General features: G+C 39.2%; 6 protein-coding genes across 6 annotated transcripts in view; 2 read left to right on the forward strand and 4 right to left on the reverse strand.

Moving 5' to 3' along the window:
- LOC107036021 (neprilysin-2) overlaps positions 1-20,814 on the reverse strand; it is a 35,185-nt gene extending 14,371 nt beyond the window's left edge. Inside the window, exons 1-6 of the mRNA XM_015253731.2 lie at positions 20,774-20,814; positions 20,612-20,617; positions 19,395-19,979; positions 16,063-16,282; positions 7,262-7,369; positions 2,426-2,640 (exon numbers count right to left, since the gene is read on the reverse strand). Of these exons, the coding sequence (XP_015109217.1) occupies positions 2,426-2,640; positions 7,262-7,369; positions 16,063-16,282; positions 19,395-19,598 (747 nt within the window). The 5' untranslated portion in view covers positions 19,599-19,979; positions 20,612-20,617; positions 20,774-20,814. The remainder of the gene's footprint in view (positions 1-2,425; positions 2,641-7,261; positions 7,370-16,062; positions 16,283-19,394; positions 19,980-20,611; positions 20,618-20,773) is intronic.
- Positions 20,815-24,477: 3,663 nt separating this feature from the next.
- Positions 24,478-45,663, reverse strand: LOC107036026 (neuroendocrine convertase 2). The gene is made up of 12 exons (XM_015253735.1): positions 45,300-45,663; positions 41,124-41,228; positions 39,682-39,949; positions 38,338-38,375; positions 37,097-37,173; positions 33,503-33,767; positions 31,727-31,939; positions 30,363-30,463; positions 28,150-28,383; positions 27,903-28,067; positions 27,635-27,752; positions 24,478-27,403 (listed from the first exon to the last, which is right to left on the reverse strand). The coding sequence occupies exons 1-12, from the start codon at positions 45,627-45,629 to the stop codon at positions 27,239-27,241; spliced, it is 2,079 nt and encodes a 692-aa protein (XP_015109221.1). The 5' UTR covers positions 45,630-45,663; the 3' UTR covers positions 24,478-27,238.
- Positions 45,664-47,412: 1,749 nt separating this feature from the next.
- Positions 47,413-50,408, reverse strand: LOC107036027. Its single transcript, XM_015253736.1, has 2 exons — positions 50,114-50,408; positions 47,413-49,220 (listed from the first exon to the last, which is right to left on the reverse strand). Exons 1-2 carry the CDS (start codon positions 50,166-50,168, stop codon positions 47,740-47,742), a joined length of 1,536 nt encoding a protein of 511 aa, XP_015109222.1. The 5' UTR covers positions 50,169-50,408; the 3' UTR covers positions 47,413-47,739.
- Positions 50,409-50,428: 20 nt separating this feature from the next.
- LOC107036028 (uncharacterized protein C15orf41 homolog) lies at positions 50,429-52,545 on the forward strand. Its single transcript, XM_015253737.1, has 2 exons — positions 50,429-50,663; positions 51,661-52,545. The coding sequence occupies exons 1-2, from the start codon at positions 50,566-50,568 to the stop codon at positions 52,430-52,432; spliced, it is 870 nt and encodes a 289-aa protein (XP_015109223.1). The 5' UTR covers positions 50,429-50,565; the 3' UTR covers positions 52,433-52,545.
- Positions 52,546-52,935: 390 nt separating this feature from the next.
- On the forward strand, positions 52,936-53,646 carry LOC107035996. Its single transcript, XM_015253672.2, has 2 exons — positions 52,936-53,133; positions 53,192-53,646. Exons 1-2 carry the CDS (start codon positions 53,014-53,016, stop codon positions 53,489-53,491), a joined length of 420 nt encoding a protein of 139 aa, XP_015109158.1. The 5' UTR covers positions 52,936-53,013; the 3' UTR covers positions 53,492-53,646.
- LOC107035995 (protein FAM50 homolog) lies at positions 53,438-55,206 on the reverse strand. The gene is made up of 3 exons (XM_015253671.1): positions 54,135-55,206; positions 53,714-53,981; positions 53,438-53,634 (listed from the first exon to the last, which is right to left on the reverse strand). The coding sequence occupies exons 1-3, from the start codon at positions 54,763-54,765 to the stop codon at positions 53,514-53,516; spliced, it is 1,020 nt and encodes a 339-aa protein (XP_015109157.1). The 5' UTR covers positions 54,766-55,206; the 3' UTR covers positions 53,438-53,513.
- Between the last annotated feature and the right edge of the window lie 13,823 nt (positions 55,207-69,029).

A 69,029-nucleotide genomic window follows, 5' to 3' on the forward strand; every position in this document is an offset into this window, starting at 1 on the left:
CATCCACCCCCTAGAAAGATAACCATCTTCAACTATTTAAGAATCGTCCCTTGTTCTCTCTCACGTGCTCTCGGTGCACGTTAAGTGGGGATAGTACAAAGGTCTCAGAATGTCAAGTGGACAGCCTGTGTACATACTCGGAGTAAGCTTGCCCATTGCTTACATGTACAACTAGTACTATAATATATCTTACAACTATCCCTATCTCAACTTTTGGTTAAAGACTGGTGAAGAATAATCCCAAAGTTTTCAGACTCGTGTAGTCGAACGAATTCTCGTTATTTTTTTCTCCTTATTCTCTTTTCTCTTATCTTGACGTCGGAACTAGTTTCGAAGTTTCACCTTCAATCGATTACGGAGAACCTTTTGTGGTATTCGCTCATCAGGAGTTTCAACTGAATTTCTTTCGATGTTCATCAACATTCTGGTTGTCGGGGGGGAATTCATAATGGAGTAATTTCAATGGAAAGTTTTTGGGGGAAAAATTATTCTCAGAGAGTTGGCTCAAGGACATAATTTGTTTCGTGCGAGATAAATTATTTCATTTTGAACATTGATTGTAAATAGTTGAAGAATTTTGATAGGATCCAAACACTTTGTCTCATTCTTGTTCGCTTTGAGTTCATAATTGGAACTTGAGTTAGAACTTGAGTGAACTCGAGCAGAAGCAGCCGCTCAAACAAAAAATTGAGCGGCACCTTGAGCCGAAACTTGTTCTGACTCATGTTTCGGCTCAAGAGACTGCTCAAGAGGTGTGGGTTTGCCCAAAACTTGAGTAAAAACTTGAGCCGTCGCTCGAACTGAGACTTGAGCGATAACTTGAGCATTTGAGTGACGTGGAGTGCAAAATATTCTTGGACCCATAAATTTCTACATGATTATTTTTCCAAAAGTATGAAGTTAATTTCAAAGCAATTAATTCTAATGAAATAATTTTTTTGAGCTAGTTCTCGCAAAAGTCACTCACACCGTATGATATTTCCAAGTTATTAACCATTTTGAATTTGCCCAATTCAGGAAATATATTTGTGATATTTGTGCCTACAACATCATTCCATTTTTCAAATAAAATTGCAAATGAATGTGCATGGGATACATTCAATACGGCAGAAGCGGAAAATCTCATTTCCTCTCCTGTCAGGAAATTCAATCCCATATATATAACTAGAAATGCGAGTGTACTGAATGTCAATTAAATAAAATGTAAACCCCGGGTTTGCGGAGGTAAAAAAAACCCAAACTCAAAAGATATTTTATGCCACAGTAAAAGAGACATAAAAGAGTGTGCGCATTAGGAGAGTGTATTTTTAGCATCGCTCCGGAAGCTGAGAAAATACAGAGATTGGAAAAATGTTGAAAGAGTTATATGTGTGTACCACCGAATGTAGGAGGGGGGGGGGACTGAGAGGGGAGGAGGGGTAGAGGGATTGGAGATCGACGCGCGGGTTTCAAAGATATTACTCAATTCCGTTAAATCTCTCTCCATCCGTTTCCGGTCGCACACACGTCGATGGATACAGGATCGTTTTTCTTCCACTCCAATTAATTCCTTGGCGCTTGGAAATCTCGGTATTCCACGGTACTTCACATCTACGCGGGAATGAGCGGATTTTCACTCATACTAATGCCGAGTAATTACACTTTGAGAATTTGGCTGTGGGTAATTAAAGTCAGTGGTCGATGCCTTCCAATGCCTCTCAACCCACCAAATTCAGTGTGAACATTGAATTTTAATTCCAGGGCCTGGGGAATCGGGGTACCTTTAATGGCCTTGAGGTACGACCCGAGCTCCATCAATTCTTGGAGTATTTAGAAACAGGAGTTTGTGATGGGTATGGAACTGGATTTTCTCCTCTATCTTGAGGGAACACTGGAGTGGATTGACGTTATAATTATAATTTGTCATGGAGACTCATAACATGAATGAAATTTTGAGCTAAAATCAAAGTCGTAATTTTAGAAGTTCCTTGAGCTCAAGTTTGAGCCGAAACTTGAGCAATAACTTGACACAGTGACTCGTAATTTTAGAAACAAATAGAATTATAGGTGGAATCACAACATGATAATAATGAAAAAGTAACGCTGAGCTTCAGAACAACACCCATAAAAAGAAAAAGCTCCAGCATTTCTCGGGGTATTTAGAAACAGGAGCTTCTGACGGGAGGAGGACAGGATTTCCTCTTCCACCTTGATGAGCTCTGGAGCGGAATGAGGTTTTGTATCGTTTGAGATCGAGACTCCACTTGGGTATTTCAATAGTGGCATTTTCACCATCCTCCAGCATCACATTTCCAACGCGATATTCTATCCTCCCGAATATTGCGAGATATTTGGGAAAAACGTAGTTCGAGGGAGTTTTGAATGGACTCAATGACTTGGAAACGGCCAATGAGGATTATTTTTGTTGTATTGACAGAGTACTCACTTGTTTTGCTGTGAAAAATCCCTCGGGATGGTTGTTAGCGGGCAGATCAAGAAATACAGATGTTCTCGAGTGATCGTAAAGATCAACATCCAGATAAAGATCGAATAACGGCGCTCCGTTGACCTGCAATAATGTTGAGACGAGTGGAGTTATGTCCGATGGTGCTGATACTCTTGGTGATAAGTATCCACCCAATTCCTGCAGCAACTTATAAACTGCAATCAAATTTTATTATCCGTTTATACAACGTTTTTTTCATCGTAATTTTATGCGATGAATATTGGAGATAGTCGGGGTAGATGATATGATAGTAAATAGAGTGGGCTTTTATATAACGCGCCTCGAGGACTTGGAATGAATATACAACTGTGAACAGAGGGGTTTTCCGTGGCTTTTCGAATTTTTTTCAATGCTGGAAAAATCAAGCTAAAAGTGAGGACATAATACGAAAACTGCTGTCGATGGGCACAAACGGAAATGCCGGTATTTCCTGGTCACAGAGACCAGTGGCCACTCATTGTGTATTTGCAAGCCCGAATGGAGCAGTTGTGAGTATTTTTTTACCGCAAATTCAATTCTACAAAAACCGCGATGCATGACAGATGGTCTTTTTTTCTAGGTTTTGTGAGTTTTTTGTGGGTATGATGTTGCTGACGAATACAACCTTTTAGGGAGTGGTTCTATATTGATGCAGTTTTTAAAGAAAAATTTGAGATGCACCTTGAGAGATGACGGAAATCGACTTCTGAGCTATCTTGAGCCGGAACAAGGTGAGACTTGATTTTCATTTTCTTGAATTGAATTTTGAGCGATAATTTCTGAGTCAAAAATTCAGCGATTACATGATCCTAATCTTGAGCTGTGGCTCGAGTGAAAACTTGAGCTCAAACCAAAACTTGAGCGTGATCTCGAGCCGAGGCTCACATCTCCGCTCAAAAATCTAGCCAACTTGTGCGGCTACTCAAAATTTCGAGAAATCCTCGACAAATTGTATTTCTATCAAACATTTTATTCAACTATCAAACCTTCCATAAATACAAATGTTAAAAATTTCCAAAAACCGATAAATCACCCAAATACGTGTGTGCTCCATAAATCTGAATCTGCGTTGTCGTGATATACGACTCAAGGTTTCGAACCAGCTAAAGGGGATGGTATCTCACGCGTTAATCGTTTTGGCGGAGTTAATTGGCACCGACGTTTAAGGATTTAGGTCCCCCCTCGCAGAGCATTCACGCCATTTTATTTCGCTCTACCGGGCATTATCGTTGAGTACAAGGGGGGGCGAGGAGGTTAAGTAGGGGTTGACCTTCGATGTTCTGCGGTTCCTCGGACAAAAGCTCTTGGAAAGAGGTAATATACAAGTGGGTCGGCGCCTTCGATGGCTAAAGCCTCAGAATCACGCGAAGCTTCTTCTCCTCGAGATTTTTAACCCTCAAGAGCTTTACATCGGCCGATTTTAATGTGCCAAGTTTTTATTGCGTGCACAAGGTTGGAATCATTTTAAACATTATCGAAATGGCGGATCTTGGAGTTTTTTTTATCGATGGACTTTACAAAATTTCTTAAAACAAAGAACTACTACTACTACGTGTTAATCACGTTCAGAAAGCCAGCCGCTTGTTTCTTTCTCGCATTATATTCTTTTTCTTCTTCATTCTGGAAATAAGTTTGTAGTGGTATTATGTTCTGCAGTTGGACCACCATTTGGCGGTTGCACACAGTCTGCGGAAAATTTTTTGGTCTGCAAAAAGCATTCGGCTACGACTCCCATGCACTTTACAACCTTATGCAGTTATAGGCCAAGTTCGGGTTATTACGTTTTCTCGCAAATGAGATAATCTCAATTTACAGCCCTCCCTACTCGTGAGTCTCATAACAATTTACGATTACCATTTTTCGTCTGAGAAAGCAATAATCTCATTTGAATTAGGAATACTCTTATTTATCTGTCTTTTCTCCATTAGGCTGAAGACAAATATGAATGAGAAATTGATTGAGATAATGGGATTGAAAAAGTTTTGCCAGAGAGAAAGAGCGGGATAATAAGATTTGGATGTGGAGAGTGGGGCAGGATGAGATGCAAATGCGAATCTGAATACAACCGTTGACGTCGGAGCCACTCATACCCTCAAAACGACTGATAGGTCAGGTTCTGAGGATGATAACCAGTTAGAATGAACCTCGCATATACGTGGAAAATGCTCATGTACTTCCGGCTTCATCAGCATCTCCCTGGAAAATGGCTCCACTATAGTGGATTTTTTATGGAGAGTATACACCCAGGCTTTTTAACGACGCATTGTAAAGGAGTGACGCTGCAATTTAACATAAAACGCGTACAAAGAAAGGGGCTTTCTCTGACGTCGCTCGGTGGTATAAAATTTAGAGAATGTTGCTGTGGCATATGATCGCAGGGGCTTGAGTTCAAATAAACTGTTTGATTTGATGGAGAATGTAAAATGCCACCTGATGGGATTGTCCTGGACCGGAATATACTTTACGAGATAATCTCGGATATGATGGGGGTTCGGTGTGTCAATAAAAGCATGATCTCTGATCTGATCGGACTGATGCGCTCGGCTACTCTGTTTCACCTTTTATACCTTTTTGCGGCGTAGTGGGGGAAATTACGAAGAGTGGGGGAAGGGCATTGACGACCTAAGCGCCACCTGAACGTTAAACACAGTCGGTAACTAGGATTTATCGATCTAGCGTCAACTACAGATGGCGGCGCTGGTGAATTCCATTAAACTTTTGCGACATTTTGAGTAAAACTTCGAGTTACCGCGTGAGATGTGAAAAGGAGTGACCCTTCAACACGAGAAAAAAAAATTTCGTTTCGATATCACTATAAAATTCTCAAAATGTAAAGTCACGTGATTCCGTGGACTTGAGCTGAAATAGCTACTTGATTTAACGAATATGGTTGTCTACGTGTTTATCTGGGAGAATGCAGGTGAACCAATAACTCGGAATTGAATCGGACCCTCCATCATCCCCAGCGGGCGGCAAACTATACCAGCGGAATCGGTTTATGGCCGTGCACGTACGAACACTAGTTCGAACATTGAAACTGTTGTACCATCTGCTTCTTCCGAGGGCTGGGTCAGTACACCGGATATCTGTAACTACTGACCCTTGAAAAAATTGACCTCGGGCTGCAGTTCAAAAAATATATTTTTCCCTCGGAATGGTTTCTTCCTATTCATGGCAAAATTGGGAGGGATTCTGAGCGGGAGAGGTTCTTCTCCGGTTATTAGTCTGATCTCACTATTTAGATGAAATCAGGATTACCCGCGGAATTAATGATATTATTTTAGAGCTTTTTTACGGCTGCAAAGGTGAGCGTAAAAGCACTTCCATCAGGAGATAATCATCTTGATTTAAAGACCCCGCCATTAAAATTCTCTCTGAGGTAGATAATATCTCATTCACATCCTGGAATTATTGATTAAAAATCTAAAGACAATTAAGTTGTTTGAATTTAGCAAATGTTTTACCGAGTCCGGACAACTTCTTATCTTAATTCTTCCCTCTTAACTGGGAATTTCTTTGGGAGATGGAATTAAAGATACCCCGGCAATCCCCACGGAATTTTAATTTTTGTTTTTTCTTTCTGATGATAGAAAAAGAGCAAGTAATTCGAGTGAAAAGAATGAACAACACTTTTCTTTTTTCCTTATTGCGTGAGGGTTCTTGAAAACTTCCACCGGTTATTCCCCGAGGATTCTCTCGTCAACTCCTCCTCGCTCAACTTCTTTTGCACTTTTAAAATATTTCATTTTCCTCCCCCTATTTGTTATTCCTCGAACACTTTTGACGGCAAGTGAATATGAAAAAATCGGGCAATTTAATTGCGTCAATCAAATGAGATGAGATACACTATCTTGGAAATTATATCTCATGTTACTTTATCTCATCTTACTATGGGAAAAGGAATAAGATGAAAAATGTTTTGAAGAGAATTCCGGAAAATTTATCTTACTTCAACTCGAGATGAGATGATCTAAAATAAGATAATGCCAGAGAACTATCATTCCTCTAAAATATCGTCGAGATGAAAATGGTCAAAGTGCTATGAGAGTCCATCTTATCTTCTATCGTCTGATCTTGAGATAAAATCATCTAGGATAAGACACAGTATCTCAACCTATCTTCAAAAAACAATTCTCGGAACATCATAAAAAAATATCTATCATCTCATCTGATGTGATCCCCAAAAACCGACTAGAAAAAACAATTCAAAAAATATCCGAAATGCGTCAATCAGACGCGTGATGCGGCATAAAATTGACAAGGGCTTTGTCGGCCAGGTGTGCCCACGTATTGTATGAATAATTGATATGACCTGGCAAGTGTAAAGCTCTGAGTACGTGAGCCGAAAAAAGGACATTGACGAAATTTTTTTTGCTCCTGTTTTTACCAGTTATGAGTGATGTCCATGTAAACGAATCAACATTGTTGCCATTTTTCTGAATGGTCATGGGATGAAATGGGCGTCGAGAGGGTGGGGGTTGTACGGGTGAATCTGCAGGCCGCATGCCTGGAACCGGCTAAAAACAGCCCTCGTTAGTCCACGGCGAATGGAATAATGTCGAGGTTACCGCTGAAAATACCGTTGACTCGTAGTTTATTTGCGCCTATGTGGATATATTTTTTTTCTATTTTTTATTTCCACTAACATGCCACTACACTTTTTTTCCACCCCTTTACCACGTCACTCGAGCAGTTGTCGACGTGTCGGTGGGATGTAGTAGTTTTTTTCTCTTCTGTTTAATGTTTCGAGACAAGTGGACAAAGGTCCCATTGATTTATCGATTGTGACAGGCTTACCTGGTGAAAAATCGACCCCAAGATCACCGTGCTGCTGACAAGTCGTGTAGAATAGTCCCAGTTTTTCGAATGGACCGGTCATCTTGCCCGTGACATTTGTCAGCAACTCTGAAACATTTTTTTTCGTCCAAGGGGTTATGACATTTCAGTGAAAATTCAGGGATTAGCGATTGATGATGAGCATCGTCAGAGGGGCTATTTTAAGTACCCATCGGTGATTATTAAAATCCAGTTAACGGTCTCTCATTTAATTCGTGACGCAGATTAACTCGGGGTCGGGGTTTTTTTTTTTTTCATGAAAGTTTTCCAAGTCCTCGAACGCGCTTTCACCGTTATTTTCCCGCTTATCGTTCACTCTGTAGAGTCACCTCACCACTATCCACATCCCCAATTCAATTTCAACCGAGTCGAACTTCTTTGACACGTCACTAAGCTATCTCATCGGAATATATCTGGTACTTCGTCTCAACTCCGGGAAAAGCAACATTTCGGGGGAAAACTTGAGGGGCTTTAGATTCTAAATTATGGATGAACTCGGTTAGATGTCGCTGGGAAATTCATTAGAAGTATTTTTATCGCCTGGATAGCGCGGGGTAAATTAACTGTGTTAATTAAAAAATTCATTATGCGAGATGAAATGGACAGGATTTTCAAGGAGAATATTGATGTCTGTGAAGAATCTGGTGAGTGGATGTCTCTTGACGTTCGTAAGGGTCAGGAGGACCGCAAGTGTCGTGTGTGTCTTGAATTTAAATGAACTCCTCATTTTTTTAATTAACCGTTGAGAAAATAACGAAAATGTAATGACAATAAAAAATTAATCGTCGATCTCTCAATGATAAATTCATTAAGACTATTATTGTTGTCCAGATATCACAGGCAAAATCGATTAAGCTAATTGAATGTCTCATTATTCATTCCATAATTAATTTTCGCAGACAAAATGGACAGGATTTTAAGAGTAAATATTTAAGTCTGCGAGGAACCCCTCGTGAATGTATATCCCCAAGTTAATTCCATAGTCGATACTTCAACACACACATAACCGAGACGGAGTATGGCCAGGGTTATACACAGGGGAGTTGACCCCCAACAATTTTCATACCCCAGAAATGAAGAATCACGAGACTGGTCACGAAACAAAAAGTCAATTGATTTTGCAAATAAACGAATGCACAGATTTGACATATTTATATCGCCGTAATCAGTCCAACTTCATTCATTTTATCGATTAAAGGGTAATATTTATAGCATAACCGAGTTCACGAATAGCCGCAGCTCTTATTTTCAGGAAATCTCGGCAACTCGCGATTCAACTACAACATTAAATCGCGTGCGCGTGTTATTGAGAATTTTATTACGTCTCGAAGACGTTTCACAGTGGCTGAATCATCGTACATCATCCGTAAGTGAGATATAAATATTCCCTAAAGAGTCTTTGAAACAAGGCGAATGAAAGGATAAAAATCGTAAAGGGCGAAATTCGCGAATAATTAAGGCAGCCCGAGAGAAATAATAAAAAAGTGGGTTCTGAAGAAAGTCATTTGGGATTTTATCGCGCGTTGGCTCTTCCTCCGACAGAAACCCAATTTGAACCCGGTTTTTTAGAAAATCGCGGTAATTCGCGATTTATTGAGAATTTTATTATATCTCGAAGACGTTTTACAGTGGCTGAATCGTCGTACATCATCCGTAAGTGAGACAAGGAGAATGAAAGGATAAAAATCGTAAAGGGCGAAATTCGCGAATAATTACGACAGCCCGAGAGAAATAAAAAACTAGGTCCTGAAGAAAGTCATTTGGAATTTTATCGCGTATTGACTCTTCCTCCGGCAAAAACCCAATTTGAACCCGATTTTTCAGAAAATCGCCCCAATTCGCGATTCAGGGGGTTTCAGCATTAAATCGCGAGCGCAAGTTATTGAAAATATTATTATATCTGTAAGACACAATGGTTAATGCATTGTGAGTGAATTATAAATATCTCCAAAGAGTCTCTGCAACAAAGAGAATGAAAAAATAAAAACCGTAAATGGCGAAATTCGCGATTCACCTTCAGCATTAAATCGCGTGCACAAGTTATTGCGAATTTTATTACATCTCTAAGACGTTTCACAGTGGCGGAATCATCGTACATCATCCGTATGCGAGTTATAAATATCCCCAAAGAGTCTCTGAAACAAAGAGAATGAGAAAATAAAAACCGCAAATGGCGAAATTCGCGATTAATTAAGGCAACCCGAGAGAAATAAAAAACTAGGTTCTGAAGAAAGCCATTTGGAATTCCATCGCATATTGACTTTTCCGCCGACAAAAACCCAATTTGGGATCGATTGAGAAGCACTCATGCCATCGATCACCTCCGAATTAAACCCTGAAAAGATATTGACTCGAGAATAAAACGCGCGTGGGGAAAATTGAATAAAAACCGGAGTAAAAAACGAAGGGGGGTAATGTGGAAAGCCAGCGGCAAATTAGAAATCGATGGAGTATTCTAGTGTTGGTGGTGCTATTATCTGTTTTTATTTTCATGGGGGAATAAAGTAAATGGCTCTGGGGCCTAGTTTATCAATATTTTGTTGTTGTGATTGATCATTCGTCCGGCAAATGAATTCAATAATAATATTCATGATTTATTTCAATTACTTAATGACAAATTGCTAACAAAAATATCAATCGACGAATATATAATTACATAATTATCATTATATCAGTAGTGAAGTGGTAAAACGGTACAAGTCAATTTTGTTTATTGGCCAGTTTTCAAAGAATATCTCGGAATCTAAGGACGATGGCAAAATGTTTGTTATAACCTTTTTTGTAGAGCCGATTGAGAGCTACAAAAAATGCAATTACGAAAATTTCGCTATCTCTCTTACATTCGGGAATATTCATCAAAAACTCAACTGGGAGATGAGTCGACTTAAACCGTTTTACCACTTCACTGCTGATATTCATCGATTGATCAAAAATCTAATGAAATCATAATAATTCTCAATTACTCATTCCCAATGTTACGAGAAATGATTGCAGACGCAATCATTACTCATTACTCATTAATAAAATAATACGTGTTTATTCACAAACTACTTGAATCAAACCGAATAATTGGTAATTACAGATCATCTATTTTCCCCCCTCTCCCTATCCCTCGAAACGTCAAATGGCCATGAGTGAGCAGGCTTAACTACAGATTGGTGGTCTGCTCCGTTGACATATTCCGTGATCGATACCCAGAGCCCAACCATGTACATTGATATTGAGGATTTGAGGGAGAAGTGCAGTCTGGGGAGTACTAAACCCAGCTTTAACTCGTACAGTTGAAATTTGAAAGACATATGACAAGCGTGCGGTTCACCGTTGCCAACCACTTCAGCATCGAGTGGGCGAGAAGTTTGCGTTTGCCCGGAGCCAAAACTTTAATGACTCGTCTCCACTCCATTAATTGATATCTTGAAATATTGTCGCAAGTCAAATACCGATGAATATTAATGAGTCAACGCGGCATGTTAGCCGTTACGAAGAATTTATCCGCCAGTAATGGCCCCGAATTACCACAAATTCATGAATTTATGGATGTTTAATTGATGCTCAAATTCAACAGTCACTCCCCAAGGGGCCTATACAAACTTGCTTAATTTGAATAGAACATCAGCGGACCTAGACATCAAGTTGTGCAATCGTCATGTGAAACAACACAGCAACAAGTACGCAATTACGTTGGCTACGTGAGGAGATAAAATAGTTGGAAGAAGGCGAGGAAGACCAGAGGGACAAAGGGAACAATCGTTGTAAAATAATTAGGGGTCACGTGTTCTTGGGACATTGCCCGGACCTCCGCACGCCCAGAATCCAACAATGGGGCTGTGAATTTCTCGGGCATCTACAACAATTTGCGGAATCTTTGCCACAATGGGTCGATTCAATTTGTATCAGCCCGACATTTTTTCAACCCTATCATCATCCCCGGGCGTGTTCGGCGGAGGAACGGGGTCAGACGTATCCGCATAATAATCCTCTATTTCGGGGGAGAGGTGGGATGTTAGGTTTATTTTTGGAATGATGGAGGAGGATTTTCCGGCTGTGGACAATTTTCAGGATCATGTTATCTCAGTCTGTCGTGGAAGAATCTTTAACTTGTATCGGAGGAAGGATGTGTCAAAGGGTGGGGTATTCTACGACGTGTGACATCCCTTCGGGGTTTTTAAGGATTTATGAAATTCTGACCCTTTAGATCCTTGTGACCTCTATGGATACCAGATACAGAGATTTGCGGGGGGATCTCAGGTTTTCTTTTTGGAATGATGAAAGAGGATTTTCCGGCTCTGGACAATTTTCAGGATTATGTCATCTCAGTCTGACGTGAAAGAATCGTAAACTTCGAAATGTAATATTCCTTTGGGTTTTTTAAGCATTTATGAAATTCTGACCCTTTAGATCCTTCTGACCGCTATGGATACTAGATACACGAGAGTCTGTCCCTTGCATTAGTCCACAGCATTGTATTTTGAGGGGGGATGTTAAGTTTTCTTTTTGGAATGATGAAAGAGGATTTACCGACTCTGGACATTTTTAGGATTGTGCTATCTCAGTCTGTCGTGAAAGAATCTTCAACTTCAATCGCAGAAAGGATGCATCAAAGGATGGGTGTGTTCTACGGAATATAACATCCCTTTTGGTTTTTGGAGAATTTATGGGATTCTGACCCTTTCGACCCTCACGACCCCTATGGATACCAAATATACGAGAGCCTGACCCTTACACTAGTCCACACCACCGCATTCTGGGCCTTATGCATGTCTGAAGAGCCTCCAGACTATATTTAGGCGAGAGGTGGGATGTCAGATTTTCTTTTTGAAATGATGAAAGAGGATTTTCCGGCTTTGAACAATTTTCACAATTATGTTATCTCACTCTCTCGTAAAAGACTCTTAACTTTCTCTCGTAGACCTCAAAAGGCGATGTATGCACCGAAATATAGCACCCCTCCAGGTTTTTGGAGCACTCGGGCTATATTCCCCTCGCGAAATCTCGGTTTTACTGCATGGCAACTAACATTAACGATCTCTGTGGTAACAAATTTCATACATTTCGCAGCTGAGTACTTAACATTTATGACCGAAAAACTTGGAAATGCTCACAAAAAGTTGATGCTTTATTTCGAGCGTCTGGTGCGGAGGTCTGGTGACCTTCGGCAAGGTTGAAACCATTGTTTTCAGGAGATTAATCAAGTTTTCCGTAAAAAAGTGCAACACATTTTCTTACGTAAATAAAAAGAGTTGACTTTTGTGGGGCTTCGCTGACGCTCTTGCTCGATATTCCGGGATCATAGCTGACTTCCGTATCGTGGGGTTTCGAACAAGGCTCCACAGGCCTTTGGGGATTACCATTACTCCGATACTCTACTAATTTTCATAATTTTCATTTTACTTTCAACTCAATAATTCCATTTAAAACTAAAATTTGGCATTTTAGTATTCATTTTGATGAGAATTTCCTCATTATCCTATTCTAAAAAGAACATACGCCGTAAGCTGTAGCCTAACGCTCAATCCTCGAATTTCATTGGTCGAACATTCGGATCCGCCCGCACGTGTTCGACTTCGGTCGGCTTTCGGTTTTCGTGTCACGATTTGTCTTTAAACGCGCGATCGTTCTCTTTTTCTCAAAGTCATATTTCATCATTTTCTAATACAAATTAGAAATCAAATAATTTATTCACTCCAAACAATTTCTCTGTTAAAAATTGTTTTTGAATCTTGGAAACTCGATTTCATTCTCGTAATGCAGTGCAAAGAGTGTGAGCCACTCTCCATGTATTTTTTAGCACTCTCTATCACGAATGAGGATCGTGACACAGATTGAATTTCATCGATATTAGGACGTCGAGCTAGACCTTATCGTATCAGCAAGAAAAACGAAAGAGGAATTGAAAAAAGTAGACGTTACACTGGCGCCAACTTGCATCTTATGTCTTCCGTTATTTCTCGTAACTTCTTTTTCGACTCTCGTCATACATAAAGCCATTCCCCCCCGCTTCTGACCCACTGTGCAGCTTGCGTTTCGCATTTCCAACAATTTTTGTTTGTAACGTACTTTCTGTGGATTTTTGCCATGGGTACTGTCTCCTATGAAGGCATCAGCCTGATGCATTATCATGTTCAACATGCAAATCTGTCTTAGTTTTTTCTGGCATTAAGAGAGCGGGGAACTTGCATGAATAATGGAGTGATGTTTTCATTTTTCTGGAGGATATTTTCATCCTCTGGATTGGGAAAAAATGGAGTTTTAGACAATTTTAGTCTTTAAATTCTTGTTTGAGGATTCCGCGAGCAACCCCGTCTTACAATGAGGTACTCCACAACATGTGTGGCATAAATAATGTAAAAATTCGATTTTTCTCATTTTTTTGCGCCCCACGAAATATAGTATATTTTAACATTGCGTAATGTTTTTGTGATGATGGTGATTTTCCGTGAAGGCCATGTGGAGGTCGTATGCGCCTAGATGACCTTCATGAAGAGCCTATGACCCTATAAGACCCTCTTGGAGGTGATATGGAGACCATTTAGAACTCATATAACCCTATACGACCCCCTGAGGGCCGTATGAAGGTTATTTGACCTCCTTATAACCCTCATAAAGGGCATATAATCCTATGAAACCTCCGTGAAGGTCATATAGAGGTCATAGAATCCTATATAGCGCCCTATACGAGCTTTATGAATAGCATACGACCCCGCCAGACCCTCGTGGAGTTCATATGCCGGTCATAGGGTTTTATTTGCCTTCATGGAGGCCATATAAAGGTCACCTGACCTCTGTATAACCTCTATGGAGGTTACATGGAGGTCATAAGGTCCCCGTTGACCTTCATGAAGAGCCTATGACCCTGTAAGACCCTCTTGGAGGTGATATGGAGACCATTTAGTACTCATATAAAACCCCCTGAGGACCGTATGAAGGTTATTTGACCTCCTTATGACCCTCATAAAGGGCATATAATCCTATGAAACCTCCGTGAAGGTCATATAGAGGTCATAGAATCATATATAGCGCCCTATACGAGCTTTATGAATAGCATACGACCCCGCCAGACCCTCGTGGAGTTCATATGCCGGTCATATGGTTTTATTGGCCTTCATGGAGGCCATATAAAGGTCACCTGACCTCTGTATAACCTCTATGGAGGTCACATGGAGGTCATACAGTCCCAGTTGACCTTCATGAAGAGCATACGACCCCGTAAGAACTCCCGTAGAGTTCATGTAGCGGTCGTGGGGCTTTCGCGGCCTCCGTGGAGGTCATAGGAAGGTCACCTGAGCCCTTTACGACCCCTATGAAGGTCATATCGAGTTCATTCAAGATATTTTTGAGGTTTCATATTCCCACATGAAAGAAAGGTCATTCTAATGTGAAAATCAGAGCTTTGTTTTTCATTCATTAAAATCATATCCTAAAATTCATGAATTCTGCGCATATTTGAAAATGTTTTTTTACATTCATGAAGGTAAAATATGCAACACATTCCCTCCCCCTCACAAACATATTATTTCCCATGGGGGCATATCGATCATCCCCTCGCAGGTAAAAACTAATACCATCCGCTTCTGTAATTCTATCTCTTGTCCTTGAAAGATACCCTCGCCACTTCCTGGTGGGTGTGGGAGTAGGTTAGTCGATGCACTCTCCCTCCCCCCCTCCTCCCCTTGCTCTCGCCCAGTCCCCATTTGTCGGTACCTAAACCAAACCACTCTACCCACGTACTCAGGATGCCATACCAGTCTTTGGATCCACGCGGTGGCCATGCTATAACGTTCGAAATGCCTCGTCAACGCGAATTGATTAGCCCCCCGGTGTCGCTTTACTCGCCTGGAAATTATCGCTCAGATACTGTTGTATAGCCCCCCCATCCCCACTCCACCACTCACTCAACAACTTCAATACCTCATTCTCATCAACGATGAGCGGACCCGAGTGGTGAACAGGAAGGCTTGACAAACTGCGACACTAACAAAAATAGTCGTTGTCATTGTTACCCATGAGATAGTGCTTCAGGAAGGTGGAGATGATTGCTGTTACATCGATTCACTTAAGCGAGTTGTTGCATGACACCGGTGCAGGAGAAATTCAATGAAATTTCGATTAGCTATTGTTCGGGTAGTTGAAACGTGTCTGTGAATCTCAATCACATTTTCCTACTCGTGTCTGAGGGGATCACGTTCTCGGGGGTATTGACCGGGGAAATATTATAAATGATGAGCTAAGGAACAAAATGGATTGTAGGAGTGCATTTTTTCGTGTTTAATTTTGATATTGCCTTGATATGACCTTCATATGACCTTCATCAGATTTTAACCTTCTTTCAACGTTCATATGACCTCACTACGACCTTCATCTGATCTGATCTGATGTTAAGATTTATTTGACCTTCATGTGACCTCACTATGACCCTCTTATGACTTTCGTGTGACCTCCATGAGCACTCCACCTGACCTTAACCTTCTTCTGACCTTCATGTGATCTCACTGTCACCTTTTTACGACCTTCTTGTGGCCCTCATAAGACCTTTATCTGATCTTGACCTTTTTTAGACCTTGATATGACCTCACTATGACCCTCACATGACCCTTTTATGACCTTCATAAGACCTCCCCAATCGTAACCTTCATAAGACCTTCCTCATAAAATTTTCCATATAAGCAGAACATAGATGAAATCTATTATATTTTCTATGATGAAATCTACTATATAACGTCTTCATTTTCGCAATAATGGCAACATAAATATCAATTACTTACTTCGAATCTGGCGATCGACTTGACGCTGAAGCATTCCAAAACTGGAGCTCGGCTGATGAGGCTCCCTATCCCGAAAGCTGCCGCAGGAAAATTGATAAAAATCGGTGCAAGGATCCACATCCCGATTCATCGATGCTAACATACGCTTTGATGCCTCGTAGCAAGCCTTTGTCTCGCATGTACCCTCGAGCCCATCTCGTTCCCTTATGCAAGCCTCGTCCTGGTAACATTACACATCCGGGAAATTAATATTTATCTTTCGTCTTGTAGAAACTAATCCCCCCCTTGCTCAAAGAAAAAATCCATAAATTGTCGGGTTGAAGGGAATTTCAGGGAAACACGGAAGTAATATCCAGTCTCCCTGCACTGGATAAAGAGCCTGAATAAATTCATGTTCTTGAAACTGTTAACGACAATTCGAGGGGCTGAAGTTTTGCGAGTTTATAAGACGAGAGGCATGAGATAACAAAATACTTGAGTCATCTTGGTAATGAAATCTCGGTCTCGTAGTGTATCGCAGGAGCGGGAAAGGGCATTGTGACGCATATGGTGGCACAAACTGATGATGCATGTGACAACTAAGGGCTGACGTTCATCGAAATTTAAGATGCCAGATAAAAAATCATCTTAATCGTCGAAATTACGTGAAATGCGACTGAAAAAGGGTTTTTCATGTCATCTTATCTCAAAGATCTATCGTATCTTAAATGAGATTAGATGAGATAACATTACATATCTTTTTTATTTCGACTGATGAATAATGTAACTTATTCCGATCTCAAAACGATTTTGAGAAAATGACAAAAGAGTTTTGAGGAAAATATCTGCAAGATCAGATGAGATAAGACATTTCATAAATACTTCAGCTGATTTTATTTTATTCTTTTTACATTAAGATTTTTTTTTTATATATTCCAAGATATTTTGCATCATCTTGTCATCTAATAATATCCTTGACCCAGAACGATATTATCTGAACTTCAAATGTGAGTTTTCATCCCGTAAAATGTTGAGTAGTGCCTGGAACATGATCACTGCCAATGGCTTGACATTCGCCTGGAAACCTTGCACCACTCTATGGCTTCAATAGTACCCATATACACGTGAGCTGACCGTTGTCCACAGCCGGTGGTACACGCTTTATATTTTCGTCTAAACGGTTTCCGCAAACCACACACTCGCGCAACAAGTGCAAATGATGTTCCGTCATGCATTATCATGTTTTATTGCACTGTTGCGAGTTTTTTTTATTCATATTTCAACGATGCAAAATGCCGAGACACTTCGTATAAACACCAGAGGTGATTTTTAATCATTAATCATTCGCCCTGAATGATGGAAGTGTTCGCTTGATGCAGGGAAAATACAGTTCTCGTGCAGTCTCTTTTCCTCCAAACGGAATAGAAAATATTTAAGAGACGGAGTGGCACTCGGTTGTGTACGATTGGCGTGTGCATTCCAAAATTGACAAGCGAAACGAAACGACAGCAAACGAGAAATCAATTGTCATCCACCAATGCCACCCATGCCCCCTTCCGCGTTCTCTTTCTCTATGATTTTTATTTTCCCCCATTTTTCGGGGGTGGGGAGGGAGTACTTTTTTTTTGCTGGCTCTCGCTCCAGACATTCGGATGCACTCAATACCCGAGGACCAAGAGGGAAATAAATTTTTCACCTGTCGAAACTCAATTCCACAGGCGAAAAATTTATACGATGAATTATTTTCACGTCCACACATGCCCCCGTATTTCTCTGTTATTTTTTTTTCATAAAAAGTATTTAGTTGCAGAAAGGGAGATAAAAGGGGTCCGGTAGATTTTGATTCCAGCGGAATTTTTCGTTTGTGAAGTTTTTAAATATTCGGTTGAAGCGCTTCTTTATGGAAAAAGAAACTATTTTCAGATCCTTTCAACTCGCTTGAATCCCATGAGTGGTTCATACACGTGGTGTTAACCCAGTTAGCATCCACGACCTTTAACTAAAAGAGAATCTTCTGTTACTGTTTTTATTTTATTATTAAATATTCAGTATTTTTAGACCGTTTCTGCTGTCTTTTCTTCAGTGGAGAGCGATCAAAATTCAGTGGATCGTAAAGTCCATTAGATAAACCGCACGCCTACGAATGGAGTACAAAGTGAAATTCCATTTTCCTCGCGGGTTTATTTTATTCTTCCAATGCAGACGGAGAAATTTAGTTTCTCACCGAAATCAATTAGATTCAATGATCATTCCCTTTGATCTCATGAGCTAGTGCGGATATAAAAACTTCATGAGTTGAGATGATAGCGGCTACATATGCTCAACACATCGAATTGATTTCCGAGTGGAATCTGCACGAGATAAGAGCGCAACCCGGGTGATAATTTAAAGCTACGACTTTCGAATAGTAAATGACAGTCCCGGAGAATCCCAGCAGGATGAATCCAAAGACGGATGTACAAACACGGCCGGTGGAAATTATAAAGCAGGAAGATGCCTTTTTTAATCAACTCTCTCCTACATCAAAGCATCAGTTCTATTGCTGTTTCAATTTTATTATTAAATATTCAGTATTTTTAGACCGTTTCTGCTGTCTTTTCTTCAGTGGAGAGCGATCAAAATTCAGTGGATCGTAAAGTCCATTAGATAAACCGCACGCCTACGAGTGGAGTACAAAGTGAAATTTCATTTTCCTCGCGGGTTTATTTTATTCTTCCAATGCAGATGGAGAAATTTAATTTCTCAGCGGAATCAATTAGATTCAATGATCATTCACTTTGATCTCATGAGCTAGTGCGGATATAAAAACTTCATGAGTTGAGATGATAGCGGCTACATATGCTCAACACATCGAATTGATTTCCGAGTGGAATCTGCACGAGATAAGAGCGCAACCCGGGTGATAATTTAAAGCTACGACTTTCGAATAGTAAATGACAGTCCCGGAGAATCCCAGCAGGATGAATCCAAAGACGGATGTACAAACACGGCCGGTGGAAATTATAAAGCAGGAAGATGCCTTTTTTAATCAACTCTCCATCACATCAAAGCATAAATTCCATTAGGTATCATTACCAAGCGGGTCTCCTCTCCGCTTTGACATTTAACCTACAAATTAAGCTCAATGCGGAGGGGTAATCACAAGTGGTTAATTAATGTTCAAATTTCGGAGCACCCAAAGAACAATGGATTTTTCAATTGACAAAGAACTCCGCCGAAATCACTTGAACCAAAGTAATTTCATCAGAATGAACCGCAGCAATTTCAATTTCCATTGAAGTTATCCGCCTTGAACATATTCTCAACAGGTTATTTTTACAAGCAATTTGTAAATAATATATTTTTATACTCACAAGCACTGCGCAGTCCCTCGGCTGATCTCCATCCGGCAGAGTTGTGATAAGAAACAGAACGGGGCTTGTTACGAGTAAGCTTGTGACAAGCAGCATGGCAAATGTGAGAAGTGCCTTGTGAACGGCTTTGCTCCGCCTGAGCCAGTAGCAAGGTACACAGCATATCCACGTGCCATCCTGCTGCGGCCTCTCGACATGCACCATTGGCTCATCAGCGGCATCATCGAGATTTTGAGAGTGTACGGGGGTCCCTTGATGCCCATGGCCCCCACCCGCGCCACCAGTACCAGCCCCACCAGCAGGCGCCTGAGGCCCCGCCACTTGGCCTGGTGCGCACAGGGTGCGCGGACTCAGGGGTAGCCGCACGCTCGCCTGGCCCCGTGTACGGCCCAGGCTACCCCCACCACGGGCCCCGCGGCCCCTGTTACCCTGGCTCACCGTGCACAGAGCCACATTTGCCGTTGCACTCTGGCCACCAGCGGTTTTTTAACACCGTTCGTCGCCAGTTCTTTTTTTTTATAGTTTTTTCTAATTTTGAGAAACCCCTGGGGGCCCCTTGGCTCTCACATCTCAACGCTCGTCAATCTGCAAATGTTTATTCACGGGGTTATTAATCTTAACGAGCGATATTGATTCATCAGTCGGGATTAATTCGACGTGAAATGTAATAATTTTTAATGGGCATATTTGGTTGATTAATGTTCAATGCAAATGCTGTTAGCAACGAATATTTGAAATACTCCGGAAATTGCATTCTGTCACAAATAAGCTATTGACTCGACATTCACTCATTAGTGAAAATTCCTCCTACTGACGTCAGTCAATTCTAGTTAACAACCTCTCGCCTGATATTTTCCGGGTAATGATGAATATTGAAAATACTCGGAGAATTTCTGGAGCTTTGAAATTCGAGAGCCCCAGGACTCTAAGATATTCTCATCACGAGAAACTGATATTTATGAGAGAGTCCTTTGACTCCCCCGAGATTCATTAAAATCATCCTGATTTACGATTTCGCACATTGACGCTGAGAAATAAACTTTACCAGAAATTTCGTCTATTTGAGAGATTAAATTTATGATTCTCACAGTCAATTGATGCCACAGTGAATGTAAACAACTCATATCTCGCTACGAAAAATTGGCTGCGAAACTTTAACCAGAGAGAATTTCAAATGAGGGAATTTCTACACCCGAAAATGGGAGATTAGAGTGTACCTTCCTCTAAAAAAAAAACTCCACTGAGAAGAAAATTAAAAAAAAAATCTGCACAAATAATTCACTCCAACTAGTGAAGTATCACTGACTCTTGAACATAGTTGAAATGAGACTGTAAAAAAAAATAAAGTAAAGGAACTAAAATAAAACGCCAAAAACTACCGGTTCGAAAAGCCAAAAGGACCTCTCTCTCAACGTCTACCAGAAGGGTAACACGCGGACTGATAGCCGCTGTGGACTCAACCACCGTGGCGCCTTTTTACTCTCCCCCACACCAACTCCCACCCCCTGCGTCTTGCGCGCAAACTCTCGACATTTCAAAACGCATCCACTGGCACACCAGCTTGAAAAGCAGCGATACATCTTTTTGTTTATGTCGAGTGTAAATTTCTTTCGGTACCAGGCTGTTTCCCTTTTTTTTATGTTTCCAATGTGTTTGTGTTGATAGAAGAGTACTCATCTGTCCCAAACAGACATTGGAGTGCGGAAAATATAAGAGAGAGTGAAATATATTTCTTTCATGATGGTAAATCAAAGGATTTAAGAGAACGAGACTGTACCTAGTCCTTTTATCGTTGTATCATTCAATGAGCTGAGACGATTTCGATGAATATATGACCCTTACGACCTTCTTATGACATTTATAAGGCCCTTATGACATGTATATGGTCTTATCTGACCCTTATGACCTTCATATGAAATTTATATGATTGTTATATGGCGTTTGTATGACCCTTACGATCTCTATATGACGTCTACGGGGCCCTTACGACCTTCATATGACATTTATAAGGCCCTTATGACACTTATATGACCTTATGTGACCCTTATGCCCTTCATATGGCGTTTCCATGACCCTTACGATCTCTATATGACGTTTATATAGCCCTTACGACCTTCATATGACATCGACAAGGCCCTTATGACACTAATATGACCTTATGTGACCCTTATGCCCTTCATATGGCATTTCTATGACCCTTACGACGTGTGTATGACGTTTACAAACCCCTTACGATACCATATGACGTTTGTATGACCCTTACGATCTCCATATGACGTTTATGTGGCCCTTACGACCTTCATATGACATTTATAAGGCCCTTATGACACTAATCTGACCTTATGTGACCCTTATGACGTTTGTATGGCCCTTAGGACCTTCATGTGATCTTTACGTGACCTTCACACGAATATTCTGACCCTTACGACCTCACAAACTCCCATATAAACCTGACCTTTCCATTCATATGAATTCACTGGCCCTTCTCAGACTCCTGACCCTCGAAGTCAGGATTTACTTGAAGAAAAAATCTCACCTGAATTTTTTTTCCATGTCTTTGTGTTGATAGAAGAGCACTCACCCATGCCCACACATATGGCTACGGAAAATATGACTGAGACTGAAATGGAGTCCCTCCACGCTGGTATATCGAAATAAAATAAAAACAATGAGAGACAATTGAATTTAAGAGAATAGGGATGCATACAGAACCCCTTCATTGTTATATTTTCCAATGAAATGAGAGAGGAATTTCAGAAATGTAAATATTCCAACAGTGTTCGAATATTGCCAATTCCTCCATTCACTGTTTTCACTGAGATTCTCATATTACGCTGGAACAGAAAAAATATTAGCATTTGAATGGGTATTAAACCAATAAAGTGCAAAATGATACGAATTCATTCAATTTGAAACCGAAACATCTGCAGTTGGTATATGTCACCGGGAATGAAATTCCGATAATGGAGATGGTATTGGAATTTCATTTAATTACCAATCTCTTTTTTTAAACTGCCACTCGTTAAAAAAAATTGAGCACGATCCCGCGAATTGGGATGATTAAAATCGTCGGATTAATTGGCACAGCATAAAAAAAATATATCGGGGGATGATGAAACTCAGCGTCGCGACTAAATGTCTCGTTTCCCTGCCAAACTGTCGTGAGGGAAAGAGGCCAGTTGCATCCAACGAGAAAGGGGTAAAAAATTTAAAAGGCCATAGAGGGGACTTTGGTGGAGCCAGGTCGCATTAATCAATTGGCAATATCCTATGCGTTTTCAACGAAAACATCGGGAGGGAGTGAGGAAACAGGGAGAGAGGATTAATACAGTGAAGGCAATTATATCGATTTCGGTCATACGATATGGCCCATCTATGAAACTGTTTTATTTCGGTGGGATGTAGGTCGAATATTACTTTGGTGAATTGGTCGGGGTGTTGACTTATTTTCGGGTGATAACACTGATTTTATTGACGGATAAGGTTTTTTTTATTTGTTCCTCACTTTTTGTAAAGAAAGAAAATTTAATGAATTCTTCTATTTTCCAATAACGGAATACCTGATTTTTTTTACTGGGAACAAGTTATTAGATTCCTAATTTACGGGGGAAATTCTTGGATTGTAAAAGAGGAAAGGAAATAAATTGCTGAGAATAGGCTACTTCATATCTTATTTTCGGCTGATAATCAGGAATATCAGTTTAAAGAATGTGAAAAAACGGCGGCGGTCGGGTTTGAACCCGCGATCCTCATGGCGCCAGTCCGAGCTTCATTACAATGCATGTCAAGTCACTTTACATGAAGTAGAAAATTTTGGATTGTGAAAATGGAAAAAAATAATTGCTTCGAAAAAGTTACTTCATAGTTTATTTTCGCCTGACATGTAACGGGAGTATGAATTTGAAAAAATGCGAAAAATCGCCAGGGGTCGAGTTTGAACCCACGACCCTCATGTCTCCAGTCTAAGCCCTTACACACACGGCCATCCGCTGGGTACAGAAAACAAAATGGGAATTTTTATATGTCTGGCACTCCATCCCCAGCAAACGTATACCCATCAGTTTATGCACATTACGTGATTCCACTCCGAATATGTCTTCTGGCACGGGCCCCTAAGATCGTAAAATTTTTTCCGACGTTTTGCTTCCTCCAAGCATGAATATTCATGAAGAAAAGAGGACCAGTGACAAAGCTGCGAGTGCTCCCAATGAGTGCATGCAAATTGTCGTAATTTCATATTGCGTATTGAAAGCCACTCCACACGAAAGAGAACTACGAATCCAATGTTTTCGGAAATTATAATTCCCTGAGAATGCTTTCCATGCATTTTTATCGCTCCGTAAACTCGAACATTTTACTTTTTCACGGGAACGGGTGAAACGTACTCCTGGAGATCGTTAGCAAATCGGCGAAGTTACTAGCTATCTCATTGAACATTTGATTATGGACTCTTGGTGGGTCGAAGTTGAGGTGAACTTTGGTGGCAACTTCCTTGCTCACATTTTCCTCCGTGTGTGTGTAACCTGGTACAAGAGAGGCCGGAATGAGGTAAAATTTTCGGTGGATAGTGGTTGCAGTAACGTCGATGCAATTATGTAAATTGGGGGTAGGGCAAAGGGGTCTTAGTGCCACTGGGCTCCTCTTTTCCTGGATCGATATCGCGATTCGTCGGTTTTGGAATGCGAAATGATGACTCCAGATTCATTCATTTGGCTAGTGAAAAATCAAGCGTTGAATTATCATCGATAAAATATCACATGGCAAAATATCATGAACAATACCATCGCATTAAATTCGTCTCGTTCGATTTTTCTTCATCTATGAATAATACTATTCTCCCTTTTGATAGGAATTTGTGATTCCTATTCCTATTTTTACCAAATTTTTTTTGACCATCCATTATTTATTTATTGATTTTTTAAATCATGAATTTGTTTAGGTGATATTTATTCATGTGATACTCTCAAATGTTATTGTTCTGCATGTGATATTTCGGGCGGTTTTCATTCATTCAATTTTGAACTATTCATAGAAGCCATTAATTATTTTAATATTCAGAAAAAGGTGATTCAAGTAGTCAATATTCCAAATAAGGATTTTGTTTATATTTCACTCTTTCATTATAGACTTTTTCTTATTTCTTAATATCATGTTATATTCCATTCTGTTATAAATATTATCTCTCATAGCCGCGACAGGGCCGACGTATTTTGTTAAATCTAACGCACTTCTGTAATTAAATTCTCTCATTACTTTATAATATATATTTTACTTTTTCTTTTCCAGGGTAATTGGATCCAGGAGGGAATACAATTTATTACAGAAAAAACAGGGGGGAGTGAAGAATAACAGCGCCAGGTACTTGCAATTTTTCATCTTTTATCAGTTGTATTTTTTTACTCCCCTTTTCACTCGGTTTTTTCGCCAAATGATGGTATTTGTGGGATTAATTATGATCTAGATCATTTAGTTCTCTTTTTGGTCTTATAGTTTTGAATTAATCAACCTTATTATGATTGTGACGGTTTGAAATAAATAACTCACTGCATAAGTTTAATATTTTCAAAGAAAAATATTAAATGTAGAATAATATAATCTTAATAATATGAAAAATCTAGTGGAAAATATCATCAACTCATTGAATTTAATTTAATAAGGTCGATTAAATCCATATCTCATCACTTTTTACTATAATAATTCATATATATTTATATGTATTTAAATACGTGATCTCAAACTCTCAATCACTACTCCTCTATAATATCTACATTAGAACTTTAATCTCTTCATCTTTTACTCACGATATTTCTTTGTATTTATGAACCCTTTTGTTCACTAATTCGATATTATTTCTCTTCTTGAAATTAATGGATTGAAATAAAAGAACATTCACATGAATTTTCAATCGAGTAGAGCATCTTCTGATATTCCTCAAAGTTATATTCAATTAGCACCGACGACGATGAACGAAAATAATCGACAAATTGTTTTTTTTTTTAATTTGAAGAAATATTATTTTCCTTGCAGATCAGTCAGAGCATGAGACAAAGTAGTAGTTAAAGTGAGGGAATTATTTTTTTACTATTCTGTCCCATGATCAATTGGATTTTATTGATTTAGATTATAGTGGTGATAATTTCTGAGGTCACAAGTACATAGTTTTACAGCTCACAGTTGTTTTTAATTAACACTTAATACTGATATTTGCCGTGTGGCTCGTGAAGTCAAATAAATGCCGGAGAATTTTGAAAAATTACCATTTTTTCCTCCTCAACGTGATTTAAGAAAAATTTACGGTTTTAAATTCTTGAAATTTGCTCCCAATTGTTTTCCTTCACTTCATGATTCTGCTGAATCACAATGTAGGAATTACAAATAAAGGAGAAATTATTTCAATACTCGATATGAATTGTCTCTAAGTCTAGTTTATTGGGATCATTTTCAAATGAGAGATCCAAATTTTTGGTTGCATGACTAATCAACGCAGAACAACTCAACACAAGAATAGTAAATATTAATTAATGCAACAAATGTAGGGGCTTATTGGGGTTCAGACCAGCCACGGCGTAAACATTTCCGCCCAATGTAGATTACAGAATTCCTTCGCACCTGATTTCTCACAGAATATAAACCTGAAATAGAGCGGAGAGCTGTCTTGTCAGAACTGTTCGGAAAACGTCAGCAATCAATTCACTCGCATTCATACTGACTGTCCGTTGTTTGAAAACCAGACTATTTGTTGATTAATAAAACTATATGCAACTTCAACTTGACTTTCTCCATGTCAAGTCATGCATCATATAAATTTTGGGCTAGTACAGGCGAAAAAAATTGTAGTCAACAATATGTTCAACGCCTGATCGAGCCAACTTTTTGCACCTTTGCACGAGATATGTATCTGAACAAAGTAATAAATTGAATTGGTTCTTTGATACGTTGCGGGTTCAAATTCCCTCGTGGGCATTATCCTCGGTATCGTAACGACTCCTTTCAATACAATATTGAATTGGTTCTTTGATGAAGAGTATGGATTTCCAAAGAGAAAATAAATTTCCGAAACTTTATATTCAATAATTTATTGATTTGGTTTTCGCTGTGGTGCAGCGGAGGTTTATAAAGGAACTCCCATTGTTAGTGTATATCACAGCAGTGTCACCAGAACCATTTAACAGTACTTAGGCTGCCGAACACCAGTAGGGCCTATCTCAAAAAATGTTTTCTCTGTTGAAATGAATGTGTGTCGAGTAGTCATGGAACCAATGGTCGATACTTTTGTGCGATTCGCTGACACAAATTATTTGGAATGTAAATAAAGTGTCACACGGGGATCGTGTGATGGAGGAGGAAAGTTGCAGATCCATCTTTATCTCTATATATTTTTTCATATTTTTTTTTCGTTTTTCTGGTTTTATGAAGACAGATACTAACGCGTGCGATTACATAGACATCGAAAGAGTAGATTTTTGCGTCAAGGTTTAATGAAAAAATGATGAAAAATCTAATAATGTCGTGTGTCTCAAACAAAACATCACAAAGCAGTAGAAAAAACTTGAACTGAGAATGAGTTAAATTGGTTTACGAGACACAAGAGGCTTGAATTATTGTGCCTCGTAAACTTAATATCACCGAGGAAGACACGACATAACGTATTGATCAACGAATTCAACCGAAAATGGGGACAATCTAAAAATAAATAAACATTTTCCTTCCGCAGAGGAATTTTGTATCTCCGTCGTGATATCTGTTTTACTTTGGCGCGGAAATGACTTTCGGTCCATTGTTTCTCCTTTTATTTATATTCTCTGTATCATATTTTTTTCTTTCTCTCATGATTTTGGCGATCGTTACATTGCACTCGAACGCTCCTCGTGTGCTTTTTTCACAATAGCGAGCTTTGAGTGTGGATCGGCTGCGGGTAATCCAGTGTACGGTGGCTCCCTCGTACCGTGAAGCATCAGAGTCCACTCCTTTATCCAGCCCTTCTGAGGTGCCTGAGAGTTGAAGCGAACCTGAAAAAAAAGTCAAAGTAATTTATTTCTCAAATCGAACACTTGTTTCGTTCACGTAGATGTTAAAATATTTTACATCTGCAATCCCCGAAATTCTCTGCATTTTTCCCTCTTCATTATAATGCACTGATTTTTCACAAGTCATTATTCATTCAACGGAATTATTATTGATTGACGCAAGGTCACGTCGCTTTTCGATGTTTTTGTGGAAAAAAAATTCCTCATTCTTACCTCGAGTAACCAGGTCCCCTGAGGGTACTCCCCCCACGTGTGAGTCGTCATGAACGGCCATTTTGTGAAGCCATCCCGATGATCATCGTCATTAACTCTTCGACTCAGAATCATTGATCTGGGAAAACAAAATTTTTTTTACTCAATGTCTCTAAGAATAACTTCTTTCGGGGATTATGTCCATCAATACTATTACTGGAGTCATATTTCCCCCGGCAAATATCAAATTCAGGTTATTTTCATCGTATTTTGAGGGGGGATTGATTACCTCGTGGCCATTGGTGATGTAAGGAAAAGCTCCAAGTCACCACGTCGAGTCGCATTAACGGAAATAACAGCTTGTACATGCTCCAGGTAATTGACAGCATAGTCAGTGCCCGCGCACGCATCTGTTTTTATGCTGAGGTAAATTGATCCTTCGCTTGGGATTTTCCTAGACCAGAGACAATGATTATTCAATATTTTCGATATTTCGAGGGTTTTTTTAGCGGAATGAAAATGCTGAGTAGAATTACATGTTATTTATTACTGCTCCTGCCTCGCAGTGGTATCTCGGTGGCACTGTCTTCCATTTTTTAGCCAGTGCCACCATGGCGCCAGCATCAAGCACGCCGTAGCCGAACAGATGATTGAATTCAAGGCCAACTCCATTCATTGTCCAGTGAAATCGACCTTTAGCGTCGAATAATGAATTTCGCTTGGACGTCAGGACTGTAAGGTGCTGGATATCACGCCACGTCAACTGGGGGCTGGAATAAAAATAGAAAATGGATTTTTGAATGGTTGCGTGAGGAGGGATATCTCGTCACACGCAATTCGATTGTGTCAATGGGCATAATTCTGACTCCCTTGATATCACGGTTTGACGGGGGTTTTTCAGTTTTTTTTCTCAGGGTTAGAGACGAAATAGTGAAAACATAACGTAAATGGAAGAATTCAAAGGTTAATTTTAGTAAATATCGTCAAATGCACTCAGAAAATATTTTGATTTCTGAATACATTATTTTCTTGACAATTTACATTTTTTTAATTTGGCACTTGCAATTTAGTATTGTTTCGGACACTTTGTAATGAAAATTCACAAGTAAACTTTATGAAATGTAAAATTCACTTGGATATCATGAAAGGTCACTAGTCCTTTCACTCGTGACGAAATGGTTTTGCAACACTCACACAAGAATTCAAAGAGATATAACATTCAAATAGACACAACAAAAGTTTTAATAGCCGACAGTTGAAACCTGCAAATGGAACATCATGAAAGAGAATATGGTTACGGGGCGAGAGATATTTCGTTACACGCATTTCCAAAATATTAATGGACGTGATTCTGATTGCCTCGTCACCGGGATTTGATGAAGAATTTCATTATTGTTCAATCAGTATTACAAACGAGATGATAAAAAATAACGCGAATGGAAGAACTGAAATATTATTCTCCCAGGATATTGGTAAATATAGCGAAATGCGCTCAATGAATATTTTGAGTTCTGAATAATTTATATTCTTGACCATTCGAATTTCTAACACTTGGCATTTGCGATTTAATATTGTTTTGATCATTTTATAATGAAAATTTATAACACGTAAAGTGAAAGAGAATACGGTTGCGTGCGGACGGATATCTCGTTACACGCATTTCCAAAATATTAATGGGCGTGATTCTGATTCCTCGTCACCAGGATTTGATGAAGGATTTTATTATTGTTTAATCAGTATTACAAAAGAGATGATAAAAAATAACGTAAATGGAATAATACAAATGTTATTCTTCCAGAATATTGGTAAATAATTACCAAATGCACTCAACGAATATTTTGATTTCTGAATAATTTATATTCTTGACCATTCGAATTTTTAACACTTGGCATTTGCGATTTAATATTGTTTTGATCATTTTATAATGAAAATTTATAACACGTAAAGTGAAAGAGAATACGGTTGCGTGCGAACGGATATCTCGTTACACGCATTTTATTATTGTTTAATCAGTATTACAAACGACATGATGAAAAATAATGCGAATGGAAGCACTCAAACGTTATTTTCCCAGGATATTCGTAAATAATGCCAACTGCGCTCAACGAATATTTTGATTTCTGAATAATTTATATTCTTGACGATTTAAATTTTAAAAAATTTCCGTTTGCAATTTACCACTGTTTTGATCATTTTGCAATGAAAATTCACAAGTAAATTTTATAAATCGTAAAATGCCCTTAGATATCTCAAAAGATCATTATTCTTTTCACTCATGGCGAAATAGTTTTGCAATAGTCACCCAAGAGTGCATATAGGAACAACAAAAATTTTAACACCCGACAGTTGAAACCTGTAAATGGAGCATCGTGAAATGCCAGGAAATAAAATATGTGGATAGCATTCCGGTGCCGCCCCGACAAATGTCATCATAAAGTAAAACGGCCGCGTGAAAATGAAAAAAATGTGGAAAAAGAGATGATGTTCGCACCTAGAATTATATTTTCAACATTGGAGTAAAAAACCAACGAGATTTTATTTCAATGAAAAATAGAAGCTACTGGCGACTGAAAAATATACATTGAATATTGCTCGATTAATGGAAAATCTGCACGCAAACTGTGGAGTGTGAGACAGAATCAGAAATAGCCGGCTGATATGAATAGTTCATCCCCGAGGTGTGGGAGAATATTTACCTAAGAATAATAGAGTGCACCGTGTGATAAATTTATTGATAAACAAAACTTACTTCGCCTCGAGAGCCAATGCAAATACACCAGCAGCCTCCGGTGCTGCTGCTGAGGTTCCACTGTGAGTTGTTGTGCATTTTCCATATAAATCGGTGGTTGCCTGAGAAAAATAACAGACTTACGATGAAAACCCATAAAATGCAAAGATTAATTCACAAATCGTGGAGAAAACGCGGAAAAAAATGGCGTAAAACTCCTAAAAGTGATGAAATTCCCTCGCAAAACCAGAATAATCTTCTCTCAACTGATAACAAGAACTCGAAGGAGGAGAAATTCCATTCGTAGAAAAGAGTGACGTGAAATGAGAAACTGCGGGAAGGCCACTCATCCCTATACATCACAGAAAGGAATCAGAAATGTAAATCCCTATTGAGTGGAATTTCATGATTGACTCAGGACTCATAGATTCACCGGGTAAAATCTCCCGAGAGACGGAGGCTTCCTCTCCCAAGTGTACATATCCACTTTACCGAGGAATCTACAGTACCCTAGAATCCACAAGATATATCTAACATTTGCGGTTGGCTTGGTAAAACCATTGGAAAATTAGCCATTGAAATTCTTGAATTTCAAATTAAACCCAGCGGTAATTCCCAGTGAAATTGAGAAAATTAAATGAATCGGTGGATCGATTCTTCACGGGAAATTGCAGGATTTTATGACGTGACAGAAGTGCCGGGGTGGAATGCCAGATGGAATCCCAGGGCAATTGCGTCGTAAAGAGGGAATTAAGGTCTTGATTATTTCCCAAATATTTATTCTGTTCGATTTGTTCTGCTTGCTTCATCATTCGGGGGTGAAAATAAAATCACCAAGTTTCTTAATCATCTTTTAAGGATCCCATCTTGAGACAAAGAATGCTAAATGACTATTAAAAACTCATTCAGACCTTCGTGATCCTCAAGAATCTGGGGCTGCCAGATGGAATCCGAGGGCAATAGCCTCGTAAAGGGGGAATTAAGGAGTATTTTCACGGAGTTATTCCATGTTTTTCATGCAGCGCCATAAAACATCATTTTCACGATGAATTTCACATTAAACCGCCTCCAGTAGTTCAAATGAAATCACAACAATTTTCCTAATAACCCCTCAATCCACTGCGTAATGAAACATTGACGCAGGAGAATGGAAAAGGATTTTCATCCTCAATAACCTTATACTCCTGGGGCTACCCTGAGGGGAATATTCCACGACCCTTGATCTTATTATCCTCCGTACGTACTGTGACCTCTGCGTCACTCGTCTCTAGACCCATTTCTCAAGCCAAGTATAAAAAAGAATGAAACATTGAGGGAAGAAGAAAATACCGAGTGACTTACGTCCCCATTAATCCCAGGCCCTAGACATTAAATTGGATAATTACCACGCCGGTGTTTGGATCCTTAGCTCCATTGCTGAATGTCGAGGCGAGTGTGCTCGAGCAGCTTTCATCGTAGTGAGCATTTTGGCCATCGTTTATAGCGCTGTTTATGCTAATGGTCCACATGCTGGCAGCGTAACCATCGCAATTGCAATCGTCCTCTTCACCACCGTCTCCAGATGCCCAGACGTAGATGTTACCGAGACCCCGGCGACCCTGAGGGAAAATGGAAAAATTGGATGAATGAGGTACAATCAGGGGAGATTTACACAGCAGGTGGTTTTTCGTATGAAAAGTGGGCACTTTGGGGAGAGTATGCTGTGATAAACTCTATCGTTTTGGAGATATGGGTGAACCGGATCTTTCATAAGAGGAAGGGGAGCAAGATATATGCCATCATATCATGCTGGCTGAATTTCTTTGTGACGAATGTTATAAAGGAGTTATAGTAGATGGAAATGGTCCCATGTGGCTATTTTTTATATTATGTTCCATTCAATTTAGTTGGATGCGTTTGCAAGTGAATTTCAACCTTTACGGGACATCCAAACCTTTAATAGGATGTTCATATATTTTTCGGATGTATTACCTAGCAATAGTAGTATGAAGTATTACACAGATAATAGAACATCGAGTTTCATTACCCATTTGCCGTGAATGATCAGCCAACTTGGAGTGTTGCTTTGTCAGAAATACATATACCAATGACGTATGGGGTAGAATGGGGTAAAACAGAAAGTAACAAGAAAGGAAAGATTCCAGAGAGACGGTCTGTTTTACCCAACGCTACCCACGCTGCCAATCCATTAGCTTATTCTCACTTGTTGAAGATCAGCGAAACATAAATAAAGGGCAAGTCCAGTCGAATGATTCCTCAATTTTTCACTAATTCAACGTTACATGTGGACATTTGCTGACGCACGAGCCACGATACGAAACCTGACTTTCACATCCCGCCGGTACGTGGGTGGTTTTACATTTCCATGCATCAAGACATTGGGTATACCGGTGGGGTGTGGCGCCATTACTTCCGAAGCCCTAACTGGCGCCAAATCTGACATGTTGTTTCCTCTTCGAAAAGATCGTGCATTACATTAGAGTTGAGTTCACGCTCTATGGAGATCGATCCTTGAACAATGATGGGACGAGAAGAAAACAACTTTTTGGATTTAATCGTGGAGTTATTTTTAGAAAATAAGCCGATGCTATATTTAATTTACATCATGGGGGGCCTTGACCCTGAATCGAAGAGTCCATCCTCATGAATAAACATGTGATTTCGGTATAATCACAAGCCTTTTAGTGTCTCTGACGTATATTGTCGGTGAAGGTGTTGCTTGGCAACAAACCTCAACCCCCACATCAAAGTAGGCAAGTGAAAATTTACTCCCTCGACCTTCGTGCATCAACACTAGCCACACATTCTCAGATAACTCCGGATAATGTACAGCAAGTGATGGTGTTTATTTTAAGGGAGGGTTGTGTGCTGAGATTATAGGAAGCGCACATGAACGAGTCAACGAGGAAGGAAATTGTTTGGATGAAATTACGGGTCAATCATACGACATTATCCATGAAATTTGACCTTTAACCTGACCCCTAGTTTTCACCAGTGATATTCCACTCGAGAATGAATCGTATGGGTCAAGAAAAAGGTCAAATGTGAGGGTCACCTTGACCCTCAGATTGAGCCAAGAGCCCATCATAAATGGAATAGAAAAAAAATGATATGGAAAATGAAAAATTCGTTTCATGCTTGATCGTGAAAAATAGTCTCACCTCATTGACCCCACGAACAATGGCCCGCATGGTGGCATTTCTTGGTCCATCAACGGTCTTGCCATCATCCGTAGGTCCCCACGAGGCGCTGTAAATATCAATGAGATCGGGCTCATGCCCCATGCTATTCGCCTCAATTAAATCAGTCATATAGGGCTGATCCAGCATTCGTATGCCAGCGATTTTTGAGTCATATGCAACGCCCACACCACAAACTCCATTATCGCGAGCAGCAGCAACCTCCCCGGCACACCGCGTCCCATGGCTGAAAAAATAAAACAGGAATATTCCATTAGCAAATGAATAATTGACTCGCTGTTAATGGCCGCGAAGGATGATGCACTATTTTCATCTCCATTATAACGTCGCAAAACTCTCGAAATAAACGTGCATTGTGATTAAATCCTACATCGAGTTGGAGTAAAATCTCGTGGAGAGCGGAACTGATAGCTAGCCGTGAAATGCATTATGACAAGATCTGATAGAGAACTGGGAGGATCCAGTGAGCAATTAAGTTTAATCCATTGGAAACGAAGTGATCAACGTGCTCAAGAAGGCATTCAGGGAAAACGAGAAAGAAGAAGTAGCAACTCTCCTACCCATCGACAGTATTTGTATTAAGCTATGTACCATTTGCTGAGGAAGGGGAGAATGGCTCTACTCTGACGTCAGAGTCCTCCGCCGAGTGTAAGACAAGCGTTACACCCCTGGGCGCCCCCTCTGGAAACTCCCTCCCTCTCTCTTTGGTCCGTCGTTCGTTGGGGACATGAGACCGTGTATTCCCCGGGAGAATCATGTCGGGGCTTTTTTTTTTGGTTTGGGTAAAAAGTTGCTGAGACTTCAATACCCGAGCGAAGAGGAAAAAGGTGGTAGGGGATTAGGGAGGGGATGCTCTAATTTTCTTTTTCGTCGATCGAAATGTGAGGGAAGGTCATGGCGCGGAAATTGTGAGGGTCAAGTTGACCTTCATATTTGACACGTGAGGTTGATCCTCAGTTCGGGCCGTAGGCTTTGACCTCACGTTGAATTCACGTTGAATGATATTTCAGGGATGAGGGTCAGAGAGAGGGTCAAGTATGAAGGTCAAATCGTATGGGACCAACTGAGGGTCAACTTGACCCTCAATGCGACCCACACGCTTTGGCCTCACGCTTATCATTTTATTTCAGTTTATGAGAGTTGACGTGTAAGGGTAAAAAGGGTCAACTTGACCTTCGTATTTGACCCCTACGGTTGACCCTCAGTTTAACGTGAAGATTTGACCTCACGCTTGACCCATTTGGGTCATACGCCCAACTTAATCCGCATGTTTGACCCTTACATTCCCCCCCTCGCTTCGGCTTCATATTTAACCCTCACTTTTCACCTATGAGACTTTACCCGTAAGGGTCAAATTAACTAGGTTAACTCAGGAGTAAATTTAATTCATACAAGGAACACGACTCAGTAAAATTTTAATCCTTCAATCCCTCTCGCGCTATCTTTTTTTCTTCTTCATTTTGAGTATGAAAGCAGGTGGGTGTTATCTTATTCATGTCAGCCTGATGGAAAATTCATTCAACGTCCTGTCTTGCACCCGGACGCGGAAAATTACCCCTTGATGTACATCACGAGTTTGTTGGAAATATAATCAGCGACTAACCACGAGAAACTTCAGAAGCTATGTTGAACTAATGACAGCTGCTTTAGTCGGAACAACAAATAATCCGAGGAGCGTCACGAGTGCTTTGATTCACCAACAGTCGAGTTGATACGTTTGGCGAGTAATCAATACCATAAATCAGGGGGGGTAATGGAGAGGAACATTGAGACGAAGTTATTCAATTGGTGATTGAATTTAATTTCATGGACACGCACTGACGACAGATTTCCAATTTATTTTTTCGAGACGGGCAATTATGACGTCAGGGACTGCCATCCATCATTCCTCGCACGCTCGGGGGGTATCCGTGTATGGAGCGATATAATCGCGTAGGTTTTCTGATAGCAAACTTGACATCAATGCACGCCCACGTTTTGTGTTGTATTTTTTTTCTTCGTTTTTCCCTTTGAGGGTCGATGAGACATCGGTAATGCGTATGGTATGTCACATGCAGACATTTGCTCGTTCGAGAGGTGGCATGAGGCGCTGATGGGATGTGGAGTCGAGGGGAATAAGTGTTTTATGAAGAGTCATGGGAATTTTTCCCGGAGATGACACGTAAATCCTTTAGCTTATTCGATTTAAAAGGATGAAGGATAATTTTTTTACAGAGGATTCTATTGAATGTTGGGTCAATTTTACATTTAATTCGTATATTTGACCCTCAGGGTTGATCCTTAGTTTGACTTATAGAATTTGGTTTTACGATTAAGCGTTGATTTTTATTTCCGAGGTTGTTGTTGTGAGAAATGAGCTTGTGGGTCAACTTGACCCTCGTTTTTGACCCTCAAGCTTAACCCTTCCTTCGACCCACAGAATTTGACCCTTAATAAACCCATAATTTTGATCTGTGAAATTCCTCTCATGAGGACTGGTCTTGTGGGTCGACTTGACCTTTAATTTTCCATTGGGAGGGTCAACTATGAGGGTCAAAATGGGTCAAAATTAAGGGTCAACGATAATTTCTGGTAAAGCATCAGATGATTAACGTAGAATTCAGTATAATTTCATGCGAATGAAAACCTTTCGGAACATAAACTTATTAAGGATTAAACTCCCCTTGTAAACAATCTTGTTACTGGGGACTTTGACGTCATGAAAATGTTATTCGACGATAGTCATCTTTTACGGTGCAATATAGAGTCCTGAACCGTAGATTTTCCACAGGGTGATAAAAAATAAACGTCAACCACCTCACGACGGAGGGATAGAAATTTAATGGCACCTTAATGTTCATCGCGGTTACGATTTCATTGAAGAGAGAAAGGTTACTCGAGCACTTCCCAGCGGGCTTTACGCTCCAGTAACGAAGCGTTTGATTCTCAAGTTGAATATCGTATTTTAAATATACCTAGTTTTATGGCAGCTTTCAATATAAAGTTCTGACTGTATTGATTGAATGAATTTCCGATAGAACCGGGAAATTCTTGACGTTATCACGAAAGTTTGAATTTAATTATGAAATATTATAAACTTGTCGGAATAATTTGTTAACTAGTTTCAGTAATTCATTAGTCGTCATTTTGCGATTCAATAGAACAGCTAATTCACTTTGCAGTGGAGTTTATCTTTTTAATTTTTTTTTCTTTCGCTAATGGGGCATTGTTCGGGCAAGTCGTACACGTGTCGCGGAAGAGAAAAAAGAAAAATGACATCGTAATAATTTTTCTCTTTACGGTGTATCTCCCGTGAAAATAAATTTGAACGAATGATCGACGCGGTACACGTGATTTAATTTTATTTTCATCTCACAATCCACCCCTTGGTTATATCACATTTTTCACGCCTACGGTTCTCATTGGCTTCGTCGGGGGAAAAAAATATTGTTGCGTTTTGTGCACACGTGGACTGAATTGTTTATTGATTATGTAAAACTTTGTCTCAGTAAATTTTCAGGGGTTTCAGTGGAACAAATATTTTCATTCGCTTCGGAATAAATTTCTGTTACTCACCTATTGAACCAGTCGTCGGTGTACCTCGGGTAGGGGTAGGGATCGTTGGAACTGAAGTCATACGACGCCTGAGCATTCTGTCAACAGAGAATAAAAAGGCACAATAATTTCCCTGGAATTTACTCGAGAAAGGCCAGGGGTCGGAGATTGGAGACGCAATAAGGGGAAAAAGACGGCTACATTTAAAGATCTGGAGTGGACCAGTCGTTGGCACCTCGAGGGAGCCTCTGGGGTGTTGTGCAGTCGCTCGTTAGTCAGTCTCCCCGTGCTTTTTTCGGTCTTTCGTCACTCCCTGAAGAGACGGACTCGTGGAAATTCCGGTCGAATTGCTATCTCCTAACTTCTCCTGTTACCAATTCACGTCGGACTGAATTTTTTATGGTTTACGGGGTTTAATGCGGGGAGATAATTTCGGATGTCACGTCATTTCAACATTTTTCCGGATGAAACTTGTTCTATTACAATTTTTAGATTTTTCATCATCAAATTTGTCAATTAATTGCAATGAAAAAATTTAATATCTCATTTTTTTTTCAATTCCGTTTCAATTTTATATTTTTTTCAATTCCTTATCGAGAAATATATTTTTGTACATATATTTGTCAACTAATTGCATGAAAAAAAATTACTATTTTTTTAAAATTTCATTTCAATTTGTTTTCTTTTCAATTTCTACTAGATAAGTATTATTTCTTATATTCATTTTTTATTTTCAACGCGATTAGTCAAGGCCTTTGGGATTAGTCAAGGGATTTAGTTGAATGTAATTATAATATACAGTATAAAAGCATTTATTATTCATATGAGGACATGAGACCATCACCCATATATCATTCGTGCACGCAATATCTATTAAATAGACGTCTAACATTTCTTCATCAACATATTTATTTTCTTGGGGCTGGTTTCCTGCCCTCCGCGATCTTCGTCCGACTGGAAAAAGAAATCCGAGAACCTAGCGTTTCCCCGAAACTCGGTGATATACGCTTTCAACTATAACTCAAACGGCGAATGAAAAACGTAAATTGGGATTGGAATTTTTTAACATTCCACTGAGCAACTGGGTCTGAATTTCTCCGGGAATGTATTTTCACCTCGGGTTTGTGTTTTATGGTGATAAAGGGTCACGGTTATCTGCCATTTGAATACCAAAGACTCTGATTATGGTAATGGCCTTTGGACCGCGAAAGCCCGGGATTTTCAATGGATAATTGCAATTTGATAATTTATTAGGGACTTACGTAGTTGTATTTCAGGTCCGGATGCATGTAATCAACACCTGAAGGCAGAAAAATACTCTATATGATATTATTTTCATTTAAAAAATTGATGAAGTGTTTTATTAAATTTTTCATCATGCAAAAATACTATTTAATTACATTTTTCATTATCGCTAGCCTCGAGATAAAAAATAAACTCTCAGAAAACATTATTTGCGATGAAAGAAACATATTTTCCATTTTATCTTGAAAAAAATATTTTTAAGGAATGATTTTTCATGTTTTGTTGTTTAACAAAACATAAAAAATTATTTTTAAAGTAGAAAAACGTCGACAGAGGCTGAATAATTGAGGCCATTCCTCCAAACATCGCATTCAATGAATCACTGACATCGGAAGGTAATTCGTCTGGCCATACATTTACTCAAATCCCTTCATTACTCGAATGAAATAAACCCGCTGATCCCGGGGATCCGATTAAATTGAAAAGTAAATGATACAAAACCAAGCCGATCAGGCTTTATCGTTCGTAGGTAATCCTCGTTATGCTCGTTATCACGTGTTTACTCGTGTCGTTATCAACGTAACGATTGGGGATGGCATAGAATCCTACGCCGGTGACGTTAAACCGGGGATAAATGTCACGTAATGAGCGTTGTAAATTCATTCAATAGGGGATATTCTTGCTGATAATGAATTATATGAGTTCGTTAAACCTCCGATCGTGTTTCGATCAGCTTTATTATAGCTATTGGAGCATATGTCAGGTCAATATGAATGAAATTCGGCGTGGACATGGGTGAATCAACAAGACAAGGAAGTCTAATTGTACAGAATGAAACTATTTTATAGAAAAAATCAGTAGAATTTTATCGTTCTATGCAACTGTTTTTATTGAGAGATTTTCCACAGGAATTCCTGGACATGAATTTTCCAAGTTATTTCCGCTCCATTTTCCCTTTTTTTTTCACTGAAAAAATTAGCCAAAAAAATAGGAAAAACTGAACCGTGGGATTTCTGTAGAAAATATCTCAATGGAATAAGTTGTAGGGAAAAATATAATTACATCGATTTTTCCTGTAGAATATTTTCCATTGAACATTCCAACTGAAAACGAAATGTTACGCAAAATGCGATCGACCAAAGAAAAAAAAATTCAATAGAAATTCAATAGAATTTTCTAGCAAATTCGCTAGGTATTTCTCTACAATCCACTCCGAAAAAAAATTATTACACCTGTGAAAATACTGAAAAATTCCATCATAATGTCGTGAAATCGAAAGATGAAATAATTTGACGAAATGGATGGGAGACAAAAAAGGTGTAATCAATTTTTTTTATGAAGAAATAATCGTTTGGACTCACCATCATCCATAATAGCTGTAGTGACATTTTTACCAGTGACGCCCTGCGCCCACGCGGCCTCAACGTTTAAATCCAACTTGGGTTTACCACCATTTTGTCCCGTATTCTTCAAGTACCACTGGTACTGAAAGTACGGATCAGTTGGATCCTGACTCGCCTGTTCCTTCATCAGTTTTTGGTCGTAAGAAGGGACTAAATTGTCCACCGATAATGGCCTGTAGCCCCTCTTCACGCGCTTGAATCCCGTCTGCTGTACCGCTGTGTGCACCTGAGAGATGAAAAAAATTGTGATATTTCAGTGGCAAATTGTTGTTGCAGGATTAAAGTCTTCTATAGTTCTGGAGTTGAAGTAAGTAGACTATTCAGCTTCTCCAAAGCCTGTTATTGGGCTCCCGATAAAAGTATTAAGGAAACTTCAGTTCTTTGAATACAATGCAACTTGCTATCCTGAATGGCCGAAGTTTCCGAGAGGATGGAATCCGTTATAATGAAACTTCAATCGAAAATTCCGATGGAGGGAGGATAAATAACGAAAATAACTCGGACAGGCGAGGATAACAATGTTTGCATTCACCATACTTGGAAAGGATAATGGGGGCGCTGGAAATATTTCAAATCGGAATTCCAGATGTTTGGGGGGAGCCGAACACATTGAACCGTCCAAATACTCATCAAAATAATGGTAAAAAGGAAGAAATGTCGAAAATTTAATGAAGGGGAGTGGCATCTGCCTGAAAATGTTATGCAATTGTTGATAATCCATATCACTGTGAAATTCCAGGGATTTTTCAGACAGGAATTCTTTTTTAGACATACATTCATGTCGAGATATAAATTTATGTTTCGACAGAAATTCACCGCTCTCCAGGAATTCATGAACCTACAGGAATTTATATTCCGACAGGAATTCATGTCTAGATCTGAATGTATTTCCCGACATGAATGCATTTTCAGACAGGGATTTATGAACCTACAGGAATTTATATTCCGACAGGAATTTATATTCCGACAAGAACTCCTGCCCAGACCTGAATTTATTACCCGACATGAATGCCTTTTCAGACACAGGAATTCATACCCAGACAGGGATTCATGAACCTACAGGAATTTATATTCCGACAGGAATTCATGTCTAGATCTGAATTTTTTTCCCGACATGAATGCATTTTCAGACAGGGATTTATGAACCTACAGGAATTTATATTCCGACAGGAACTCCTGCCCAGGCCTGAATTTATTACCCGACATGAATGCCTTTTCAGACACAGGAATTCATACCCAGACAGGGATTCATGAACCTACAGGAATTTATATTCCGACAGGAATTCATGTCCAGACCGGAATTTATTATCCGACATGAATGCATTTTCAGACATGCACGAGAATTCATGTCCAGACATGTTTATAATTCTCCAAGCCAAGAATATGTAAAAATCCCTCACCAAAGGATCGATCTTCAGTCTCCTCATGTGTGGCACTGATCTCTTGCTTCTCGCATGTGGCAATGCTCTGTGAATAAAGTGATACTCCGTCTCGCTACCAAGTACCTGGAACAAACAACCGACAACCTAATGAATACTAGGAGGATTCCCATTGGGCCAAGGATAAACCACTCCCCGATAAAATTATCGAGGCTTCACCTGGAACAAGGTAAAGTTCGAGCTCAGTTGGTGGTCCTCCAAAAGTTCGTATCTCCAGGGGTTTCAACGGATATCCGGAATGTAGAACATGCACCAGCGGGGGGAGGGGGGGGATCAACTGTTGGGGGAGAGTTTTTGCAACAATTGTTTGCTTCGGTGACAACTTCGAGTTACCCTAACTGTTACGATGTATCAAAATCGGAGAAGTTTAGCTTGTGGAGACAGTCGAGGCGTGATGCCTTTGATTTATGATTGCATTAAGTATTCTAGATGGTTTTTATAAATTCTTAAAAAATATTTAAAAAATCTAAAAGCATTTCCATTCGCCGTAGCAATAATAATAATTTAATGGCTTATAAAATCATCGATAATTCCATGAATAACAAAGCATTAAGTACACTAGATGTTTTTTTTCCTATTTAAGTCCCTTGAAAAAATAATTGCCAAACATCCGAATTTTTATTCAAGCCCCACTTTAAATTCTTAAAGCCCATTTTAAAAATCTCAAAGCATTTTTATTCGCCGTAGCAATAATAATAATTCAATGGCTTATAAACGCATCGATAATTCCATGAATAACAAAGCATTAAGTACTCTACATTTTTTTTCTCCTATTTAAATCCTTTGAAAAAATAATATTGAAATATTCAAATGTTTTTAAAGCCCCACTTTAAATTCTTTTGCATTTCCATTCGCCGTAGCAATAATAATAATTTAATGGCTTATAAAATCATCGATAATTTCATGAATAAAAAATCAGAATAGCCCCTGAACTTTCTCTCCACTGTATCTTTTCACGAAGCCGTAACGATCGACATCGAAACTCAGCGCCCAACATAGCCCATCAATACGTGAGTTATATACCTCGACCCTCCCTCAAGCTGAATTTCTTTCTCCTATACCTACACCATGGGCGAGAGTAGACCGATAGAATCGATGAGAATGCCGTAGTAAACGGGATAGCCAACAAGAGGTTGAAAAAAAACATAAAAGGATGAAAAAAGTGAGATAAGAAAGAGTGACTGTGATGAGAATGAAAAGGTATCTTTTCGCGATTCAATGCCCCTTAATTCACCATTCAATAGCCATTTACATCTCTCTTGGGTATATTAAATCAACTCGCGCTTTACAAATGCAACTGAGAACGTGACTGTTGACAAAAGAAAATTTTTGCACATGCTAAAACTGAAAAACAGAACAATGATTTCATCGGAAAATTGAACAATCGAAAACAGATGGATAAATATTTTTACTTCTCTCTAATTGGAAATGAATTCCCCCGGAATTGGCAGTTTGCCGGGGGCTTTAGTCGCCCACGAAGACATGAAGTTGAAAATAAATATTTTTATTTCAGTTCATTCATTAGAGGCCAAAGTATCCGGTGAATTGCCTGGAACTCCCTGTCTGCGCTCGATAACGGCAGAACGAGAGGTTAAAGGGTGAGTTTGAGAATTTCATTTCGATTTAAGTGATAAGAAATACACGAGTGCGGGATCGTTACTCTGAATGTATAAATTCTCGAAATATGTGGCGATAACGGTAAGTGGTCGTCGAACATGTGCTCCGGTACGTCGTGAATGCGGGCTAGGCAGTTGCTAAGTGAAGTCTCGGGGTCATTAGCCTCGATAAAAACTCTTCTGCCTCGCATTGGGCTATTAATTTTTTGTGCGAGTGGATTATCATTTTATTCTATGGATCCTATTTCGATTTATGAGGTTCAGACAGAAGTTCCGACAGGATTTCATGTTCAGACATGAATTTTTGTCTGGATTTATTTCCAGACATAAATTCATGTCCAGACCTGAGCTTGTGTTCTGATGTGAATTTCTGTCGTTGTCCAGGCATGAATTCATGTCTGGGCTTCATTGATTCTAATCTATCTGAATTATTTGTCCCGACCTGAGGTTGTGTCCAGACATGAATTCATATCTAGGCTTCATTCATTCTGGTTTAGATCTGAATTGAGGTTCAACCCTGAATTCACGTCCAGACCTGCATTCCTGTCTGGATCTAAATTCAGGTCCAGACATGAATTCATGTCTGCGTTTGAAGTCAAGTTTAGACCTGAATCAATCCCTAAAACCTGAATTCTTGGGCAGACATAAATTCATGTCTGAATTCAGGTACATGCCTTCATGTCCGCCCCAGAATTCATGTTCAAACCTTAATTCATATTCAGACCTGAATGAAAATCTTAAATTCAAAATCAGTGATTTATCAATAAATCGATAACTCCTAAGATTGAACTGATAATCGTGTTTCCGCGCGTTAAACGATCAATTAATTAAACCTGCCAACCTAGGAAATTCTCTATCAAACGGTAAAACAATTTACGCGCCCCATTTTCACTCAGCAGTGCCACTATTTGCCATGGTAATGATGTTTTTCATATCCCCTTAAAACTCCTGACGAATCCGGGGATAAATCCACAGATGCTGTAGTAATTGGTAGACATTTTTAATAATCCAAGCTCATTAAAATGTTCGAATACAGAGCATAATGAATTGAAATTAATTCTGTAGTGGAAAATATGAATTGATAAAACATTCACATTAACTCGGGCCAAGTCACTTCACACGGGTGAAGATTTATCTGAGTAAAAGTGATGATGAAAATAGATGTATATGGTAATAGCGTAATTTCGTTTGTCTATGAGCTAAGGAAAGGAAATAAGTGAGGAACAAGTTGGCTGGCTCTGGCCCGTAGCCTCATCATCCAGCAATTTTCCCCCCCAGTACTTTTCTCATTGGTATGAAAATTAGTTCTGTCGTTGTATAACAGGAAAATACCAACAATTCTGTATCACGTAAAATGTACCACTATTGTACGAGTATTTACGGCAGTTGTCCGGGGTCAGGTAAATAATGATCTACATTTGAGTAGGTGTGTAAACATCGCTACTGGAAAAATTGCTCTGTTATTTTACAATAATTTTATGATTTTATTTTGTCATTTGTATTTAACTAGGGGTGGGAGGTGCATCGCGTCTATATTCACGCGGAATTTTTGATTGGACCTGATTTTATGTCCAAACATAAATTCATGTCCAGAGTTAAATTTTTGTTTACAAATTCATATTGAGTCATTAGTTTATGGGCAGACTTGAATTCATGTCTGAACCTGAATTTATGTTCAGACATGAATTTTTGTCCGGGTTGGAATTCATGTTCATGTGCGGTCGGAATCGCTGCCCGGACCTGAATTCATCTTTAGATATGAATTCCTGTCCGGACCTGAATTAATGTTAAGCTATGAATTCCTGTCCGGGCCTGAATTAATGTTCCGGAATTTATGTTCAGCCCTGAATTAAATTTTCTATGTGAGTTTCTATTCATACCTGAATTTATATTTCGTTATAAATTTCTATTCAGACATAAATTCATATCGAGATCTAAAATTCGTGTCAAGCCCTCAATAATAAGAAACATTTCCCATAGAATAGTCCTCCCACACTGATATTCCCTCAAAACGCATAAAAAAAATCTCAATACCACTGCCATCAACTCCAGATTCTCGTATTCTCCCTCACAAAGCCCTCCCCCAGACATTGAATAACCATTCCTAAGACCCGAGGGATAATACAATCCGTTGCTGGAATCTATTGTGAGATTTCTAGTTCCGTGAACACTGAGATTGCATAACAACCCCCCGAGCAACAAGATATTACGATATAAGGGTCTGTGACCGAGGGATTCCATTGGACGACTCATAACACCCCGAGGCTTCCATTAACTCAACAATTGCGTAAAAAATAACCAGTCGCCCTCCACTCAAGGGTCATACGTTGTCCAGCGGTGAGAGCCCTGAAACAGCTGGCCAGCAGAACGAAAAAACATGCGAACCAAAACAAAAATTCCCCCTCCCTCTGCTCATCCCCCAAGTGAATGACTATTAAAAAATCTAGTGGGCCAGATAAATTGAATAGGTGTTTAAATACTCCGGTGCACCATCACAAGTAGTTATAATTAATCAACTCACCGGTCCAAGATTAACAAATCCATTTCTCACAGCAACACGATCAGCGATACTCCTCTCCGCGGGTTGTTTCATTTTAACGAGAAAAGCATTAGTAAAAATTTCAGCTTTTCCCTCCACCCTCATTCCCCCATTAATCAAAATAACACATAAAATTAAAAAAATCATGTTAAAAAATGATATATCAATCATCTTGACTCGGCCCACCCCTAAACAATTGCCCCACAATTTATTATGAGTCTCGTCGTCATCGTCATCATTGTTAATCTCTTGTATACGTGAATGACACAGTGCAAGGTCGACATTAATGTTTGATGCACGTGCAGACTCCATGCTCGACCGAGACCGACTGCCGACTGACTGTTAAAATACCAACCGCACTGACAACTCCAACCCCCCACCCCCGCCCCCTTATATTTCCCCACTATATTTTTTTTTTTATTCCAACCGAGGAATAACAGTTGTATCCGAGTTTGAGCCGAATGGTCCGACCAGACTCGGCTCTTTTCACTCGTTCGCGCGCGTGACGTCATACGCCATATTGATTCCAACATTTGTTTCTCCCACCAGAGCCCCGCACAACCCCTATTATTTCCAGGGGCATGCGCAGTGGGGGGCACGCGGGACGTGCTCTCCCCTCCCGTCTACCACGTGCAAATGTTGGTACACTGTACTTCAATGATACACGACAGATGCTACTGAGTGCGAGAACGGAATTTCGAATGGGACAACGACCAGGATTTTCTGGGTCAGACACTTGAAGTGTTTTTTTTTTTCACTTGAGACTGGGGTAATTTGCATAAGGTCAAGGGGAAACTTCTTCTTGGGGTTTGGCTACTGTGGAAATTGGAAGGAAATGGGAATTGGTGGGAATCCGGGGTGAATTTCCGGGGATTAATTAATCTTTTTGAGGAGAGGGTAATTGCGGTTTTATAGTCGTAAGGGGTTGATTGATGAAGCGGACTAGTGAGCTTTGAAAAGACGATGTTACAGTCTTTTTTTATGTGACGTGGGTTGATGAGCCTTTTTGGTACGTCAGACAGGAATTCCGGTCCGCGCAGGAATTTATGTCTGGTGAAGAATTCAGGACCGTACGTAAATATATGTCGTAACGTAAATGTAGATTTGAGCATGATTTTATGCCTGAAAATAAATTCAGGTTCGGACAGGAATTCCGGTCTCGACAGGAATTCAGGGCATTGCAAGAATATATAGTCTGGGCAGGCATTCAGGTCTGGACATAAATCTATGACTGAACATGAAATTTAATTTCAGCGTCCCTTTATCTCCGAAAATGAATTCCGATCTGGACAGGAATTTATGTTCGGACATAAATTCAGGTCCGAAGATAAATCTATGTCTGAATAGAACATGAGATTTGAGGGTGGATTTGTCTAAAAATAAATTCAGATCCGGACAGGAATTTATGTCTGGGATTAATCTATGTCTGGACAGGAATTCATGTCCGGGCATAAATGCATGTCTAAACATAGAATAAGATTTGAGGATTGATTTGTCTGAAAATGAATTTAGGTCCGGACAGGAATTTATGTCTGGTCATGAATTCTGGTCTGGACATGAATTCATGCTTGGATATAAGCCCATATCTGGGTTACACTGCCGCTAAAAAAATCAATGAGATTCATATTCCGCATGAAAAATATGATATTCGGGCTTGAGCAAGAATGATTGAAACACGAGAGGGAAGAATATTGCAGACTTACCACTATGTACTCGCTCGTATTTCATCACAGTCTTTCCATCATTTTAAAACTCACCTGGATATTGGTATCACGATCACGGGTAGAAATTGTATATTTTTCTCTCCTCGTTTTAACGGAAAATATTGGCGATCTCATCACGTCTGACGAGACGTGGATATTTTTACTTGCCGCGTAGAAACACTCGTCCGTTGATTTTCTCTCATTTTTTTGCGGATGCTTCTTTGCATTCGAATGCACGAACGGCCATAAAGAAATAGTGGATTATGCAGTGGAGAGAGGAATAATTGAGAGATGTAGGTGGTTGGAAATTTTTTTATTACTTTTTGCATCAACATTTTGTAAATTGATACTTTACAGCGTGGAATCTGCACGAGTGGAAGTAATACTCATAGGAGATGGAAAAATATGAAATGAAATTGAATCGATTGAGCATACGCATGAGGACCAATTAATCTCCAGTTAATGACGAAATAATAGATTATTTTTTTCATCGGAGAATAAAATTACAAAAAAATATCAAAAAATTCATATATTTTTCTCCAATATAAAACAATATTATACATGTTTACATTTTAATACAAAATCCTCTCCGCACTCTGATCACACTTGACAATTTCACAGGCACCTCGAAGCTCTCGTCCTCCCACTTATCCTCTCGCGTCCTATTCCAGACGCAACGAGTCCCAACGAATCAGAAAAATCAACAGAATCCGTCTCCCTCACCTTTTAACTGAATTCTGTGTCATCTGCATTTTTCTCTTGGCCTCGAGCTTCATCTTCGCCTCAATCCTCTTCCTCTCGATCTCCTCAGGCGTGCATTGAGCTTGACTCCTAGAAGATCCACTCGAGACAACAGTATTACCATCGTCTCTTACCCTTAATCTGTCAAAATTGTTAATTCCACAGTTACTGTTTTCTTTAGTCATAAAAAAATTCTTTCGATCAATAGCGGATTGAGTCCTTCTTAAATCCATCATTTGTGTACTTACGGAGGTGGAGCTTGTCTTACCGCCTCTAGCCCCAACACTAAACCCAGAATAACTGTTCATTGAACTCAATCTACTTGAACTATCGAAGCTCGAGTCCGAGCGATTCCTAGACTTGAAGAATCTCCTGTCGTTCCCGGAAGCCATCTGCGTCCCTGGGGCCCCCCTATTCCCACTAAACCCCCCTCTCTGCATATTCGCCCTCTGGGGCACCGCTGAGGTCCCCTTCGCCGACATTTTCCCCTGAAAATCCTTCCTCTGGTGGCCGCTCCCACTGCCTCCTCCACTGGAACCAGAACTGCCAACGCTTACTGTCTCCGATCTCTCCTCCTTCTGCTTTCCAGTCGTCGTGTCCTCGTATTTGGCTGTCGTCGCGCATGCTGCCTTCACCAGGTCATCGAACGAGTCATCGGGGAACACCAGGTCGTCGAGGTCAATGAAGTCAGACGCCTTGAAATCCTTCGAAGAAGCTCCCAGGTCTCTCGAAGGGTTCTTGTCGATCGGCTCTGACTTGTGCTTCTTGAATCTCGAGGCTGATGGGGAGGGGGCCGACACCGGGGGCTTCTGGGGGTTCTTGGGGGCTGAGGACCCCCTCGCCGGGCCAATATTCAACTTCGCCTCGATCTCCTGCGAACACCGCAACATCGACTCGTCGTTCAACGAGTCGTTGAACAAATCCTCGAGGCTCTCCTTCTCTTTGCTGTCGACTTTCGTTATTTTTGGGTCGTCTGGCGAGTCTGTGATCACTATCACGTCGTTCTCATTCTCGAAATCGTCGTCGAAAACTAACTCGTCCGCGATTTCGTTCAGCTCGACGTTCTCCGTTGACGACTCGTGCGATGCCACTGTCTCAATCCGGGCGTTCAGGGCTAGGAACTCGTTCTTCCACTGGTCCAGGCTCGCGCTGTCCTCTCTTTTTATTATTCGCTTTTTGAAGGGCTTGTAGACCAGCGGGGAGTTGGAGTTGCGCTTCTTGTGGACCAGGCGGGGCCGCTTGGGGGTGCTCGAGGCCTCGGGTTTGGCTTTTGGCTTTGTCTTTGTCTGGGGGGACTGCCAGTCCCACGCCACTTCGTTGTTCGTGTCCTGCGTCAGGAGGAGGGGGGACGTGCGGTACTCCTGGGTCAGGGCATCTTGCGATTGGGGCTTCGGGCGCTTCGGCGTACTCTGCTCCGGGGGGTGACGCTCCGGTCTTCGGTCCTCCAGCAGGCCGTTCTCTGGGGGAATGAAAATTATTGGAGTTTTTTTTGGGACATTTTTACGGGGTCGGTGATGTTTTGGGAAGCGGGGGGACCGTTTTCGGGGGTTAGAACTGGTTTTCAAGGCGTGGAAAGTATCTTTAGAATGAAAGACAATTGGGGAATTTAGCTCTGTTGATCGCGTGGTATTTTGAATTGAAATTGAATAATTTTTTAGTTGATGGGAAATTGAGGGTTTAGGGGTATCTGATGTTTTTGGGAATATCTTCGGGACGAATGAAGCCATTTGAATGAGGCAGTGCTCATTTTGAAGTCTCGAAAAATATCTTCGAAATGAAGAAAAAATTATGGAATTTCACTCTGCCAATCTCGAGATATTCAAGATCAAAATTGCACTATTTCAAATTCGTTGGGAAATTACTAACTGAAGGGTAATTGACCTTTTCGTCAATATCTTCTAGACAAACGAAGCGATTTGAATAAGTCAGTGCTCATTTTGAAGTCTCGAAAAATATCTTCAAAATGGGAAGAAAATATTGAAATTTCACTCTGCCAATCTCGAGATATTCACGATCCAAATTGCACTATTTCAAATTCGTTGGGAAATTACTAACTGAAGAGCAATTGACCTTTTTGTCAATATCTTCTAGACAAACCAAGTGATTTGAATAAGTCAGTGCTCATGCTGAAGTCTCAGAAAATATCTTCAAAATGAGAGTAAAATATTGACATTTTACTCTGCCAATCTCAAGACATTTGCGATAAAAAAAGGGTCCACTTGACAAAGTATGAAGTAAGGATATTGTTATTAATGGACATTGAGACATTTAATTCCATTTAAATTCCGATGAGGATAAAATTGCATTCATATTCATTATCATGGATGGTTATTCGAGTTTTTGATTAATCACCTTCGATCCGAATCCTCCTGTCCAGCATCAACGAACTCTTAATATTTACATTCATGTTTTTCTTGTCGAAGAATTGAAGAGATTTGAGCAGGTTAGTTATAACGGAACTCTCTGAGATGTTGGGATTCTTCTCTCATCCTTGTTTCACGGTGGAACAGTGAGCCCCTGAGACTGTTACCGGAGGATTTTGCTCTTGTCAGCGCAAGATTCAAGGCACTTATTCGTTTATTTATCTGAGATGAACAGTGGATCAACAATTTAAGACTGTCAGTGACGCAACGAGCGGTCGTCTCGGTCCTGGGGTGACTGTTTTACCGAGAGAAGGGGTTGGAGGTTCCTGGCGCCACCGCCGGGCCATCCTGGGGAACCTAACCTAGAAGAAACAACAACAAGAGGAGACAGAGTTGATTGTTTTCTATTATTTTGGTGATTAAATAGGAGAAATAATCGAGATGAAGCCCCAGTTGTACGAAGAAATCGTGAAGAATATAAAGAACTTCAAGGGATTGTCGAGGGACTGCGCCTACATGCTGATACACAAATATCCAGAGTAAGAATAACAATATTTTTCTATTACAACCCCTCGAGACATGATAATTTCACAATTCCAAAGACGTCGAGCTTGATATTTTTATCGATGAAGACGTAGAATGTGTAGTGGTGAGGCAGAATTAAATCCTCCTTCACGTACATTAGCTGATCAGCCACGACAGTCTTGAGTTCACTGAACTCTCGTCTCAGAACCTCCAGGCATCGCTGGAGAAGCTGATAGATCGAGTTACCTGCCAACAGTGCGAACTAGTACCCATTAGTGATGAATTCAATGGATATAATCGTCCAAGTTTAGTAACGAAATTACAAAATCGTCAAGTTTGATTTTTTTCCTTTTGCCACATCGCCACTGAATGACGAGTGAAACAATAATAAACCCTTACCTTTCTTCATCATGACACTCCTCCTGTGTCCAGAGCCATCCCAGTAGCTGAAGGTGATCTCAATCTCCTCCTCCTTGAGGGCATTCTGCTTCATAGCCCACTCCTGCCTCAATTCCTCCCTCAATCTGTTCTCCTTCTCCTCCCTCTCCCTGTCCCTCAGGAAACTCGTGTCCACGTGTGGATTCTTCTTAATTTTCTTGACAGCTGGTGCTGAATTATCGTCTTCAGAATTCCCCCCAGAATTCTCCTCCTCGTCCTCATCAAGATTAAATGACAGTGCCTGAATCTGCTTCTTCTGTTTATTTTTCTCAGCCTGTTTAGCCGCAAGTGCCCTCTCCTTCTCCTGCTCCTTCTCCTTCTCCTTCTGCGCTAATTTTCGCTCTCGTTCTTTGACAATGTTCTCCTGCTTCTCTTTCATCTCCTTCAGGGTCACCAGACCTATCGTCGAGGTCTTCAGTTGCTGCTCAACTGCATTGCAGTGAGTGGCGAATTTATTCTCAACGTTGTGGATTTTCCGGTCGTCTTCAATTTTCTTTTCACGAGGTTCTATTCTTCATCACCTGCACCACTCTGCCATCCCTCATTAATCAATTCTGAATTTGATTCTTCCAGTGTTCCCCCAACTGCCATCCACGGAATACTCTCCTCAGAAATGCAGCTAAAGTCGAAGCAAAATAGGGGAAGACTGCACTCAGTCAGAGTGAATTATCTCCAAAAATACATGACAGAGAGAAATAAGCCAGGCACGCCCCCCGGAATAATCGTGAGAATGGCAGCGGCCCTGGACTTCTCCCCCACTCTCTTAGCCCGTGTAATCCTCGAGAAATACCTCCAGGAAACGAATCCCCTCATCACGAAGGGAGACGTCTCCAAATGCATGAAGGACACGACGCAGATCCAAGACCCCAGACTCGCCCACGAAATCTACATGTGCATTCTGTATGACGACAGGAATGGAATGATATCAGACGCATTTTGCAATGCCATTGGCTTCGAGTACGAAGTCAAATTGGAGACTTATCTCGAGGAGAGGAATATCCCGTACCTGACGGAGGAGAAATTGAAGACCCAGGGGTACGACAAGACCCCCGATGTCAAGCTGGAGCTTCCCATCGCTGTTGATGGCTTCATCATCAATTGGATCGAGTCGAAGGCGCGATTTGGCACCCCCTCGATCCACAAGACCCATCTGAAGGAGCAGTACCTCAGCTACTGGAACAGGTTTGGCCCTGGGCTCGTTATCTACTGGTTTGGCTTCGTAGATGACCTCAGTCAGCCCAGCGAGAAGAAATTCATTATTCTGGATCATTTTCCAGAGAACATCACGTACATGAATCCTCTCATCGAGGTGGATAATTGTAAATCGGATGAGGAGGAATCTTAATACTTTATTTTATTTTTTAAGAGAGAATTGAGAATTGTATATTTTACATTCTTCCTGAGGGAATTTTTGTAATTAAATTTGTGATGTATTTTAATTAAAATTTTTTTACAGTATTTTGGAGGGGTTTTTCACTCATTATTTTTTCCTTTAGACTGACAATCCGTGGAATTTTTATTACGGGAATTTAGGAATTTTTATTATTAATTTTCCAATCATTATTTTTTCATTGAAACTGAAAATCTTCAGAATTTTTATTATTAATTGAATGCATTAATTAAAAAAAAGAAAAAACTCTGGATGTTTGTTTAAATTACAGAAGGAGAAATGAGGGGTAATTTGAATCCTTTATTTTATTGTTTTTGTGAAGCATTGCCAATTCTATAATATTTTAAATTGTTTTTAATGGAATTTGGGTCATGAAAGTGATGAATTTTGATTTCGAAATTTGTACAGTGCTTCACAGGTGTTTTCCCCTCATTATTTTCGCCATGGCAACGAATTGATTGGTCGAAGCCACCGAAATGCTCCCATAAGACTGGAAATCCTTGGAATTTTCAGGATTAATTCAATGTACGAACGCAATGAGTGAGAAAAACGAAGTTAATTCACAAATTGAAGAGGACGAGAAGATTATTCTGGAAGAAATGAAGAAAATCGAGGAGCTGGATGCTTCTATCTACGACTTGGAGCTGCAAATAAAGGTAATTCCACTTGTTTTTCTTTCGAAAAAATTCTGGATGATGTTTATTTGAATTACAGAAAGGAAACGAAGATCTCTCGAAGGAACAGGTTAAAAATCGTGAGAGACTGAGGGACATGTTGTCGTCAGCTCCGCCAGAGTGTGGAGTTCTGTCCAAAAATACAGCTAAATTTCTCGATTTACATAAAATTGAAGATTCTGGAGCTGATCCTGAAGAAATCAACATGACAGACGAGGAGAAGGAACGAATCAATGATTTACTTGAGGATTTTTCTGATGACAAAGAGTCGAGTCCTTATTTCATCAACGAGGAGATGCAAAATATATTGAACACTGATTACAAAGACAATTCTAATTAATATTAGGAAACGAAAATTACGATTACAAATTTTTGTCTTTTTTCTTTTTATCAGAGATCGTGTATTTGTCGTAGCTTTTTGTTGGGTCGAAGGGCTCCCATCTGCTCGCTGGAAAGATGTGTTTGTTTCTCTCGTACCATGACCTAAAAATAATATGAAAGTAGATTGTGATTGAGCCTTTTTTTATTCAATAAATGGGGGAAATATGAATTTTTGACTTACCTCAGTAAAACTTTACCCGCATGTGACTCTTCGGTCTCCACCGAGGCATCATGCACCATCCTGATGTCATCGTGAACGTCAAAAGTGAATAGAGGACCACTCTTGCCCCTCGCTTTTGTAACGATGAAGTCGTAGAATGTGTAGTGGTGAGGTAGAATTAAATCCTCCTTCACGTACATCAGCTGATCAGCCATGACAGTCTTGAGTTCACTGAACTCTCGTCTCAGAACCTCCAGGCATCGTTGGAGAAGCTGATAGATCGAGTTACCTGCCAACAGTGCGAACTAGTACCCATTAGTGATGAATTCAATGGATATAATCGTCCAAGTTTAGTAACGAAATTACAAAATCGTCAAGTTTGATTTTTTTCCTGTTGCCACATCGCCACTGAATGACGAGTGAAACAATAATAAACCCTTACCTTTCTTCATCATGACACTCCTCCTGTGTCCAGAGCCATCCCAGTAGCTGAAGGTGATCTCAATCTCCTCCTCCTTGAGGGCATTCTGCTTCATAGCCCACTCCTGCCTCAATTCCTCCCTCAATCTGTTCTCCTCCTCCTCTCTCTCCCTGTCCCTCAGGAAACTCGTGTCCACGTGTGGATTCTTCTTAATTTTCTTGACTGCTGGTGCTGAATCATCGTCTTCAGAATTCCCCCCAGAATTCTCCTCCTCGTCCTCATCAAGATTAAATGACAGTGCCTGAATCTGCTTCTTCTGTTTATTTTTCTCAGCCTGTTTAGCCGCAAGTGCCCTCTCCTTCTCCTGCTCCTTCTCCTTCTCCTTCTGCGCTAATTTTCGCTCTCGTTCTTTGACAATGTTCTCCTGCTTCGCTTTCATCTCATTCAGGGTCACCAGACCTATCGTCGAGGTCTTCAATTGCTGCTCAACTGCATTATAGTGAGTGGCGAATTTATTCTCAATGTTGTGAATTTTGAGGTCGTCTTCAATTTTCTTTTTACGAAGTTCTATCTCTTGCTGGGCGATCTCTCGCTTCTTCATCAGCTGCATCGCTCTCCCAGCCTCGCTGGCTGCTCCTTTGTAGTGGGCCATTCTTTATTAATTAATTTCTCGAGGATTTAGGAGGTTTTTGATGCTATTTGTTGATGGGGATATAACCTATCAACCCCAGAATTTTGTAAACACTCGAGAATAATTTTATCACTCAATTCTTTCACTTTTTGATTCAAAAATCCACTGGCCGGAGACTCCACGAAATTGTTGAACCGTTTTTTGTACTGAATAATTGTTATTTGAGTTGATAATATGTTAAATATGTTGGGCATATACACGAAAATGTCAAAAGGGCATTATAATGACCGATGAAACATTAAAAAGGGCGGAAGGGGGAGAATTCTCTTCTTTATCGACATATTTTGGGGAATTGCGTGCGAAAGCGGCGAAATAATTATCGAGAACAGTTGAAGAATTGAAAATAAAACATGTAATCAGTCAATAACAATCATAATATGGTCTAATTGAAGTTTATTTTATTGTTTTACAAGTGTCAGAGCTCGTGAAATAATTCGTATTCCGAAAATCCCACTGCGCATGACCAAGATGGCGCCGAGTCTCTGGCAGGAAACGACGAGTTTGGCGATTGTCTCCGGTTTTTCGCGAAATATGACGGTAAAATCATCTAATTAATTACTAAAACTGCTTTAATTAATTAATCATCATGGAGAGAAACGATTTGATGATGAATTTGAGGGGAATTTTCGTTAATTACGAGCTCCAGGACAAAATGAAAATTAATATAATGTCCAATCCCTTGCGCAACAACTCCGCGCACATTCAAGATGGCGGCGAGTCCCTGGCACTGAATGTCGTGTTTGACGATTGTCTCCGGTTTTTCGCGGAAAAAGACTCTAAAATCATCGAATTAATTACTAAAACTGCTCTAATTATTTAATCGTCATGGAGAGAAACGCCTTGAAGATGAATTTGAGGAGAATTTTCGTCAATTGTCAGCTCTAGAACGAAATAAAAGTTGAGAATCTCCAATCCCTTGCGCAACAACTCGGCGCACATTCAAGATGGCGGCGAGTCCCTGGCACTGAATGTCGTGTTTGACGATTGTCTCCGGTTTTTCGCGGAAAAAGCGGGTAAAGTCATCAAATTAATTACTAAAACTGCTCTAATTAATTATTCATCATGGAGAGAAACGATTTGATGATGAATTTGAGGGGAATTTTCGTTAATTGCGAGCTCCAGGACAAAATGAAAATTAATATAATGTCCAATCCCTTGCGCAACAACTCCGCGCACATTCAAGATGGCGGCGAGTCCCTGGCACTGAATGTCGTGTTTGACGATTGTCTCCGGTTTTTCGCGGAAAAAGACTGTAAAATCATCGAATTAATTACTAAAACTGCTCTAATTATTTAATCGTCATGGAGAGAAACGCCTTGAAGATGAATTTGAGGAGAATTTTCGTCAATTGTCAGCTCTAGAACGAAATAAAAGTTGAAAATCTCCAATCCCTTGCGCAACAACTCCGCGCACATTCAAGATGGCGGCGAGCCCCTGGCACTGAATGTCCTGTTTGACGATTGTCTCCGGTTTTTCGCGGAAAAAGAGGGTAAAACCATCGAATTAATTACTAAAACTGCTCTACTTAACTAATCATTATGGAGAGAAACGACTTGAAGATGAATTTGAGGAGAATTTTCGTCAATTGCCAGCACTAGAACAAAATAGAAGTTGAGACAAACGAATCCCTTGCGCAGCAACTCCGCGCAGAGTCAAGATGGGAACGAGTTTCTGGCGGGACGCAGTGCATTTGACGATTGTTCTACGGAATTTCGGTGGAAATGAGGGTAAAATCATAAAAATAATTATTAATAATGCGATGAATAATTCATAATCATGAACTCCAACGATTTTATGAGGAACTTGACGATTACTTCGATGAATTACGCACAATAAAAATAATATTAAATTTCCACGGAAAAATATGATAGTTCTGTCGCCTCGAAGGGATCGACATTTTTGTGACGTCACAAGATGGCGCCTGCTGTACAATTCCTGACAGAGAGACGAGTGTTTTATACATTTTGTCGTATTTATTGACTTTTTAATCAATGGAAAATTAATTGAAACTTGAGGAGAACACTAATAATTAATTAAACTGATTAATAATCATTAAATTTTTTCGTGGATTATTTTGGAGTTGTGGAAGTGGTGAAGTGTATCGGAAGTCATTATCGACGTGTAATTAAATACATAAGATGGCGCGGAGTGTGTGTAATGTCACGAGTGTCTTCCTCTTCCCGGACATTTAATTTCAAAAATCGTGAGTGAAGTGTAAAAGTGAAAAGTGATCATGGAGGAGAAAAGTGATTACGCGGTGAAATTAGTGTTTGTGAAAAGTGGAAAGGCGTCTGAACGAGAGAAAATCAGGGAGTTTTGGGAGTTCATCGGACAGCATCCGGAGCTGCAGCCGTACGTCCCGCCAGCCGGTGAGTCCCCAGAATTAAATTTGTTAATTATTCATTGTTGATTCTGGTGGTGGATTAGAAATGAAGAGGGAGAGACGTGAAGAGGCGAGGAAATCCACTCAGACTGAGGAATTTGAGGTTGGAACAGGCCCTGAGGCCTCGAAAACTCGGGAAATTTCAAGCTCTGGCCCTCCCAAGTGCCCTAAGAATCGCATGTTTGGGTAATAATTCACATCGACAGATTGAGGGGTCATTCAAGGATTTTAAATGCATTTTTTTGCCATCTCAGTCCCCTTTCTCCCCGCTTTTTTGAGGGCTCCAGTGAGATTAAGGGTCAAAAGGTTTGGGCGGTCACATATTTGCAAAAGTCAGAGGTCAATGTTTTTTGTAAATCAAATTCTCTCAAGAATTGAATAAAAATTTCTCTCAAGGGGTAGACGTTCTGAAGGATTAAATTCCGTTCTTAAGGATATCCAAGTAACATTAAAAACATTAAAACATTTGAAAAATCTAAAAAAATTAGAAAGTTTACTTTCGGAAGAAGATTGATGAAATAATTAAAAAATTGCAATTTTTGAAAATTAATAAATGTCATTAAAAGCATTTGTTTGGAATCGCAACAAATTATTCATACTCAGCATTTTACCACAAATTAATTTAATGCTTAAAAAAATAAGGTGTCCGAAAGTTTAAACAATTTCAATTATTCATTTATAAACAACGAACGCTTTGAAAAATAATTATTTTGTGCAAAATTTAATTTTAATGGCGCTGAATATTCATAATTTTTTCTTAATTTTTCTCACGCAATTTAATTGTCAAATTTGATGATTTCAATTGGTTGAATCTATAGAATGGTCTGAGCCAAACTGTAAAAGATACTTGGATATCCTTAAAGGAAAACTAATATAATCAATTTTGATATTGCTATAATATTCCACTTTGGCTTATGCAGAACTTGAAGGGCCCCTAATCCTCCCATTAATTTCCCTTTTAAAGAATTGACGAATTTCGTGATTAATTTAAAGATCAAAGTCCCTGAAACTAGCGTACGAAATAGAAGAGACCTATGAAGACCTCAACAATGAACTTCTAGCTTTCGAAAAACGAAAACACGCGGATGAATCCCCACAAGCAGAATCAATAGACGAAGACTCATGGGAAGAAGTGGTCCTAGCCCCCAGCGCCCAAGACTTGCTTTCCAATCGATAATTATTCTCGTATTCCACCCAGATTTTTTCCTCGTAGGATTAATAATAAAAGGATTAAACAAAATGGGAGGAAAAATGAACAAGTGGCCTCGTGTAAACCACCGATTACGCAATTAATGCCAGTTGGCGTTGGTGGTTAACGCGCTAGTCATCTGACTCTGTTGCATATTCGTTTCGGGGTGTACCCTAACGCGGTAAAAGGTAAATCGAGATCGTGGTTTATCATCTATAACGAGGTTAGGGTTATCTAGCCCGATGCAGGCTCAACGCCAGAGGGATTGGATATCGAATATCAAGCAATATTTAGTGGGAGGCTGGGATTCAACAACTAGTGCATGGTAGCAAGGTGCCTTTTGTAACGAGGCAAACCTGTTGTATTTTTCAATTTACGATAATGATGAGGGAATTAATTATAAATTCGTCTCGATATCAACTTCATATCGATCAGTCTGGATATTACGTTTGTCCGATGATGAAGGGAAAATTCAATAGAATATTTTTGGATTTAAGGTATATCCCGAGACAATGCCACCCAAAAGTTAGTCCCTTTGGATTTGCGGAAAAAATTCTAAATTACATATGTTGTTGATGAAGACAACAACAACTGTTTGAAACACACAAGAACTTATTTCTCATTTGGTTCAAACAATTAAATAACCTGATTTCACGAAATTTTAATTTTTTCGAGTTGAATATCGCAGAAATAACGCACTAGAAAATTTTACAAAAAAATCAACGAATTCGGAATTTATAAATCTGTTTAGATTTTTTTCAATATCTGAGGAATATTATAAACATTGTCTATGAACAAAATGGGGACAATCGTGAGAAAATCCTGTTTTCTAAGGATATACCTTAAGGTATATTCCAAGACAATACCACTCAAAAGTTAACTCCTACGGATTTCCGGCAAAAAATCTAAATTACTTAATTTTTTGCCTTCTCTTCAGTTATTGAGTTTTTCAAGCCTCATATGTCCTTGGTGAAGGCAACAATAACTGTTTGAAACAAATAAGAAAATTTTTGTTAATTAATTGTTTAAATCAATGAGAAATTATTTCACGAAATTTCAATTTTTTCGAGTTGAATATCGCTGAAATTACGTACTAGAAAATTTAAAAAAAAAACCAATGAATCCGCAATTTATAAATCTGTTTAGAATTTTTTTCAATAGCTGAGGAATATTGTAAACCTTATCTATGAAAAATATGGGGACACTCGTATGAAAAACCTGTATTCTAGGGATATACCTTAACAATAATTTGAGGAAATGCAAAAAATCGACAGAGATAGGGTTCGAACCCACGACCCTTACGTCTCAATAGATTAAAGACATGTCCATTGACCACTTGTCACGGGACAAACCTCTTACATTCTTCTATCTCCAACAATAAACAGGGTATTAATTATAACTTCGTCTTGATATCAGCCTGAAAAAAAAATCGGCCATAAGGTTACCTACAGCAACGGTGTCCGATCACCCGTTAATAAGGAAGCTCGATTGATCCTGAAGATAACAGAATCGACGTTGTTCCACTGTTGCTATATATACCCTCAGGTATGGTCGTTCTCTCGAGGGAAAAAAAAAACTCGAACATTTTAAATACGGTGTATACCGAAAAACTTGAGGGGACGACGTCGTGAATACGTCGTAACGAATTTGTTTCCCTGACCAATGAGCCAGAAACTGTACCCCCGCACCAAATAATTTTTTTACCTTCGTCCCCTCTCGAGACTTGAGTTTTTTTTTCAGGCCCTAGAATTTATTTTGTAAATGTAAAATGCTGCAGTTCTTTCGCCCCCGTTTATTTATCGGTAATCTGGACGGGGGGGGGGGGCTGATAATGTTTTAGGAGGTTTATTTATTCACCCGGGATTAATTGAAAATTTAGTAAATATTTTTATACTTCATGGAAGTTTATTATGAGCGCACGGCATCTCGTGTTTCCGGGGGAACGGCCAACAATACCCGCAGACAAATGAGCATCCCACCACCCCATTGTTCGTTCTGCTCCTTCTGATAAAAATACAAAACAGTGGTTGTTGTTACCGGGGTGTCCTTCAATGTGAGAGAGAGGTATTGAGACTGGGGGGTCCTCGATCAACCTGATGCGGGCCAACGCCGATTAAGCCGTCGTTGCTTCGTCGAATTTACGTCAGGTTACTTGTTCTTGTTCATTTTTTTTTTGTAAGGGTCAGTTTTCAATGGGATCTTCTTCGCCAATCGGGGGCTGCGCCTCATTTTGTTAAATAGGAAAATCCATGGGGAATTATTCATCTTTTTTTAGCCAATTGAGACGTTCTCGATGGGTTAATACCCTAGATGATTTTATTACGAGAGTGATAAATCGTTTGTTTGAAGATTTTTAGTTTTTTGTGAATACGAATTTTTTTTAAGGATCTCCTTGGCGATTTTTTCTCCAATGAAATGTGACATCAGAGCTGTCAAGTTTCCGGAAATTTTGCAATGATTTTATTATTTGAACTCTGCGGGGCTGAATTTGAATTTCGATATTGAATCGTTAGAAAACATTTTAAAAATCGGAAAAAATTAGAAAGTTCACTTTTGCAGAAAATTTCGTTCAATTTATATTCAACTCTAAAAAATGGATATTTCGTGAAATAATTTCTCACTTATTTCAAACAATTAATTAGTAAATAATTTCTTATCTGACTCAAACAGTTATTGTTGCCTTCATCAACAACAATGCAATAATTTTTTTTAGGAACTAACTTTTGGATATTGTCTTGGGATGCACCTTAATGAAACAATTCAGAAGTTTGCACAGAATTATTTCACGAAAAATGATTTGTTCAACTAAAACTGTACAATTGTCTTCGCGTATTTTTTGCGATATAAATTTCAAATAATCTCGGGGAATAAATTGAAGTTAAAAAAGATGATAGTGGCTATTCGGGAGCGCTGCCAAATTAACAAAGATTTATGACCACACCCGAGAAGACCCGATGGTCCATTCTATTAACGTCGTATTATACTCGCCCCGTAAAATTACCTGGCCAACTGGTAATACGTTGCGTTTAGAGCCCCGTGGAATCGCGTGTTTTCGATTCAATACGTGTAAGACGTTTAACTCGCACTGTGCTTTACGCTTCCGTTTGGGCAATTCACATTTGAATTTTGATTAATGGAAATTTCCGGCGAATGGACGGCCTCACTGAAGGAAATGCCCGAAGGGAATTTATTTTCTTTGATAATTCCGATGAGAGTTTTGTCGAGATTGATAACTAAATTAGTATATTTAATTTATTTGACATGGAATATTTATGATTTAGGTCACACCTCCATTCATTCCGTTTTAAATTGTCTAATAATTTTTGATGATATTATCAAATTACGGATTTCTTCCGCAAATTAGAAGGAACATTTCGTCTCCTACGTAACGTCAAATGTTAATAATGATTTTGGATTAGAAACGTGAAGAAAATAAATTATTCCTGGCATTTTCACTTCAAAGAAGACATTTGTTTCTAATCGGTCTAGCGACTTTATGATTCCGTTACGGGTTCTCAAGTCCTAATTTACAACTAAATTAATGGGTTTAGTTCATTTGATATAAAATATTTATGAATTAGGTTACACCTCCATTTATTAAATTTAAAATTGTCTAGTAAATCATTATGTTCATTAAAATGAACATTTCGCCTCCCACGTAACATCAAATATTGATGATGATTTTTGATTAGAAAAATGAAGAGAAAAAAAATTATTGCAGACATCCTCACTTTCAAGAAGACACATTCATTTGCAGACGATTAAATTAATATTTTTAGTTCATTTGACCAGACATCGACATAATCATAAATTTTTATTAAACTTAAATTTTGAATAAGTCAATCGTTAATATCATTCACCAATTTTTTAGTTATCAAATTAATCCTCAATTTAAAAATTCAAATTCAGAATTATTTTATCAATCAATAATTGAATTCGGAATATTGACAATTATTTAACTAATCGAAAAATACTCTTAAGACATTTAAAAATATTTACTCAATAGTCAATTGACAATTCCGTAGTGGTAATTGTTTAGTTGATAGTCAATTGAAGAAATTTAAATTACCAATTATTATATTATTTTTCAAATCTCAATGAATATAAGTAAATTAATGATTGTAAGGTGCAGCTTCTCATATTCCTAAATTAATTATTAATGCTGATCTCTGCATTTGACATAAATTGTCCAATAATTTCGATATTATCAAATTACGGATTTCTTCATCAAATGAAAATGAACACTTCGTCTCATACGTAACGTCAAATATTGATAATGATTTTTGATTAGAAAAGTGAAGAGAAGAAAAAATTTATTCCAGACATCCTCACTTCCAAGAAGACACATTTGTTTCTAAACGGTCTAGCGACTTTATAATTTCATTACGGGTTCTCGGGTTCTTCGCCTTGCCCCCAATATATACATGGGTCCACCTTATTTCTCAGAGCCGTAGACCATCTGGCACCATCTTCCACCGTTCATCTTGATCGTTGGATCGGAACCGATCGATCGATCGAATTTTCTACCCCCATCAACATCAGCATACGCATCTTACTTCGTAGTACCCAGAAATCGTCTACCAAGTGCCGTCCATTGGGCCCTCCCCCTCCTCCCAACCTTGTAATTTACTTAATTTTAATTTACATGGTATCATATTGTTCCATAAATTCACAATTTGGAGGAGGGAAAAATTTTAAATTGCGTGATACCGTTTTTTATCTTAATTGTATTTCTGTTTTGGGGTGGGGAGGGGGAAAACAAATCGACCCAAAATGTTGTGAGATTGCGAGGCTCACGAGACACCGTATCCTGCCTCCTGGGAATTGGTTACGTCATGGGTTGGGTGTTTAGTGCGTGTGAGAGATTTCTTATTGTGATTTTTTTTTGTCTACGTGCGCACCGGAAGCGAATAAAAATTCTTCGGTTATCGATTTTGCCGGGATATGGCTACGGTTTTTATCTTCATGTCGGTGCTGATATGATTGGAGAATTCGATGAGATATTTTGTGTGCAATGATTATACTGTTGCGCAGTCGAATAAAAATATTGATATATTTTATATCCACGTAGAGAGATGACGTTTTTGAATTAAATTAAGAGGCCTGGGGAGTAAGAAGAATATAGAAATTCGGGGAAAACTTTGCGACGTGAATTCTCAGCCAGGGGGGATGGAAAAATATGCAGGATAGCTTAGATTTTTTCCTGGAAACTAGATGAAGCGAGTGTGATCTGAAGGGGATAAATCATTGTATGAAATTTTTCAAAATACAAAGTAGCTGGTAGGTGTGGACGCCGCAAGGGAATTTAAAAATGGCGGCGCCTTCACCTCGGATTTTTAAACACTTCTAAAAATTATTTATCCTTTCCAGATGACTCTCAACTCACTCCATCCTATTTTTATAGAAGGAACAAATATTTCGAGCCATTTTTTAGATTTTTCCGTCCCCTTTCGGCTGAGAATTCATGGCGCAAAGTTTTTCCCAGCACGCGTGCGTTTAGTATATTTTGTACTCCCGCCGCCTCTCAATCTCATATTCAAAATTTTCGTATTCACTTCAACAATATTTTTCGGGAAGTTGATAAACTCATAAATTTATTTCAATGGGAATGTTTTCATTTTGCGAAAAATAGAATATCGTCTTGGTAATTAGAATGAGAATGAAAAATTATTATTCAAACTCAACCAACTCCATTGACAAATTCATGCTGCATCGTTGTGGAGGAAGTGCAATAGTTGAGGACAAGTTTAGTGTATTAAGTAGCCGTTCCGTCCGCTGTCAGTCTACGCTCTAATTAATCATAATTGACGTCCGCGTGAAGCTTCACGCAGTCACTTATTGTGGTACACGTACAAACTAGTAGTATACACACATCCTCGAGGGGGCACACATCAACACTCGTTTTCTTTCCCATTTGTTTTCCAAACATTTTCATTGGCTCGACGCATTTTGCGGTTTTTTGGGAATAAAGCGCTTGGGCGAAGGCTTCATTTTTGAAATTTTTTAGGTGTTGCATAATAGTGAGTGGCGACAGCCGACGTACGCATCATCACTCCGAGTATTTAGATTAGTTGACTCCAATTGCCACTGGGTGCCGTGAGAATTCCGTAGAGCGATTAATTGTATTAATGAGCAGCCCGGGGAGGAAATATTCGCGAAATAAAGTTTTTGGGAGTTTTTAGGACTTTTTGAGGTTTTTGGGAATTGATTGGGGGGATTAACACGTTGAGTACTAGAACAGTAGATGAATTCGTGAATTTTCGTTGCGATTTTTTTTATATTTTCATATCTTAAGGTGTATCCTAAGACAATACAGGTACATAATTTTGCAGAAAAAATCTAGTTCGGGAGAACTCTTAACCCGTTTGGCTTATGCTTCACGTGCTAGAATCGCGCATTTCATTCTTTATTATCTCCTAAACTATAAATACAACTAGTTAGATTTTTTTTCAATACCTGGGGAATATTATAAACATTATCTAAGAAAAATATGGAGACAATCGTAAGAAAAATGGAGAGGAACGAGGTTTTCGATGAGAAAAAACGGGATCTAGTCGAATTTTCAAAATTCAGGGGTAAAATCAACGTAACGTTTTTCCGATACGCGTAACGTTCTCCCGTCACGCGTAATGTCCTCGCGTCATGTCTAACCCTGGTGACCCTAAAACTACAGGAACAATTTAACACCAAATTTTTTTTCTCTGACAAGAATTATCAGAGAATAATTATTATCTTTTAGATTTTATGAAAAAAAATATCTAGATATTTTGCGTTCAATCAAGAATGATTTTATTCCCATTTATTTTTCTGTTTTATTATCCCCCGGAATTATTTTCATCCCACATATTTTTTTATATTCAATTTGTAAGTGTAATCATAGAGAAATTGAAATGGGAAACAGTGAAAAGGGAGAGAGAAAGAGGGCCCGACAAAACGGAGCTTCGTAATGATATGGTTTTCGGTTTCCAACGTTGAAACACGATTCTTGACTGTAGGATAGGTCGGGTACATGGCATTCGTGTTTTATATACAATTTTTTTTTATGACGGTGAATGGACTTTTTGGTGAAAATTTGGATCACCAAAGCTGTTGCCAATTTCATTGATGAATAATTTCCATCGGGCGAAATTGAAACATTGAGTGAATAATTATCGTCATTTGAGAATGGGAAGGGTTTAATGGGAAGGGGGGGGGGGTAGGGGGAGAATATGAATAAAAATAATTGAATTATCTGGTCCCGAGTTGTAACAAGGAGGTACCCGGTGCCGGTGATTGGTGGAAACTCGGCCAATGGCAGCTCGCGTTCTATCTCCAACAAGACTGCGGTTGAAGGTGAGGCCAGGTGGGTATAAGGAGGTGGATTTGTCTCTGTTGTTCATACCGTATCTCCCCCTCTTCCCCCCCCTCCCCCTCGCCTTTTTCCATCGTGTTTTGTTCATGTCTCTATCGTACACAGCCCCATGAAGAATGGAAAATAAATCATTTGATTGTTCGCAATAGCAACATCCGGTCTTGCTGCGGATATTTTTATTGCCTCCTGGAAGCTTTGCAATCTTTGGATTTTAGTGCTCTCCAGTTTTGCGGGAAAATAACTGGAAATGTCGTGAACGTCCGCTGGGGATGTCCTTGGGGACCGATCAACTTGAAGATGTCATTTTTTATTTTATTATTATGTATTCTGCTGGATGATATTCCATAAAATATAATTGGTGAGAATTTCTTGCGGAAATTTCTGGTACACCTCTGGGGTATTTGTATTGAGTGACAGGTCCGCTGGAATTTCAGGGAATTTTGTTGCTGGAAATTCACTATTTTTGGCGTTGGAAAAATGAGTGGAAGTCGAACATTTCAGCCAATTATTTCATAAAAATGAATATGAATTAGGAGAATTCCTCATAATTTAGTACTGAATATTCATGGTTCGATTAAAAATTCAAGGAACTTTGGAAATTCTTGTCTTTCTGCTGCTCAAAAGATGGAATTCCATTAAATTTGCCCCCGAAATTTTAAATTTCATTGAATTTCCGGTGAAATTTCGAATTTCATATTTCGATAAAATAGATTATTCAAAATTTTGGCTAAAATAACCCAGACATTTTTTGGAAATTAATTTAAAATTCACAATTTCCTTTAAAAAACAATGGCAATTGTAACTTTCAGTAAAATTCACGTGAATAATATTCCTAAATTTTCAATGAATTGGAAATTTACCACAACTTAGTCAAAAGTTGAAGTAAATTTGAAAATTCTTCTCTCTCTGCCGCTCAAAAGTTTTCAATTCCATTAAACTTGCCCTGAAATTTAAAATTTCATGATTTCTTCCCCTCAATTGAATGCATATTGCTCTCCTGATGAAAATTCAATACTAAACAACCCACGAAATTTCACATTTTTTTTCTAATTCTATAGTGCGAATGGACCTCCTCCCTATTTTTCTCCCTTTATTTTCACGTTGTATGTACACAAAAGTCTAGAATCCCAGGAATTCTGTACATCCGGGCTAGCCGGCTGTTCAGTTCAGTTATACGCGAAGTTCAAAGCTGAGAAGGAGAAATGAAAGAATTGAAGGGGTTAAAGAATGAGTATTCACCCTGTTCGATATCTTCGATACGATCGGTAGTTACTTAGCGCCTCCACCGTGCCAGTTCGATCGCTATCTCCTGTATTGCCGGTGAAGCGACTCTCTTCTACCTCTTTACATCGACCTTTTGCTCTTTTTTTATTTTATAACTCGCAGTCATAAAGACCACCGTCTCGTTACATCGTAAATTCAAACATTCAATTTGCTTATTGATTGCATCCTGGACGTTAATGTTTTCGAAAATTGAATTAAGTGGGAACCCACAGGAAACTATTTTTGTTTCAAATATTTTTATATATTTTTGTGAATAACAATTGGTGAACAATTCACTAATTTATGTGATTTGTATCGAGACCCAATAGCATAAAGCAAGTTACATAATTTAATAAAAATAATTTCAAAATTCTAAATTTGACAGGATTTTATAAAAATTCATTATCTCTTCATTTCTTCATTTTTCTTTTCTATAATTCACTATAACTTTTCTATAATGTAATCCTTCTAAAAAATAACAAGGCAATAATAGAATTAAAATGAATAATATATAACATATAATTTCATTAAAATATATTTCAAAAACTCAAAACAAGATTCTATGAAAATTCATCATCTCTTCATTTCTAGAAATTATTATTTGTTCATTTATTCATTCTTGTTCTCTATAATTCATCAAAATTTTTAATATAATGTAATTCTTCCCAAAAATAGCAATGAAATAATATAATTGAAATAAAATTCATTCAATTTTTTGAGTCAATTCTCAATTAATGAACGAAAAAAATTGATGAAAAATAATGTGAAGGTAGAGAACGTGGAAGTAAAGCAAGATGTCTATAGACTGAGTGGATTAGAGGCGGCTTTTCACTGGCAGGCCCATTGTTGCCAGCATAATACGGTTATGATTTAGTTTAGTGAACGCGAGGAGGCGAATACGACGTTGTAAGGATGGATGAGCGTGGGGAGGGGAAGGGGGGGGGGATCTAGCTGACGTGTGGGGTAGGGACTGCCCGATGGGGACTCTGGTGTCGAGTTACATGGGTTAGGGCCCCATCGAGCCTCCATCCACACGTCCTCCGCGCATACACACTCCTCGTTCATTCTTTACTTCTTTCCTCCCTGCAATTCTCGTTTTTTTTTTTAATTTCTACTTCTTTTTTGGATAAAAGTTGTAGTCTCTCTCTTGGTTGCCGTTCACATTTATATAGGTACCACGCGGACGAAATCACTTTGCGTTTATGTCAAAATTTACTCGAGTGGTTTGTGTAAAAATTTTGGAGGCTGAGGATAGCTGGAGAGGAGTGATTTTGCGAAAATCATTTGATAGGAGTTATGAGCTGGGAATGGCGTCATATAAATGATTTTTTGGAAATTTATTCGTGAACATTTGGAGGTACTTGTACGCATGACCTTCAAGGTCGTTTCATGATCTTCAGGGTCACACAGTCTTCCCTCTTCTTCATTTCACTCCGCAATTTTTTTATTTCCGTTTTTTGTGTAAAAACTGTAGTCTCTCTCTTTGGGGCATTCACGTCGCTCAACCTCATATTTTTTATTGATCAGACATTCGCGGAGTCTCTAGAATTTGCGAAAAACAAGCGGTTCTCCTTTTTTTCTCTCCCTCTGTAATTTTTTACGGATTTAATTTTTTGAAAAAAACATATCTCTCTATTCAATTATTTTTTGACAACTCTAGCTAAAATTCTTCCTCCTGAAATGTACTTTTATGGATTCTCGCAAACAATCGGAAGTTGAAGTAAAATTTTGTTTTACTCCGCGGAAAGTTAAAAATTCTTAATCCATCCATTTCCTTGAAAAATCATGTATTTAAGACAAAGTCATGTAACTAGAGTTAATTTTTTTGTTCATGAAAACCTGGAGATACATCTAGCACACACGACTTTCCAGGAAGGCCCCAAAAAAGTCCCGAAAACGAAAAAGTCGAGTGTATTAAAAAAAACATCTCAGAGGTAGGAATTTAAATTTCACAAATTAGTCTGTCCATTACACCCCCGTTGCAATCGGATTTTGTGATCTGACCGACGGCCGCCACCAGGCGCTCTTCCCCCCCCCCC

This window comes from Diachasma alloeum, unplaced genomic scaffold (assembly GCF_001412515.2).
Source record: "Diachasma alloeum isolate Michigan unplaced genomic scaffold, Dall2.0 Dall_scaffold_00203, whole genome shotgun sequence".
NCBI classification, from domain to species: Eukaryota; Metazoa; Arthropoda; class Insecta; order Hymenoptera; family Braconidae; genus Diachasma; species Diachasma alloeum.

Excerpts from the sequence above, each read along its gene's own strand:
- LOC107036026 (XM_015253735.1), bottom strand. The coding sequence starts at position 45,629 with ATGGAGTCTGCACGTGCATCAAACATTAATGTCGACCTTGCACTGTGT. Across the intron at positions 41,229-45,299 it reads GATTTGTTAATCTTGGACCG|GTACTTGGTAGCGAGACGGA; the intron begins GTGAGTTGATTA and ends TGTTTGTTCCAG. Across the intron at positions 28,068-28,149 it reads GGAGCAGTAATAAATAACAT|GAAAATCCCAAGCGAAGGAT; the intron begins GTAATTCTACTC and ends TCTCTGGTCTAG.
- LOC107036027 (XM_015253736.1), bottom strand. The coding sequence starts at position 50,168 with ATGAATGTAAATATTAAGAGTTCGTTGATGCTGGACAGGAGGATTCGG. Across the intron at positions 49,221-50,113 it reads CAGGAGGATTCGGATCGAAG|AGAACGGCCTGCTGGAGGAC; the intron begins GTGATTAATCAA and ends TCATTCCCCCAG.
- LOC107036028 (XM_015253737.1), top strand. The coding sequence starts at position 50,566 with ATGAAGCCCCAGTTGTACGAAGAAATCGTGAAGAATATAAAGAACTTC. Across the intron at positions 50,664-51,660 it reads CTGATACACAAATATCCAGA|TGTTCCCCCAACTGCCATCC; the intron begins GTAAGAATAACA and ends TGATTCTTCCAG.
- LOC107035996 (XM_015253672.2), top strand. The coding sequence starts at position 53,014 with ATGAGTGAGAAAAACGAAGTTAATTCACAAATTGAAGAGGACGAGAAG. Across the intron at positions 53,134-53,191 it reads ACTTGGAGCTGCAAATAAAG|AAAGGAAACGAAGATCTCTC; the intron begins GTAATTCCACTT and ends TTTGAATTACAG.
- LOC107035995 (XM_015253671.1), bottom strand. The coding sequence starts at position 54,765 with ATGGCCCACTACAAAGGAGCAGCCAGCGAGGCTGGGAGAGCGATGCAG. Across the intron at positions 53,982-54,134 it reads GAGTGTCATGATGAAGAAAG|GTAACTCGATCTATCAGCTT; the intron begins GTAAGGGTTTAT and ends CACTGTTGGCAG. Across the intron at positions 53,635-53,713 it reads GCGGGTAAAGTTTTACTGAG|GTCATGGTACGAGAGAAACA; the intron begins GTAAGTCAAAAA and ends TATTATTTTTAG.